Source organism: Bos indicus x Bos taurus, chromosome 8 (genome assembly GCF_003369695.1).
Source record: "Bos indicus x Bos taurus breed Angus x Brahman F1 hybrid chromosome 8, Bos_hybrid_MaternalHap_v2.0, whole genome shotgun sequence".
Lineage (NCBI taxonomy): Eukaryota > Metazoa > Chordata > Mammalia > Artiodactyla > Bovidae > Bos > Bos indicus x Bos taurus.
In genome coordinates this window covers 82361280-82433368 of record NC_040083.1, presented here as the reverse complement: position 1 = coordinate 82433368, position 72089 = coordinate 82361280, and the positions used below count along the sequence as shown (strand labels likewise).

General features: G+C 43.8%; 1 long non-coding RNA gene across 2 annotated transcripts; it reads right to left on the bottom strand.

Annotated features, from left to right (window-relative positions):
• Positions 1-35547: 35547 nt before the first annotated feature.
• LOC113897476 lies at positions 35548-57825 on the bottom strand. 2 transcript variants are annotated; one of them, XR_003512349.1, is made up of 6 exons: positions 57514-57825; positions 54566-54677; positions 52338-52418; positions 51554-51587; positions 38650-38719; positions 35548-35770 (listed from the first exon to the last, which is right to left on the bottom strand). It is a non-coding gene; the product is annotated as an uncharacterized LOC113897476 (long non-coding RNA). The 2 variants fall into 2 exon arrangements; XR_003512348.1 differs by lacking the exon at positions 57514-57825 and adding an exon at positions 57034-57234.
• Between the last annotated feature and the right edge of the window lie 14264 nt (positions 57826-72089).

The window sequence follows — 72089 nt, the reverse complement described above, 5'->3', positions numbered from 1 at the left end:
AATATCAATAACCTCAGGTATGCAGATGACACCACCCTTGTGGCAGAAAGTGAAGAGGAACTAAAAAGCCTCTCGATGAAAATGAAAGTGGAGAGTGAAAAAGTTGGCTTAAAGTTCAACATTCAGAAAACGAAGATCATGGCATCTGGTCCCATCACTTCATGGCAAATAGATGGGGAAACAGTGGAAACAGTGTCAGACTTTATTTTTGGGGGCTCTAAAATCACTGCAGATAGTGACTGCAGCCATGAAATTAAAAGATGCTTACTCCTTGGAAGGAAAGTTATGACCAACCTAGATAGCATATTGAAAAGCAGAAACATTACTTTGCCAACAAAGGTCCGTCTAGTCAAGGCTATGGTTTTTCCTGTGGTCATGTATGGATGTGAGAGTTGGACTGTGAAGAAGGCTGAGCGCCAAATAATTGATGCTTTTGAACTGTGCTGCTGGAGAAGACTCTTGCGAGTCCCTTGGACTGCAAGGAGATCCAACCAGTCCATTCTGAAGGAGATCAGCCCTGGGATTTCTTTGGAGGGAATGATGCTGAAGCTGAAACTCCAGTACTTTGGCCACCTCATGCGAAGAGCTGACTCATTTGAAAAGACTCTGATGCTGGGAGGGATTGAGGGCAGGAGGAGAAGGGGACGCCAGAGGATGAGATGGCTGGATGGCATCACTGACTCGATGGACTTCAGTCTGAGTGAACTCCGGGAATTTGTGATGGACAGGGAGGCCTGGCATGCTGCGATTCATGGGGTCGCAAAGAGTAGGACACGACTGAGCGACTGAACTGAACTGAACTGAATGAAGTCTGCCACACACTGGGAAATGCTGGAGTAAACAAAAGGAAAAGGTGGCTTCTGTAAGCTGCATTCCATTCCCAACCAGGAGAGGCTCAAACCATGAGGACAGTTGTTGACACTAGCAAGTATGTTGGTGGGCAGCTCTGGGTTAAGCTTGGTTGCTCTTCAGTAACAGGCACTAGATTGGCATCTCCTGTCTGTATTCTCAGGGCCCTCCTCTCATGGTCCCAAGATGGCGGTCATGGCTCCAGGAGTCATATTCTGGCACACGACTTCACGCACAAGCAGAAAGCAAGGAAATGTCAAAAAAGAAAGCACATTCTCCCTGTGTTTCTTTTTATTTCCAGAGTCACCAAACGAAGTTTCATTGATCAGAAGAACTGAGTCACATGTGCATACCTGGCAAAAAGATCACAGGTCCTGTAGTTGTCATATAAATATGATGATTCATTCCCTGGGGTTGGGCCATTATCTTTTGAACAAAATCACAGTTCTAATGACAAAAAAAGAAAAAAAGGAGGATTAGCTAATTGGACGCTACTTATGGGGTCCACCATAAGAGATTTCCTTACTCTAGGACTTCTGAAAGCTTTTATATGTAAATATGCAAAGTTTATCTCCTGAGGCAGAGTAAATATGCAGCTTTCCAAACTTATCTGACCACAAAACTTCTTTGTCACCAATCATCTCAAGAGACTTGGGTTCTATGGAACACACTTTGGGAAACACTGTCCAGTGTATCCCCTCAGCATTTCCTTTCTTAATTTGCATGACATCACTTTTAGACTAGACAGAAACCTTGTCCTCAGCCTTGAGTAAATACAATTTTCATAAATTTCTGTCTTCCTGATGTTTTTTTTAAGTCGCTCCCTGTCCAAGTCAAACCTGGATTCACAATGACAATTTTTCTGTCTCTGCCAAAAGCCTTGCATGTAGACATTTATCCTGAAATGTTTTCAGTCCCCACAAAACTCTTCAAAGTTAAAAAGAAAAAAAGTAAGGTGAAGCCCTGAAACCTAAATTCCAGCAGCTGTTTTAAAATGTTCTAACAGTTCCATCCACCTGTGATTACCATGTATGTTCCACGTGTCTCTCTTTTCTCTCTAATTAGCTGTTTAAGTTTCCTTTCCTCAAGAAGCCTGATCATGGTGTACATTCAAGAGTAGTGGCTAAAAGCTCTATATCAGGCTTAGAGGAAATTTTCAGCTGTATTGAATTTGCAAAATTTTCTCACCTTTTGCACAATGGTTGTGAACTATTACAGCTTCCTTCCACCTACCAAGTAGTGCCCAGAAACAGTGTTAAGCATTTCTCCTGCATTAGTTCCATTCTTACACTGAGCTGTGAGCCAGGTATTACTATCAGCCTTGATTTTACAGGTGAGAACACCGAATTGGGGGAGCTAATGCCAAAGTCTGCCTGACTCCAGAGCCTATACTAATCTTAAAGTCTACTGGCTTCCTATAAAGATGATCTGCCAGTTGTTGGGAGAAATTCAGGCTGAAACCTTTTCTATTCAAAAGTGAACCCGTGCTTGCCAGCTTCCTTCATGAAGTTGTAACCACATGACTGCTAAAATTTGTGCATTGCTATATAGAACATCTTCTTTTTTTTTTTAATGGTTGGACTTAGTACAAATTGAAAAAAGTATAACCAAGCTCTCCTTGGAGAGATTTGATGTCTGTGTATACATGTGTGCGGGGGCTTCCCTAGTGGCTCAGCGGTAAAGAATATGCCTGCAATGCAAGAGTTGCAGGAGATGCGGGTTCAATCCCTGGGTCAGGAAGATCCCCTGGAGGATTGTGGCAACCCACTCCAGTATTCTTGCCTGGAGAATCCCATGGACAGAGGAACCTGGCAGTCTGCATTCCATAGGCTCCCAAAGAGTCGGACACAACTGAAGTGACTTAGTACACATGCACGTGTGTTAAGGGAGTAAGGTATAATCACATTTTTCCCTTATTAGGTAAAATCAGCTTAAACTTACGTTAAAGGTAATTGTTAAAACTTCTCTCAAAGGGAAGTTTGTGTGATATTTGCAAAGCAGCAGAGCACCAATTCTACCTAGTAATAAAATATTAAAAATATATAAAATCAACATTTCCTTGCATCTCCTATATGGGAGACACAGTGCTATGTGCTTTACATATTTTTTTTCAAGTTCTTATAATCATCTTGAGAAGTGTGCCTTATTGCTCCAGTTTAATAATTTAAAAACCAGGGTTTCAGGAGATTAGTTAACAAGGTAAAGTCACAAAGCTAGATTTGGTGGCAACTGTGGAGTTGAGAAGGGCTTCCCAGGTGACTTAGTGGGTAAAGAATCCACTTGCAATGCAGGAAACGCAGGAGACGTGGGTTCAATTCCAGGGGCAGGAAGCTCCCCTGGAGGAGAGCATGACAACCCACTCAGTATTCTTTCCTGGAGAATCCTATGGACAGAGGAGCCTGGCGGGCTACACTCCACAGGTTCACAAAGAGTTGGCTATGACTGAAGTGACTGAGCATGCATGCATGCATATGGAGTTGAGAAATGGAGGATGATTAGGGGCAACGGAGTCTAACCCTAACCTGCTCCTGCCAGGAGTGGTGGCCTCCATGGGGCACTGGCCAGCAGCTAGACAGTGATGCTGTGGCCCCCTCAGCTTGTGTGAAGACTGAGCAAGATCAGCCTGGCCTTTAACACTCCTACACATTCAGGACAAAGTGCTTGAGTGCATCACTTGGGTTCTTGGTTCCCCACCTGCACAGAAGGGCAGTCATTGCTGCTTGTTTGGTCAGCTGAACAAGGTGCTTGCCTCTGAATTAACAGCACATAAATCACCGTGAGCTCCTTGAAGAAAGGTGCTTTTCCACCCAAAGCATTGTTTGACTACTACTCTTCTTGCTTTTATTATATAGCCTGTATTACACAAATATTGTCTGAAATGTCTGTTTGAATTGGATTATCCCTTTCAGTGGGTCATTGGAAGTGCCCATTGTCTTGGTTTCTGGAGGAGCTCCATCTGTGCCACAGAATCTCTTTAAAAAAAAAAAAAGCCCAAAAGTAAATTCAACTCGACTTGGTGAAATAAAAGAGAAAGAACGGCTCTTTCATATGATCATGCTTAGACCTGGCTGCTTTTACAATGTTTTAAGGGATTTTCTTTCTTTCTTCTTTTTTTCCTCCTCCCAGACTACCTTCTTTGTTTAGGGATCCCTATTTGTCCTCCTGCCTTTTCTACAGTGTCACTTATTGCTTTGCGAGAGACTTACTGAATGTGAGGACACAAAAGGACAATGAGCTTGTTACCCGAGGCAAGAAGCCACCTGCATGCATTTAAAGGGGCTCCTTCTCGTATATCTCACTGGTTGGTACCAAAGGCATTAACAGAAGGGCCACAACCCAGCTCTCTTACTCTGGGTGGATGAGGGAGGGGTTATCTCCTTGGGGCTCCCAAACAGATGAGTTCTCAAGGAACCGGGGGAAAATTAACTGGAATTATTATCGTGTGTGTTAGTCACTCAGTTGGGTCTGACTCTTTGACACCCCGTGGACTGTAGCCTCAGACTCCTCGTCCATGGAGCTCTCCAGGCAAGAATATTGGAGTGGGTAGCCATTCCCTTTTCCAGGGATCTTCCTGACCCAGGGATCGAACCTGGGTCTCCTGCATTGTAGGCAGATTCTTTATTGTCTTAGCCAGAAAGGAAACTCACAATTATGATGATGATGATGATGATTAATTCTGTCTTTTTTTTTTTTTTTTTTACTTCAAAGAGACAGCAGGGGAATGGATCCATCCTGATTCACATTAAGTTTTCCTGATTATAAAATTTTTAGGCAGAAAGAGGACTTTGCCACTTAGGCTGGACAGAGGGCAGAAATGTGGAGTAAGCTTGCCGGAGGGCACTCACCACTTTTACCCACTATAATCCAGAAAGTCAAAACAACATGAACAAGTTAAGATGTTTTGTTCCCAATGGGTTGAATTAGCTAAGGAGATTGCAGGACGTTTTGTTTTGCAGCTGAACAATTGGCTTTGTTTGACCCTTTCATTCCTTATTATCTATCTTCTTCACTCCTTGCCAAATTCTACAGAAATGAAGAAGTAGGCAGAGAACATTGCACAAAGGCCTCACACTAAATATATTCATAACTGATGCATTCAAAGGCCGAATATAAAGGAAACATTAGCAGGGCAAGTGAGTCTCAACAGAATGAAAAGCCCATCTGGGCAGTGACATGTTATCCGCATCATATAACAGAGAGTAGGAAGAAGCAATAGACGATTGTTGACATGGAATAAATAAATGAGCTATTTATGCGTCCATCTGAGAAGAAAGACACACTGAGAGAAAGTCTGTGCAGTTTACTTACTTGCTTCAGATTTTGCCAAGCATGAAACACACCTGCAAGGTCAAATCGTGTGGGGCTTGTGCGGTGGGTCGGGGCAGGTGGTAATGGTAAGCCTCTCAGTGTAAATCACACAGGGGAGAGGGCTTCCAGCACAGGCCCTCCTGGCCCCCGTCCAAGGTGCCTCGTTACTGAATTACCAAAATGGCTCCTGATCGGGCAGCCTCTTCTAAAAGGTCAGCTGTGGTGCAACCTCAAGGATGGTGTAACAGCAAGGCCCTATTACTGCTTTCGTTTGGAAGCTAAGTTGCTTCCCAAATGACTGGTGTTTAGGATGAATCACTGACCAGAGCCATATGGTATCTGGCTCACAGTAGGCCTTTAATATTTATTGAATGAATGAATGAGTGACCACAACCTCAACTGTGACCTACATGAGATTTAATCTCATGTTCTCACTTATGCTGATTGTTCTAGAAAGTATATATCTTAGAAATTAAACTGTCTTCTTTCATCATTCTCTAAGATATAATATAACTGCTATATGCAAATTGGCACAAAATAAAAAAAGAAGAAAAAGTGGGAGACAGACTTAGGGGGAGGATATTTTTTCAAGTCGTTGAACAAAATACTGGGTTCAATTCCCCAGGGTAGGGAGGTGCTTGGGGAGCCCACCCCAGTAGTAAGTCTAGTGAGCTGGTCCATGAGGGACCAGGGCTATCTCTTATTTATAATCAGATCAGACCAGAGCCTATGGCAAGAGGCCCAAGCAGGCAATTCAAACCCGAGACACCAGAAGCCATATATTAAGACAAAGCCACAGACCTAGAGAAAAACAGAAAGTAAGGAAATGACAGATGGGGGAAGAAAGGGGTTGGGGGTAAGGGGCAATAAATTACAATATAAAGAATTAGAGGAGTTCTGTATAAAACTTGTGGAATTGAGTGGAGGGATGGGAGAAATGAAATTCTCAAGTCAGACATACTTTGAATTTCAAAAATAGTTTTAAAAAAAAATGGTCTTTTTTATTGCCTAACCCTACTTTCCCCAACATTTTGTTATAAAAGATTTCAAATATAGAGAGAAATTGAAATGTATATGGTGAACACACCTACTACCTAGATTTTACAATGATCATTCTGCTGTATTCGCTTTATCACACATCAATCTATCTACCCATTCCTCTCTCCTTTCATCAATCCATTCTATTTTTATTTTTATTTCCAGAATTTTAAAATGGAAATATAGCTTTTTTGGTTAAATACTCATGATTTTTGTTGTTACTTATATCAAGGTAAGCGTAGATGTGCCAGCTAAATGTCCCATAGTGTATTAACATATTCCCTTTTCTCATTGTAATAGAAATTTAAAATATGTATATGAAAATTTAACACAAAGATTATGTTTCCTAATTTCCTTTGCAGCTAGGAGCAACTATGTGGCTAAGTTCTGATCAATAAAATATAAAACAAACTGTCATGTGACAGTTTCCAGGACCTCTAAGAGGTAGTCTCTGCACCCATTGTGCCCTCTCTTTCGTCGTTACCTACATTTCACTGCCTGGACCATGAGTCTAAGGACTACATCTGGGGATGGCATTATGGAGCCATGAGCTGGATGAAGTCTATGGTCCTGAAGACTCCATGGAGCAGAACCACATTAGCATAAACCTTGTTGTCATTTACACTCTGTCACTTGAAAGTAAACCTAATTCTAATAAACATGACAAAACTTAAAAATCAAACAAGACAGAAAGGCTTATAATGAAAAGCAAGTGATACATCCTAACGCTTCCTCAGCCCCAGCTGAGCTCCCCAGAAGTACACTTTTAAGTGGTAACTTCTAGAATTATGAATAATCTTTCTATTTTTCTTTCTCTATTTATCCATTTAGACTCCGTCTATTGACTTCAGCTCACTTGAGGCCCTCTTCCACTTCTTCCTTCTTCCAGTCAACAAAGGTACATTGTTATTTCGGGTTTTTTTATTATTTGTATTTTTAAATACAATTATTTCTTTTTTCCGTCAATTAAAGATGAAATCTCTTGTCTCCCTGCTTTGTAAGATGAAGTCATCAGCCCACCTACCTCCAAGCCTTTCCACTTCTTTCTTGTCCCTCTATCATCTCAATCTCTATTATTTGTTATGTTTCCATTGTCAACATCAATTTCAAGTGCCATGTACATGCTTTGATAGACAGGTTCACTTTTGAGTGAGAGGAGCCTACCTTTTTTCTTTTGTATCCTGAAATGTCAGAATGTAGACAGCTTTGCTCTTGGGCACCAAATCCTACCTTTGGTGCCCTAATTTGATTAGAGCCCTATAGACTTCAATCTACAATTCACACAGCATATCGTACTTATGTGTTTACAGGTCTATCATATCCAGCCCTTTATCCTCACCAACAGACAAGGTCTGGCAAGGGTCTGGCACTTGGAGCTACAGTGAACTACCAGAGTTTTCAGAGTGACAAGACCAGAATCCAGGTGATTTCACATCCATTGCTCCTGGCGATTTTTTGAAAAGTCAGTGCCTGTGGATCAATATGACAGGCCCACATTCTCCTAGAATACCAGAAGCTATACTGCTTCTTGGCAGATACAAGTGAAGTTTGCAGAGACGCATTTAGCATGTTTCTCTTTCTCCAAGTCTCAGAGGCTCTAGCAACCCTCTGGGTACCCTGGGCACACCATCCATGTCTGAGTTGAGGGACCACGTTTCTAAGCTGAGAGCACAGAATACCCACCACGGATGCCTGTTTGGTGGCTTGTAGACAGAAGCTTTTAAAGTCATGCGATGATACTCTGAATGTGCTATTTGGTTCAGTACATGACTTCTCCACAGAGAAACAGATGAAAATGTAAGAACATGTGTTCACATGCATTTAGCTTGAAAGAATGGCAGCACTGTCATTGGTTATCTTTGGCACAAAAATCCAAGCCACAAGAAGTATATGTTTACAAGGATCACTTTTAGCTTGGTGCTATTGTGCTGTGAAAAATGAGGATGGAGACAAGGACTTTAAAATTAAAATCATATACACTGATATGCCTTTCCTACATTGTTCAATACAAGTTCAAATCTGTCTGACTTCTTAGACTGAGTTTTCAGCAGCTCAATTGAATCTCTCAGGATCATAAATTTGGAGAAGATCATGAAAGGGATCACATCCATCCTTCTCATCCCAGGTAAGAGAGCATCTGAACCACTTCAAAAAGTCCTTAGTCTAATCCTACCTCTTTCCTTGTTGATGCCATTATATGCAACCACTACCATAGGCAGCAGTGATTAGCGGATAGAGCTCATATAAGAGAGTAGAAACTTGAGTGAAAAGTCGTGAAGTGACTCCATAATGAACAAGCAAATAACTCAAGTAGCAGAGAAAAATCCCAAACAGAGTCAGGCTGTCCCAGAAAAGCCATTTAAGTGATGATGGGCAAGTCTCAAATCATCCTTTCTTCTGGAATTCCACGTGGTCAGTGTGCCCATCATATGGCAGCTGCCTGCACTGAAGCTCCACCTTCTCCCACGCTGCCTTCTTTACAACCACACAGTCCACAGGGTCCTCAGTGGTCAGTGGTTCAGTTGCCCACCACCCCCACCCTCCCACCCCACCCTCCCTGCCAGCAGCCACTGCTTCTGCCTTCTTATGACCTACTCTCCCTTATTTGGCAAAAATGTTCATCTGCTTTGTGGTTTACTATATTGTTATCCTCTCCTTCTTGTAGTAATAGAACCCTCACATATTAGCTGGTCACATGGCGACCTAGCATTAGGACTACATCTTCCAGTCTCCCTTGCTATTTGTGATCACATGACTAAGTTATGCTAGGGATATGTGTAATTTCCAGGTCATATTCTTAAAGGCAGTGGCTTTGCCTTCCCTTTTCTTTCTCCTGCTAGCTGGAATGCAAAGCCATCATCATGTCAGGGAGCCAAATGGACCAGATTAACACCCTAGGAGAAGGCAGAGTAACAAGAGGGAGGGAGCCTGGCTCCCTGTAGCCATCAGGTCACCCCTGCAGTTCTGGATTGCCTACCCAGTCCTTGAGTAAGAGAGAAATAAGCTTCTCTCTTGGTTTAGGCACTATATTTGCATCTATTTGCTATTGCTATCTATCCTTATCCGATTGCAGCACTGTTCCCGGTCATTTGTACCATGTTTGCAACCTACCCCAAATGCCAAAACTCTGCTCCCAAGAGGCCCTCCTCCAGGACCCTCCACCAAATCTTAGCTTCCCCTTTTGTGCACTGTATTTGGAGTTCTCAGTGCTAGAGTACTGGTAGTGTTTGGTCAGGCTGGTAGCTCTTCATTAAACTGAACCAAAAGTTATGCTTGGTCTCATAGAAAGTTTTCAGCAAATGTTTGTCGAATGAGTGCATGACCAATAGAAAGTTCTACCACTCAAAGCAAAAGAACCAGTTAATGGAAGCTTTCTCCTTCAGATTCTTTAAAATAATCACCATCATCATCACACATTCATTTAATCAATGTGCTAGATAATGTACTAGTTGGCAATTTGATGCACTTTTAATCTCACAAGAACTCTGTAAGCCATGTATTATAATAATAATAGCATTATTATTGTTGTTATTGTTATTCCCATTTTACATGAGGAAACTGGGTTCAGAGAAGCTAAATAACTTGCCTTAGACAAGTTAAGTGGCAGAGCCAAACTCAAAGAAGCTACCTCAGTCCTGCCCAAATGCCACATGCATCCTTAACCATTGAGCTAAAGATGATGGTTTAAGACAAAGAAACATGTTAAGTGTAGAAGGAGTTCCTGGAGCTTTTATTGTTCATATCTGCAGCAAGCAGAAGTCCCCCCAAAACCTGAGCCCTTGAGAAAGCTACAGGGGCACGTGGCACAGATCATGGAGCAGACCACCATTTGCCATCAGAGAATGACCCACGATTCTGGATATCTAGGCTTCCAGAAACTCTTAATACTTCTTTCAAGTTATTTATTTTTTAAAAAAATACTTATTATTTATTTGGTTGTGTCAGGTCTTAGTGTGGCAGGCAGGATCTTCATTGTGTTATGTGGGATCTTTCGTTGCAGCAGATGGACTCTCTAGCTGTGCATGTGGTCTCCAGAGTGTGCGGGCTTCAGTAGTTGTAGTAATGGGGTTAGCTGCTCTATGGCATGTGGGATCTAAGTTCCCTGACCAGGTATCAAACCTACGACCCTTGCATTGTAAGGAGAATTCTTAACCACTGGACCACCAGGGGAGTCCCTTTCAAGTTATTTTTTCAAGCACAATAGCTCACATTTGTGTAGCACTTTATGGTGAATAAATGCTTTTATAAGCATTAGCTCAGATGATTCATAAAATCATTTTGTAAGTTGAAAAAGTGAAAATGTTAGTTGCTTGGTCATATCTGACTCTTTGTGACCCATGGTTTGGAACCCACCAGGCTCCTCTGTCCATGGAATTCTCCAGGCAAGAATACTAGAGTAAGTAGCCATTCCATTCTCCAGGGGATCTTCCTGACCCAGGGATTGAAGCCGGGTCTCCTGAACTGCAGGCAGGTTCTTTATCATCTGGGCCATCATATCATTCATCAAATCATTTTTTAAGGTAACTGAAACTATTCTTCTTCCTATTCTCCAGAAGAGGAAACTGAGACCCAGAAAGGTTGTGACTGTGCTGGTAAGTGTCTGAATACATCTGAACACAGGATTTTTGCTTCCTTCATGTCTCATGCTCTTCCTAATTGCCATGTCACATCCCTTCCATTCATCGGCCACCCCTCTCCTGAAGCACACCACGCAGAAATGACGATAGACTAGCCTTTACAGAGGGAAAAACAAATAATGCTTGGTTTTAAAATATTATTTTGAAATGTTATTTTTTCAGAGGCATCCATCCAGTCCTGTTAAACTAGGAAAAGTTGTAGAAAACACAAGCGTTTAGTGGTTTGAATTCACTGAGGTTGGGGTAAATGCCATCAATGGCTTTTCCTTAGGTGGCCCACCTGTGTACACTTTTTAGGTAGTTTCAGGAGTTGGCCCAAGTCATCTGAAAAACCATCTTGAGCTCTGAGCAATCTACAGCTCGCCCTTCTCCTCAGACAACAAGGTAGGTGACTGAGATCAAGGTAAGGAAAACCAGCGGAGTAGGCGGGCTGCGTGTGGTGACGCCAGTGGGGGCATGAGCTGGGCGCCACAGGGTGCTGCCTTCCGCGAGTGCCAAACGCACATAAAACACCCTCTTTTATTTCTCAGTATTTGGAAGGTCGGATCCAGAACCCATTCACCTGGGTGCTGAACTTTTTAGTGGAAAATTTACCAGATGCAAACAGGGTGTTTTTGTACTGGGTGTTTTCCCTGGACCACGGGCTGGTGGGAATGTGGGGAGGATGACAAATCTGTAAACAAAAGGCTTTGTGGCCTGGGCCTGCTGGAGAAGTCAAGCGGGGCCAATGCTCATGATGACTGAGATGCTTGTGGTGACAAGCAAGTCTGCTGGGAACAGAGAGAGCCCAGCAGCTCACAGGGACCTGGGGGAAGGGGAGTGAGCGGAGGCTTAGCCCCATGGGGAGACAGCGGTGGTGAGAGGTGTGGGGCTGTTCTCAGAGCAGCGGCTCAGCATGGCTGACCTGCTGTCTGCACCCACTGGGAAACATGGAAACGTGACAGCCTAAGCCTGCCAAACAGCCCTCGTAAAATCAGAGTCCTGTTACAGAGAAAGGAAAGGGGCAAGACAGAACAGGAAGACCAGGGTGGACAGTGCTTCGCTTCTCCCCTCGCCTTCCTTGTGACTGAGGGGGTCTGTCGCCGCCTTTCGGCCATTGCAAAGCACCACCCCCACCCGGCTCCCCTCTCAACCCCCCACTGCCTTCCAGGCCGCAGATGCCCCAGGATTGCTCAGCCCGTCGACCCTCCATGCAAGCAGCAGCAGCCACCTCTTCTGTTCGCCTAGGGCTGTTGGAGAAGCAGAGGATGCGGCAGACACCTTCCAAAACTATGTTTCCGAAAGGAAACAGGTTTAAAAGAGGCCTTTAAGAAGGGGTGGGGGGGGGGGGTCCCTCACCTGCCTTCCTTGAGCAGGAACAGACTGAGAAATCCAGGCTGCTCACTGCTCTTTCTCTCTTCAGAGGTGTTTTCCCCTGGCTGTCTGCACAGAGGGAGGTTTGGAAAGCCTTCAGGATAAGCAACAGTGGGAACACTGCGCTTTCACCCAGAGGAGGCCACACACGGAGACTGCACAGAGAAACACACATACACACGCACCACACACACACACAAATGCGCGCAGACAAAAAGAAATCTCCATTCCGTTCATCTTTCAACATGAAGCAAGCGCATGGCAAACATTGCAAAATCTGGGCTTGGCAGGCGGGGGCCTGGGGTTTTTAGGTGGATATTAGAGCAGTGGGTAGACATTAACCCTTCATGTGCCACTCATTCTATTCTTCACCCTAGAATGAAGAAACTGGGTTTTAAGAAAGCCTCAAAAACAAGTAGAAGTGATGGTGGACAGCGTAGGCAATTAAAGGAGAAAATCAGGACACAAACTGAACCTCTGAATAATATTAAAATAAATTCAAAATAACCTTTTAAAAGCTGGCAATTGCAATACTGGTAATCTAATATTTACCCCAACTTTAATAAATGTTTAGAACTACAAGGAAATACATTCAAATATTGTTCCGGGATTAGCAAGCTCTGGGCTTCTCAAACTTGAATAAGCACAGAACCCACTGGGGGAGGGGAATCTGGTAAGAATGCCGATTCTGACTCAGGAGGTCTGGAGTAGGGCATTGCTGACAAGAACCCAGGTGATGATACAGCGGCTAGCAAGGATATACACGGAGTTTTTTTTTTTTTTCTTCTTTATACCTGCTGGTGTTTCTTAATCTGTAATAAACATATTACTGACTTAGATAATCATGAAAATATTTTCTTTTTGAAGATAAAGCATTTGTAGATTAAGTTCATTCAGTGCTTAATCTGACGAGATCCTGGGAGATGAGACTTCTTACCAGGAAAGCAATTCAGAGCTTTGATTCTCAGCCTCAAGTGGGGGTGGGGGGTGGTGGGGTCGTAGGGGATTCCCCAGGAAGCTTTACAAAGCATGTGCCCCCTGGGGACTTGTCGGAATGGGAGTGGGGCTGGGTAATTGGAGAGCTTCTGGACCACACACCACGCAGCTCCCCAGGGCAGAGAACCGCCAATGCAGCCTTCTGCGGCGACTTTGCACTTTACTGTCATTCACAGAGGCCTGCATGGGGCTTTGGCTGCCATGGCCTGCTGGGGCAGAGTAGAAAGGTACTGTATTTTATGCTAGCAATGCTTATCGAGAGTAAACAGACTTCTTCACTGCTCATACTTTGTGCTAAAGCAACCACCTCATCCCTCACTTTTATATATCTGACTGAGAAACAAAGAATTGGTGATGACCTTGTCACTATCTTAAAGACACTGGGCAGACTGAGGCAAACAGGACCCTTGGACTTTGGGTTTTAGAGGTTACAAAGTGGTGCAGTTGCAAACACAACTGGCATTTTGGTGAGTCCTCTCAGTGGGATAAAAGGAACATCACTGCCCGAAGTGTACCTCTTCTGTGGAATCACAGAGAATTTATTATTCAAAATCCTGCCGTAGATGCAATATGAATTTCAGTTCAGTTCAGTTCAGTCACTCAGTCATGTCCAACTCTTTGCTACCCCATGGACTGCCCCATGGCAGGCTTCCCTGTCCATCACCAACTTCTGGAGCTTACTCAAACTCATGTCCATTGAGCCAGTGATGCCATCCAACCATCTCATCCTCTGTCATCCGCTTCTCCTCCTGCCCTCAATCTTTCCCAGCATCAAGGTCTTTTCCAGTGAGTCAGCTCTTCGCATCAGGTGGCCAAAGTACTGGAGTTTCAGCTTCAGCATCAGTCCTTCCAATGAATATTCAGGACTGATCTCCTTTAGGATCAACTGGTTGGACCTCCTTGCAGTCCAAGGGACTCTCAAGAGTCTTCTCCAACACCACAATTCAAAAGCATCGATTCTTTGGTGCTCAGCTTTCTTTATAGTCCAACTCTCACATCCATACAAGACTACTGGAAAAACCATAGCTTTGACTAGATGGACCTTTGTTGGCAAAGGAATGTCTCTGCTTTTTAACATGCTGTCTAGGTTGGTCAGAGCTCTTCTTCCAAGGAGCAAACATCTTTTAATTTCATGGCTGCAGTCACAGTCTGTGGTGATTTTGGAGCCCAAGAAAATAAAGTCTGTCAGTGTTTCCATTGTTTCCCCATCTATTTGCCATGAAATGATGGGAGCGGATGCCATGATCTTACTTTTTGAATGTTGAGTTTTAAGCCAGCTTTTTCCCTCTCCTTTTCCACCTTAATCAAGAGGCTCTTTAGTTCCTCTTTGCTTTCAGCCATAAGGCTGATATCATCTGCATATCTGAGGTTATTAATATTTCTCCTGGCAAACTTGATTCCAGCTTGTGCTTCATCCAGCCTAGCACTTCGCATGATGTACTCTGCATAGAAGTTAAATGAGCAGGGTGACAATATATATCCTTGACATACTCTTTTTCAAATTTTGAACCAGTCCGTTGTTCCATGTTCTCACTTATTCATCCGTTTTCAACTCCATTTCGAACCTCCTGACCCCAGGCAGACCCAATACCCACCAAACCCACTGAGACTTGGGGAGGGGATGTTTCCACACAGGGGATATGGAATAGGAAGCATATGTCAAACTGAGAAGTAAGGCCCTGGAGTGGGCCAGTGTTTACTGCTCTGGGGCGTTTGCTGAGAGGACAGCTTCTTACAAGCTTTCAGATAAATGGTGATAATGGAGATTCTAAATAAAGAATATTCAAACAGCCCTGCTCCAGCCTTGTCTATGCAAATTAAACTACATTGCAAAGAAGATACAACTGTGTTTTCCTTCTGAGATCCGAATAAGGCAATTCCACAGTTGACAGGTCTGGCGTCCATTCATAATGGGACATACAGAGACAGTGCATGGTGTCATGTCTGTGGTCTACAAACTAACGCGATTCCAAATGCATCCAGGTGAAAAGTAAGATGGGCTAATATACACCTCCTTCGCCCCTCCTCCTTTGTGTATTTGACATATTTTATTATGTATTCTCTTTAAAACTCTCCTTTTCAGTTTTGGCATTCAACCATCCTGGCCATTTTGAAACTCTGTTAAACACTTGCCTTCCTCCCTCCTCTCTCCCTCCCTCCTCCCTGCTTCTCTCCTTCCCTCCTCCTCCCTCTCTCCCTTTCTCCCTCCTCCCTCCTCCCTCACCTCCCTCCTCCCTCCTCCCTCACCTCCCTCCCTCCTTCCTCACCTCCCTCCCTCCTTCCCTCTCTCCCTCCTCCCTGCTTTTCTCCTTCCCTCCTCCCTGCTTCTCTCCCTCCCTCTCTCTCTCCCTCTCTCCCTCCCCCCTCCCTCCCTCCTCCCTCTCTCCCTCCTCCCTGCTTCTCTCCTTCCCTCCTCTCTGCTTCTCTCCTTCCCTCCTCCCTGCTTCTCTCCTTCCCTCCCTTTCTCCCTCCCTCCATCCCTCTCTCCCTCCCTCCCTCCTCCCTCTCTCCCTCCTTCCCTCCTCCCTCCCCCCTCCCTCCCTCCTTTCCTTTTTCCTCCCTTCCTCTCTCCTTTACTTCCTTTTTCCACTATGATGCCAGCAATGCTTTTTGCAAAGCAGTGTTACAAAACTCATCAGAGGGAGGCAGGTGGTGGGCATGATGCATTCCCCACAGCCTGTGTGATTCTCACCAAACTGAATCCCTTGAAGGCTGGGTGTCCGGAGACTGTGTGGCCTCCACCACAAGATGAAGGCTTCTGGCCTTTTTGGGCAGAATGCTGCTGACACCTCCTACTTCGATCCTTCTTGAGGTACCCATGTTTCTCTAAAATTATTTCCCCTCTTTTCCTTATAGCTGATTTTTGAAAAAATCTTTTATTTCTACTTGGAATCTCAAACATGTTGATAATGTCTCCTTCAGCTATTCTTTTTAAAGAAACTTTTACTGTTTTTTTCTTTAATTATGTGTTTGTGTACACATTTTTCTCTCTTTGGAGCACAGTCACTGCGTTAGTTTACCAGGGCTGCCATAGCAGAGTACCACAGACTGGGTGGCTTAAGCAACAGGAATTTGTTTCGCACGGGTCTGGAGGCTAGAAGTCTGAGATCAAGGTGTCAGCAGGACTGGGTTCTTCTGAGGCCGCCTTCCTTGGCTTGGGGGTGACTGTCTCATCCTGTGTCCTCTCAAGGTCTTCCCTCTACATGAATGTCTGTGTCCAAAATTCCTCTTCTTATAAGGACAGCAGTCATACTGGATTGGGGCCCACCCTATGACCTCATTTTAACTTAATCACCTCTCAAAAGGCCTCATCTCCAAATATAGGCACATTCTGTGGTCCTGGGGTTTGGACGCCAACATGTGAATTTGAGGGGAGGGGACACATGTCAACCCGTAACAGTCTTAAAACACAGATAAGCAAAAAGAAGATTAAAAAGGCTCATGTAATCTCATAATTTTCAGTCTTCCAGTGGCTCCTGGCTGTGTCTAGTGTAAATTCCAACCTCCTTACTTCAGCTGGACTTGCTACCTGCTCTGCCCTCATCTTCTCACCACCTCATTCCCCCCACATTGGCTTTGTTGTACAGCCTGGGCCTGTCCTTCTCAGGGCCTTTACATGTGCCATTCCCAGGGGTGTGCATGGCCAGTGCCTTCTGATCATGGATTTAGCTCAAAGACAGACCACAGAGGCCTTCAGTGATCCCTGCCTGACATCATGCTCTGCTCAGGCCCTCTAGAGCAAAGCTTCTCAGTCTCAGCTCTGTTGACCTCCCCGGGGGTTAATTCTCTGTTGAGTATTAGCTATTATTATTTTCTCTCATCATCCTGATGTTTTCCTATGTATGTGTTTGTTAATTAGTCTGTGAATATCACAAGGCAGGTGCCTAGAAGCCTCAGTAACCGCACGAGATGGTTGGATGGCATCATCGATTCAACGGACAGAAGTTTGAGCAAACTCCAGGAGATGGTGAAGGACAGAGAAGCCTGGCATGATGCACTTTGTGAGGCTGCAAAGAGTAGGACATGACAGTGGCTGAACAACAACAGTAACCATATGTTGACTGAAGAGGTGGCCCCACTAGAATAGAAGGCTGCTGCCTCTTGTGTTCAAGGAGGTACACTTCCAGTGCAGGTGGCACACAGCACCTGGCACATAGTAGGTGTTCAGTAAATATGTGTTGACTTGTTGAATGTGTTGAATGAATGAAGAGAATATTTACTGCAAACTGGCCCATGAGGTATGCGTTGCCTCAACCTACTTTTCCTTATTGATTGCCCTTCCTGCCATTCTTTCCTTTTTTTCCCATAAACTTTTGAGGAAATCAGAGAACAGACCTGATCATCTTTCCTTCTCTGATGTGACTTCTGCATCCAGGTGGTCTTTAAGATCTCTGACCCCTCGAGGTCCCAAGTCTGCCCTGACCTCCCCTCTCTCCAGCCCCACCCCTTTTCTCCTCCCATCTCAGTCCACACCCAGAGGCAGTGACCATCTTACCAGCTTCCTGAAATGAGCCATGGCCTTCTGCTTCCATGGCTCATAGGTGAGCGTGTGGTCACACAACCCTACTGACAGTGGACTCGCAACCACCCAGAGAAGTGCAGAGGATATTCCGGCCCCACATGTCATGACTGTTGTTTCATGGAACATACCAAATACCTGTTTTGTGAGCATCTCAGCCAACCACACAGCAAAGGAAGGTTCACAATATCCCTAAGTGATGTCCTGGTCTAGATCCGTCATCACACCCCTCTCTGTGCCAGGAGGGGTGAGCAGGCTGTGTTTAGTGGGTAAGAGACCGAACACACTGGTGCTTGCTGGGCACCAGGCTCAGATCCCAATGCTGATTGCCTCCTGGACTCTTCCAACCCCACTCCCCAGGGTAGGCTGCTAGGCTAGCACCCCACTTCTCAGATGAGGAAAGTGAAACATAGAGAAGTGAAGTAACTTGCTCCAGGTGTAGGAGGGCTATCTTGTCCCAGTTTGCTTGGGACCTGCCTGGTTTCAGCACCGACTGTGCCATTATCCCAGTGAACCTCTTGGTCGCCGGCAAACCAGCACAGTCGGTTTACCCAATCCAGATCATCCCACTAATAAGCAGCAGAATTGGGATTCGATCCTGGTCAGTGGACTCCAAAGTCCACACTCTCAACTGCTATGTAAAGCAATGAACAGAAACCAAGGACAACTCAACTCATCAGTTAATCACATTCTGGGAGATACTCTGAAATGAATCTTCTTTTCATAATGACGAAAACAGAATGGGTTGACACCAAAACCATAGGGATCGTAGGGAAAATAAAGCTATTTCCTCTTTATCTAAAGTTACCCAGTTTATGCCTCAACCCCTTCCCGCTCTTGTCATTGGCCATAGATCTAGTCACTCATTTTATTACCTTGATCCAGAAGATGTCTCCATTTCCAAAAGGATGAATCAACTATCTCACATGTTAATACCAGGTGAACATAAAATGTACTTTACATTCAGTTTCCGCACCACACTGTATACTTGGCAAAGGCTGACGAAAACTGCTTCTTAAGTATTTCCTCCAACCAACAGGATTATTTCCTGTAGCTCATGATATGGCTTAGAATAATAAAATAGGAACTTGGAGGTCAGCTTTTGGGTTGAGCTTCAATGTCTTTAAAGGGAGGGGAAAAAAAGCACTACAGCTTAGCTTGATGATTGTTATTTGCCTTTTGCTCAGCACGTATTAAGCTCTTCACAAATACGCAGCCACATTCCCTGGCTTACTGGCTTTTTCTTTAAGAGTGGCATTCTTGGCCTCTCTCTGACCCCAAAAAAGTCTTGGCTAAAATCTGCTCAGGGGTCTTCAGCTGCTTGGCATTCTCTCTTTGGCCAACTGGTCTCCATAAATCTGATTCTCAAACAGCCCATGAAAATGGGGGAGGCATGTGTCCCCCTCAGTTTTGAATGTTACAGGGTTTGGTCCTTGCCTTGAACCATCAGGGGACATCGATGATGTTTGACACAATAAGAAACCTAGGCGGTTAACAAAGAACCATCCTCCTTGAGATTTAACCAAGCTGTAGAACAAGTTTTCATAGTTTATAATGCGTAAGCATCATCTGGGGGCTCTATTATGATTTTCCTCTCCCACCTGAAGATTCTGATGCAGGGGAGCCAATATGGACCCAGGCAGCTTCGGTTTTCACAAGCTCCTTGGATGATCCTGACGGGCTTTGCAATCATACTGTGAAAAGCTCTGCTCTGAGATATCAGTTCAGGTTCCTCTCATGTGTGCTTCCATGAAATTTCCCATTCAAGAAAAAATGAAAATCTAAAATGTAAAGTATTTGCCCTGTTTTCTTGTTGTCATATGTTTTGTTTAATCCCCCAGTCCTGGGTGTTTGAGCAGGCATGTCATCACACCACATTCATCTGCTTCTGTGTGGCCCACTCATTTTCATGGCCGTTTAGTATTCCAGAATAGGACCATACTACAGTTATTAATAACATCCAGGTTGGTTCCAGCTTTGGGTGACTATGAACAATGCTGCTATGGACATTGTTATACACATGAGCTTCCTTTGAAAGGTCTAAAAAGCAGAAGCCCATCTTTGCAAAGGCCATCTTGAGTGAAGGCAAGTGTCAAAAATGGACTGGTTAGAGACTCTGCTGGGGCAAAGAGACCAGCAGTACAGAGTAGAGGGCTCTCTACAAGGAGATGAACATGTCTAAGTTATTACTTTTCAAATTTAAATGAATTCAAATAAAATACAAATAATTTACATAAGACTAGATTTAAGATCAAGAAATATCTGAGCTGGAAAATTCTAGGTAATCAATGCTCTAATTTCAGAGATGAGGTCCTTTGAAATGACTTGCCCTTGGGCAAGAAGAACTCTGAAAGAAAAAAAATGGACTAAGTTATTTCATCAGGAAGTATTATTTCTAAGAGGTTGGCAACACTGTGAATAGGCTATGGAGGTCCAAACTGTTGCTAACAGTTGTTATGTGTTTTCCAGTTTTGCAATTTAGCATCGCTGGATTTGAAATGAGAAGCAAAAATTGGGGTTTTCGCTTTCCCAAATATTGTGTCTGAGCCCTGATGGCTCAGTCACATCAGCTGTATCAGTGATGGAAAGAGTTGTCAGCTACATAGCCAGACCAGAGGCTGAAGCTGAATCTAAAGTGGGCCCCAAGATGCAGGTGCCCACATGCCATGTCCCCACTAATCAGGTGCACTCACTTAAGCTCAGTTCTATGGGCACATGATACATACAGCCTAAGAACCACACAATCCCCTTATAGGGGGGAGGTGGGGACAATCATTCAGCGACATTCTAGTTTACTGAGGCATCCCTTTCTTCACACATCTGACATGCATCCAACAGGCACTGGGTTCTATTAAGCAGGTATACAAGATGCAGATGACAGGGTCCTGTCCCCAAGTAGCTATTAGGCCACTGGGGAGGTGAGCAGGAGATGACTGAAAACCCGACGTGTGATAAAGGTGAGGTGCATATAAAAGGATAAAACTATGTGCAATGCTCTCCTTCGAGGCAGTCAAGCCTCAGCTGTCCACAAGGCTCCCAGCTGCCTGACCCCTAGTATCAATGCAAAGATGCCAAGAGGTGGGTTACCACCAGAGGGCAGTGTGGGGATGTTGGCCTGCACATGCTCAGTTTTTTGGTTTTGCTACCATTCCTGGATTGAGGATTGCAAAGCAGATTTCAGCATCAAAATCAATTATTAATTTTTCTTTGTCTAAGGAAAAGTGAATATTGCTTCTGCAATGGGCTCCTGTAGCTTAATATTAATGTATAGGCTGAAAAATAAAATGAAGCCCTGCAACCATCTCCCTGGGTTGCAAAATTTGTATTATCCAAACCAACATTTTTTCTTGTTTTTTTCTTGTCCTTTTTTTCTTCCTGGCCCACAAAGGCATAAAGCCTTGTCTGTAACAATCATATTAAAAGTATAATGATTTTGATTTAAAAATTAAATAAAAAATGAAATAAAAAAGTAATGTCTTTCCGTATCTCTACGGTTTAACTTAATTTGCTTTAGATCTCTGTGGACATACTGATTTTTATGACTGGGTTCATGGAATTATACGATCCTTAATACAGAAACAATGTTTTCACCAAGCCACCCATGGGCCACTTTTCCTAGGGTTTCTCCCTAATGTGCAGAAATCCCTTGGGTAAAATAGCAATGCTACTTGACAGAAAATGGTAATTCTCCAGGAAATTAATGAAGACTATCCATTTCCTGCCTGCCAGTGGGTTATGGAAGAAGTAACTTGTAGTCAGCAGCAAAGATATATTGTAGCATACTCTCATACACTGTTTACTCTGATTTAAATTAAAGAAGGCAGAAAGAGTTGGGGCAAACTGATTGTGCAGTAGAGGATCCCAGCTAAATACTCCAGGTGAAAGTTGAAAAAAAAAAAAAAAAAAATGCATGGTCTCTGCCAAAACACCCTGGAGAGAAATTCCTTTAAGAACTCAAATTTGGCAAAAACTTCAACGCAGTAAAAATCACCATAGCTAGGTTTCTGATTTCATTTTCCCCTGAAACTATATGGGAGGTAGCCTGACTCTGGCATGACTTTAAGAGTAGAAGTGGTAAATACTAATCTTAAATTTTTACTTCTAATTACTGTGAGACCTTGCACAATCTATGTACTTTCCTTCCCTAAATATAAAATGATATTTTAGCATGGATATGGATGAATTTGGCCTGAGAGCTAGCTACATGGAAGAGATGCATGTAAGTTTTACTTTTAGAAAATTATAAAATTGTGTCAAAGAATTCTATTAACAACATCTAGATAAATGCTCTGTAATAAAGATAAGGAATACACTTATATTGTTTCCTTTGCCTTTCAGAAATTTCCATCACTTTGCCAAAAAGGAAATATAATTTCTAACTCAGCAAATAACTATAATTGATTTGCTGTCTCTAAACTGGATGCTTTTAACAGAAAGAGGACAGGATTATTTGTTCTTGTTTTTGTTTTATTTTTTCAAAATAGCAGACTAATAAAAATTTGATATTTATTTGTAAGGAATGTGGTAACAGAAAGAAGGATAAATATTTAATACATATAAAAAAACTAACCCTTGCGCTCACGGTATTGCATTAGTTGTAGAGAAACAGAAGTTTCACCTGAAAGAATTCCTACATTAAGAAGTCAAGGGAGTCATGAGTGAGAATGGGGGAGAGTGTGGCCATTACCATCAGCCAGACCTGAGTCTGAATCCCAGTCCAGCCACTTGCAAGCTATGTGATCTTGGATAAATATCTTAACTTCTCTGAACTTAGTTTCTGACTATAGCAATAGTTATAATCCCACTTTGGTAGGGCTGTGAGCTGACGAGAGCATGTCTTCAGCTAATAATTTAGTACATAGTTGTTGCACAATATAACGTCTACTGTCCTGGGATGGCACTGCTGACCTTGGAGTGATGAAAAAAATCAAGTTAGGATCTAAAGAAGCCAAGGCACCCTTTCCAACCCCAGTCCTGTATTTCCAACTACCCGTGGGGTGTTTCTGCTTGGATGCTTTGCCTCCAGATTCAAAATGTAGGAAACAAAGCTCTCTTTCAGTCTTCAGGACATGCCAGTTTCTGTGGAAGGTATTTCACCCTCTTCATGACTCAGGCAGGGACTCACCCCCAGCAGGGTCTTGCTGATTCTCCCCTTGAGTCTCGTGGGCTCTTTCCCCGGGCCCTTTCTATTCCGGTGGCCTGATGCTGGGCTGGCGCTCTCTCCCTCTCAGCGTTTCACCTTTTCACCCGACCCACACACCTCATATCGCTGCTTTCCAGCCCTTCCTGTGCCAGTGTTCCCAGGAAAACTCACCTCTGCCTTCACAACGTGGCCCTGACCTGCTTCTCTAATGCCAACCTGCGAGGCTCCTTTCTGTTCCTTTGGGGCCGATTGAAGGATAGTGCAGTGCCTGCCGCTGACCCTGGCATTCCCTCCCTGGGTCCTCGCCCAAACCCAACCGCCATGGAGGCTAGTGGATGGCCAGACCTCCTCCTTAGATTCTCCCTGCTCTCCTTTTCCCTCGGACACTGCTGCCAGTTCTCTACGGTCTCGGACTGTTGACGATCTCATTGGTGAGAGGTCTTCTCTCCAACCCAATTATGGATTCCATGATGATAGAATTATGGATTCCAGATGATAGTTTTGAGTCAGACTTCTGTAGCTTCCAGCAGCACCTTCAGCCATACGCATTCTTTGTGGCAGATTAAGACAGGGATGTGGAGAAGGTGAGGTCCCCAGCCCCCCAAGAGCTGAGGGGTCTGGAACCTAGCTCTTCAGGCACCCACCTGGCACCCTTCATGAAATACGCACAGCATGAGTCATCCACAGGCCCTGCACAAGTGGCTCAGAGCCTCTGGAAGCTGCTCATATGCACACTCTGGTCTGTGCACGACTTTGGCTTCCCTGGGAAGACAAAAGCAGAAACTGGGCTTGGGCAGCAAGCTCTGCCCACTCTCCCATTCCTCGGGTGAAAAAACAGGGTGTCATTTTTTTATTTAAATGTCCAGGGCCCTTCTTCCCTGTTCCTCATGCCATTTTCATATCCAGAACTCCCCCTTCAGTCTTTAATCCGAGAGCCACCAAGGCATCAACCCAAAGCACGGCTCAGCTGTGATTGAATTGCATCAGCGAAACACTTCTTTTGTGCTTAGCCCAACCTACGCAATCCAGGAGCTATAATTGCCTCAGACAGTCAGATGTCCATTTATATGTAGCATTCCCATCCTCAGGTTCTTTTAGTAGAAACAAAATAAAACCTAACCCAAACTAATGAAGCGTATAAAAGCTCAGTTCTTAAACAACTCTGTCCACCCTTTTCAACCCCAAACTGAGATTTGAGATTTCAAAGCACATGAGATACTTTAGGGAGTTCTAGCTTTGGGATTTCCTTTTCACCCCCAAACAGGATTAAGGAAAAAGATCTGGTGCCTAGGAAGGCTGAAAATATCCAGAGCTGTTGTCATTAACTGCAGCCTGGAATGAGACCACAGACACTGCTCGGCAACAGGCACCCTCCGTGCAAACAGCCATTTGGACATCCTGTAACTTGAAACATGTCCTTTCAAGAAGTTGAGAGGGGTGCAAATGACAGTCAGCTATACAAATAATTTGCCCCCCAAATGTTTATCAACTCCCTGCCATGGCCACTTCCATTTATAGCTTATAAAGGGTTATTAGCTGGCTCCTTCACATCTGATAACACAGCCCAGAACAGGTGGCGAGAACGGTGGGTGATTAGAGGGCCTCCCTGGGAGGTGCTGTGTGCTTGCCTGTGGGTGGTCTTCCTGCCGGAGTCCAGTGCCCACACGAGAAGACATTGTAGAAAGCCTCCAATTTAGGAGATAACAGTCTGTGTTGTCTGTTTGTGTAAAGTGCTGTCCAAATACAGCTGGCTTTGCTTTTTGGCCAGCAAACATTGCTAAGGAGGGTTGAAAGTTCAGCATCATCAGCCCCCCAAACACAATCCCTTCCCTCTTTTAGTCTTGGGCAAACAGTCCAGAGTGCTCATGTTCTGTGAATTCCTTAGGAGGTTTGATTTGCTCTGAAAACGTGGCTCAGCTGAGGTGATGCTCACACCGTGCCCAGGGCATAGAAACCAAGAGGGACACCCAGCCAGCAGGAGGACATGCTCTTAGTGCCTTGCTTAAAAAAAAAAAAAAAAAAAAAAGCTTTGCAAGTCCACACAATTTTTCTCAAAGACAGTGCCTCGTGCAATGGACTACGGAGTCCTGTGCCCCTGGTTCTCTTGGTATTTCTCAAGCACAGAAGGCAGGAAAGATAGATGTCACACCTGGTTTCTCAGCCTCAGCACAATTGACATCTGCAGCTGGATATTTCTGTTGTGGGGGGCTATCCTGTGTCTTTTAGGATATTTAACAGCATCCCTGACCTCTACCCATGAGATGCCAGTAACAATTTCAACTTCAGTGGTAACAAACAGAACTGCCACCTGATGTGGCTTGGGAGCAAAACCATTCCCAGTGAAGACCCACCGTGTTCAAGTTCATAATAAATGTAAAAAGACTGAAGAGCCAAGCATGAACTACCATAATAGCACAGGAGAGCTTTAGCAATACTAATGCAGTGTCAAATAGACCCTCAGAAATATTTATTAATAAAGCTACCAAGTTTTGATTAGATTTTCTCATCAAGAAAAATGGTAATCAGTGAGTAAGCCAGAAACCAGGCAATTCTTGATAATACATTTGAAAAACAAAACAAAACTAACTTCACACTCCAAAATTCAAAAAGGAGCTATGATAATGATGTGATTAGTTAAAATAGTGAAGATAATCACTAACATTTTTGAGGATTTTTCTTTGGGACAGAAAAACTGTGTTAAAATATTTTATCATGCCAGTTTTCACAAATGGAGGATCTCAGCCTGAACAAGAAAGACTGTTTCCCAAAGAACTTTCCAGAATGTTCTCCAACTACAAATCCTTTCTCATTCCCTGATTCCAAAAATGAGTTGAAGAGTTGGAAAGTATTTGGATAATGGGATTTTTAGAATAGGCTTTTGGAAGTCCTAAACTCAAAACAGCAATAATGAAAATAGTAACAGCTACCATTTAGTGATCCCACTCCAGTGTTTTTGCCTGGAGAATCCCAGGGACCGGGGAGCCTGGTAGGCTGCCATCTACAGGGTCACACAGAGTCGGACACAACTGAAACGACTCAGCAGTAGGAGGCAGGTGCTGTGTTAAGCATGTTGCACGCATTCCCTCTTGATTGTCCTGAAGGAGGCAGAACACTTTCCATGCACAAGGAAACTGAGAGGTTAAAGGACTTGCTGGGGGTTCCACAGTAGAGCCAGTTTTCAACCCAGCCTTTTTGATGTGGCTGCTTCTGCTCCTATTGCCAAGTGCCAAAATGCTGCTGCAGCCTTCTGCAGCTGACAGGCTGGTGAGGCTGTGATCATCTCAGCCCAAGGCGACCTGTGGTCTCTCTGACTCCACACCCCTCCCCCCACAGTTCCCATGGCTGTCTCCTGCCTTGTCCTCATTGTCCAACATTCCCCGCCTCGTTTTTCTGTTTCATGACTTTGCGTCACCAGGTAGGCCAATAAGGAGTCCCCCACCTTGTCATCCATGTCATTGGCCTGATATTCATTGGGCCCCCATACTGTTTGCCTGGAATTCTCCTTAGGGACAGCTGACTTAGCCCACGTGTGAGCAGCACGTGGCTTGTGGCCCGACCTTGGTAGTGGCCTGGCCCATCTCTGTGTAAGGTCTGGGCTGTCCATCCCAAGGCAGGCTGACAGATTCTCTGCATACCCTCTTTGGGGAGATCCTGACCAAGCCGGATTCCGGGCCTCTGCTTGGAACCTCCCACTCAGGATCTTGCAACCATCCTTGGCCACCCAGGTCACTCGTGGGCAGCTCTGCTTGTCAGGACATTCTTTCCTTAGGTTTGTCTGTAGATCTGCTTCCCTGAAGCTCCACCCTGGTTCAAGTTTTGCCATTCAGAATGCTCCCACTTTCTTCTTCCCAAGACGGCCTTTCCCACAGGTGTGAGGGAGCAGGCAAGGAGGGAAGCACAGGGGTTTTGCAAACTTACCTAAACTGAATACAGTTCTCACCCACCCACATCGTGAACTGGGGTGAGCTCTTAAACCCCATGAGAGTTCTTATCTGTAGAATCATTGTCAGAGTTACAAATTGTGTGTGTGAAATACCCAGCATGATCATTCTCAACCTGTCTTTATTTGCAGCACATCTGGGAAGACCGTAATATTTTGGGCACATCCAAAAGGAGTAACAGGTTGGCAGCATTTTTAAAAAGGACATAATTTGGAAAGCTGGAAAAATAACTTTTCATAATTAATATATTCTTCCCTTGACCACCCACCCTATCGTGTTGGCATCTGAGTAGAGCTGCTCACTAGCCTGATAGCATTGTCTTATACACTCATCCTCTCAATGGGTGTCAGTAAACACGGTGCTTTCCTTGGCACAGCTTCACCCTGCACCTCATCCTGTAACGCACATGGTCAGTGTCCCCCATGCTCCCCTTAACTGACCAACCCTTTTAGCTTAGCATCCTGACCTCTGGACATTATCATAGCTGTACACACAAAATCTCAGTTGTAGATAGAACACGTTTGTACACGTTGAGCAGAACTTGGCAAGGTTTTCCACAGTGTGGTAAGAGAAACTGCCTGTCTGTGGGAGGTACTCAAAAATGGCAATTATTACTATTATGGTTATCTTTAGAGGCTATTTTCAGGTTTTTCTTCTTTAAAAGGTCTTTAAACTTCTTTTTGTTGACATGATCTTGGAGTCATTCCATCACGATCACCAACCCCACTAGGGTTCAGTGTGGACTGGTTAGCACTGGATATTGAGGTTTTCCTAACATTTCATTCCTCCGTGAAACAAACACGTACCCAGTGCCCCAGAAAGACAAAGATGAATCAAACCTAGCTGCTCACTGCAAAAATCTGCAATTTCCTCAGATGCACTGTAGATTTTGCAGCTGTAGCTCTGAGTTCCTTAAAAGTAATATTTTTAATCCTCATTGCGTAAATAAGTGGCCTTGAATTCAACATAATTATGATAAGCAAATATAGGCCTTACAAGCCCTTGAGGGTTTAAGACCAAGCTTTGTGATTTACTAGATTGTGTAACCTTGGGCTTGTCATTTAACTTCTGGGGTCCCAAATGTCCCTCTTCCAAGTAGGCAATAATGCTTATGCTGCCCACTTGAAAGGTTTCATTGAGAAACAAAATAGCTGATTACCTAAATACATTTCTTTTATTATAAAATGAGAGGTTTTAAGTAGACTCTCGCAGTCCTTTTCAGTTCTAACTTACTAAATGAATCGGTTCTGCAGTTTGAAGCTGAGGCATGAAGGAACACGCTGTGTGCATTTGGCAGCTGTTTGTGACTACCAAGGATTAGAGATTTTTTTTCCAAATGGGGAGAAATGATAAGTGGTAGCATATCACGGGTGGGATGGTGGGAGTGGTCCAGTCCAGCACACAATGGGATAGATTGTTTGAGAGAAGTTAAAAACAACCAGGAAACCCACCACAGATCTGGTCCGCTTTTTATTTTCACCATGTGCTAGCATTCCAAACATCACCAGTGATAAAATACTCCTCCTGGGATAGTGGGGAGAGGGAGGAACTTGAAGGTCTTTCTAAGCAATTGCTGTGAATTCCATTGAACTTTAATAATATAGATGAAAGCTTCAAATCAGCACATTTTTAGCACTTATCCTTTGATAACATTATATTGTACATGAGGTCGCTTTGGAGCACTCCCAGTTACACAGCAGACCTCCAACACATGTGGGCTCAGCCTTCAGCTTCCCTTCATGTTCCTTTGGGCAGGATCCTGTCCAGAGGACCCCACGTTTGTGGCCCCCACATTATTCCATATTCCTGCATATAAGCAGCAGATCTGGAGCAAACAGTGGTAGCCCCGTGATTATAAAGATGAAGAGCCAGACTTGTACTTTAACTACATTACTCCAGGGGATCCCTTGGAGTTTTTGTGTTTCAAAGTTAAAATTCCTTGTGCAAACTGTGAGGAGTAATGTCTTCATTAACTGTAGATTTTACTTCATACAGGAAATAGTTTACTGAATATGAATCATACCTTGAAACTGAAATCGATTTTTTAAAAAATAATTGTTTTAGAACAAAAGGATAAATTAAGAAAACCTGGATTATGAATGATTATGACTGTAGAAAATGATATTAGTGTGCAGAGGAGATTATTCAATAACTGGGCCTGCTCCTAGAGTCAAAGACACCACTGATGGTGAGACGATGTTTATTTCTCTTGATTGCCATGACTAAGTTCACACCTGGAAGAACAGATCACGGGAAATGGCCAGTGTGCTCCTTCAGGTCTCGGATGATTCTGAACCCCAGTGGAGTTAACTGGCCGAATTGAACATTTCCATGCTGTTCCTACTGAGACATTCAACAGTGCATGTACTCATTTCCAATCAAAGGATAACAGAAGATGGGGATCAGTTCACTCATTCATTCACTTGTTCACTCATTCATTCACTTGTTCACTCATTTAACATATGAAGTGTCTCCATATCAGATACTTTTCTGAAGTTGGGGGGGGCATAAAATCTCTAGCCTCATAGAACTTCCATTCTAGTTTTGGGGGGAGTGGTGCAGGAAATCAGACAATTAAGAAACAGGAAAAATACCCAGTAGGTCAAGAGGTGACAAGTGCCATGGGGACAAGCATAACAAGAAAGGGGACAAGGATGCCACCTGGAATAGGAGTTGGTGTGCTTGTTTAATGGGCTTTCCTGATGGCTCAGTGGGTAAAGAATCTTCTTGCAAAGCAGGAGACACCAGAAACACAGGTTTGATCCCTAGGTCGGGAAGATCCTCTGGAGGAAGGCATGGCAACCCACTCTGGTATTCTTACCTGGAGAGTCCCGTGGACAGAGGAGCCTTGTGCGTTACAGTCCATGGGGTTGCAAAGAGTTGGTCACGACTGAAGCGAGTTAGCATGCTTGTGCTTGTTTAAATACAGTGGCTGGGACAGGGGCAGGGGTGACACCTGGGCAGAGGCTCAAGGGAGTGGAGGTGGGGATGCATGAGATCTTCGGGAAAGGGAATTCAGAGGCCAACCTGAAAGTGCTCAACTCTGAGGTCGGAGCATTCTCAGGGTGCCTGAGAAATGAGAGGGTGTCCGCATGGGTGGAGAGAAGTGACAGGTGGGGAAGAGGCAAGGAAGGGTGCTGGGGAAGGAGTAGGGTCTGATGGCCTTGTGCCAGTGACAGGCTTCTCTTTTTGAGCTTAGGGAGGTGAGAAGGACAAAGAAGGCTGGTTACTGAGGAAGGACGTAGTTACATGATTAGATTATAGCAGGTCAACCAACCTGTGGGCCAAATCTGGTCCTGTAATTGTGATTGGAACTGTATGACTGGTAAATCCTAAAATATCTGTTATCTGGCTCTTTACGGAATAAAGTTTGCCAATGCCTGGCTTAGACCACAGAGGTCTGAGGGGGCAAGTAGGGAGGCCAGCAGGAGGCTCTTGCAATGATCCAGGTAGAGATGATGGTGACTTCAACCAGAGTTCAGCAGAGACAGTGATGAGAAGTGGTTGGACTGCTGATGTATTTTGATGGTGGAGGCTGCAGGACTCATTGATAAATCCCACAGAGTGTGTGAAAGAAAGAAAGAGTCTTGGGAGATGACTAAGCTTGTGCTATGAGCATTGAATAAATTGCTCTTTACTGAGATGGGGAAGCTCAGGGAGGGGAGGTAGGGAGCAGAGATTTTTGTAGGGGAAGAGGCAAGAGTTCAGGAGGTCATGTCAGAGTCCTGCCTTGGTGGTGACAATGGGTGTTTCCTTCATGTTTACCTAATTCAGCTCTGTTAGTTGCAAGGATCTAAAACTAGCTATAATTATGAAATCTTCCTGCACACTCACATGGAACTGAAAGTCACCTGTATGTTTGATAGACCAAGAAATTTAGGTTAACCTAAGAGACATCACTGGAGAAGGCAATGGCACCCCACTCCAGTACTCTTGCCTGGAAAATCCCATGGACGGAGGAGCCTGGTAGGCTGCAGTCCATGGGGTCGCTTAGAGTCGGACACGACTGAGTGACTTCACTTTCTCTTTTCACTTTCATGCATCGGAGAAGGAACTGGCAACCCACTCCAGTGTTCTTGCCTGGAGAATCCCAGGGACAGCGGAGTCTGATGGGCTGCCGTCTATGGGGTCGCACAGAGTCGGACACGACTGAAGCGACTTAGCAGCAGCAGCTAAGAGACATCACATGGGTTGCAGTACACAAAGAGCACTTTCTTGCAGCTGAGAAAGCTCACAGGCAGAGCCACAGGTGCCCTGGGTGCAGTGGAGAAACAGTGTGAAGGGAATGTGAGTTACCAGTGAGACACCAAGAGCATCAGGTCACCTAAAAGCCTGAAATGAGCACCTCTTGGGGTACCTCTAGCCTTTGGGAAGGTTTGGTTCATCCAAGGGCCAGTTCCAACCTACAGCCAAGGAGATTTTTGAGAAAAACCAGAAGGAATTTTCAAAGAAAAAAACCCAAAGGAATTGTTGCCATATTTGGCCTTTATAGACTCAATTCAAGATCATTTTGTAACTAGAGCTAAAACGGTTTTATCCTAAATTGCTACAAGCATTTTCAATTTATATAGCTTCAACATCTGTTTCATTAGAAACAACATGTATTTTATTTTCATGGCTAATGAAAGGGGACGCATCACTTCTTTTGCTGTGGACAATGGCAAAAACCTTCTAGGATATGGACCCAAAGGTAGAATGACTACCATTTGTGCTAATAGCAATATAAGGATTAAAAGGCAGCCTAGTGGATAGAGCTGAATGACTATAAGAGGATTTAGCTGGCAAAAAATACCTGTTGATGTAAAAGCAACTTTCATGGGTAGCAAGTCTGACATTTGACTTTAATTTGTAGATGTCTGAAACACTGAACAAATTCCATGAATTCACACTTCCTTATCATTCTAGATACTGCTCAAATTCATCTATAGTTAGCTATAAGGGAAAAAAACAGTCTACATAGAAGGTTTGAACAAATAAATGTGAACTTCAGCATCATATTAGTTGTTAGGAAACACACACACACAAACTCGCACACACACACACGGAAGTTCATTCATAGAACTGTGATACTGTGATTTATACTAAGAAATATATATTTGATCTTTGTCCCATTCCTAGCTCACAGTTCCTAAAACTCTTAGAATTTCCTAAGAGATCGAGCAGTTGGAGCATCTTTTGCTTCAATATTTGAACTTCTGTCCTCAGTTCCTGAAGTTGCTTCAAACTAGTAATGGTGAAAGGGGTGTCCAGTTACTCATAGACACCTCTCAACCACATCCAAGTTTGTTGATGAGGTGACTTCTGCAAAGGGCCTGGGTAACCTAAGGATGGGGTCTGGCTGCCAGGGGAGGCAACAATCATTAGAGGATTTCTACCTCCAGGGTGGCGAGAGGGGCTCGAGGTTAAATTCAGCCACCAGTAACCAATGCTTTAATCAATCATACCTCCATTAAAAAAAAACCCAAATTCAAAGAACTTCTGGGTTGGTGAACACATAGAAATTCTGGAGAGTGGTACCCGAGAGAGGGCAAGGAAGTTTTGTATCCTTTCCCACATCTTTATGCACCTCTTGCATCTGACTGTTCCTGAGTTATAGCTGCCTATCAGATCAGATCAGATCAGATCAGTCACTCAGTCGTGTCTGATTCTTTGCGACCCCATGAATCGCAGCACGCCAGGCCTCCCTGTCCATCACCATCTCCCGGAGTTCACTCAGACTCATGTCCATCGAGTCAGTGATGCCATCTAGCCATCTCATCCTCTGCCGTCCCCTTCTCCTCCTGCCCCCAATCCCTCCCAGCATCAGAGTCTTTTCCAATGAGTCAACTCTTTGCATGAGGTGGCCAAAGTACTGGAGTTTCAGCTTTAGCATCATTCCTTCCAAAGAAATCCCAGGGCTGATCTCCTTCAGAGTAGACTGGTTGGATCTCCTTGCAGTCCAAGGGACTCTCAAGAGTCTTCTCCAATACCACAGTTCAAAAGCATCAATTCTTCAGTGCTCAGCCTTCTTCACAGTCCAACTCTCACATCCATACATGACCACAGGAAAAACTGTAGCCTTGACTAGACGAACCTTTGTTGGCAAAGTAATGTCTCTGCTTTTGAATATGCTATCTAGGTTGGTCATAACTTTCCTTCCAAGGAGTAAGCGTCTTTTAATTTCATGGCTGCAGTCACCATCTGCAGTGATTTTGGAGTCCAGAAAAATAAAGTCTGACACTGTTTCCACTGTTTCCCCATCTATTTCCCATGAAGTGATGGGACTGGATGCCATGATCTTAGTTTTCTGAATGTTGAGCTTTAAGCCAACTTTTTCACTCTCCACTTTCACCTTCATCAAGAGGCTTTTTAGTTCCTCTTCACTAGCTGCCTATAATATACCAATAATCTAGTTAATATTTTCCTGAGTTCTGTGAGCTGCTCTAGCAAATTAATGAAACCCAAGAAGAGGGTCATGGGAACCTCTGACCTTTATAGCCAGTCAGTCAGAAGCACAGATGACTGCCTAGCCTTGGGATTAGTATCTGAAGGGGATGGGGTCTGGCTGGTGGGACTGAGCCCTTAACCTGTGTAATCTGATGTTCTCTCCAGGTAGAGTGTGTCAGAATGGAATTAAATTGTAGGACACCCAGCTAATATTGAAGAATTGCTTGGTGTAGGGTAAAACCACACACATTTGGAATATAGAAGTCTTCAGAGTATTATGTATAGTATAAAGGAAAACAGTAGAGCTTTTCCTTTACAAGAACCAAATGGCTCTGAATGCCACATATGATGCCAATTTCAGTTCCTTATTAATTGAGACGAGATAATGTGGGGGAAATCTCTGGAGTGTTTGAGGTTCAACTAATGTCACCCACTCACCTTGAAAGCTGGAGCATCCTGGGAGTGGCTGGAGATCCAAGACCAGCACCATTCTCCAGGTCCCCTCACTTTACATGTAGGAGGTTGTGTGGGAAAAGGCGGAGTGCAGGGAAGGGCACTGGATGGGCACAGCTGGCCCACAAGGCATGTCCAGGGAGCTAATACTGGTCAGAGCCCTGACGGGTATCCCACTGCCTTGTTTCTATCAAGAGTGGTGATTTTTGTGGGGAGGAGGGGTGGACTGCTGCTACTCAGGCACAATTAAAGGGGCTCCAGCAGAACCGAGAGGCTGCAAAGGTGGGCAGCTGCTGGCTGTAGGGCAGGCCAGGAGTCCTGTGCCAGTGCTTGTCTGAGGACTAGAGAGCTGAGACATGAGGCCACAGTAGACTTTGTCCCACAGAAGCTGTGGGATAGAGCGGGGAGGAGATGCCTGTGCTGACAAGGCAGCTCCTGAAGGCTTGAGTCAGGGAAGTTTGGAGGAGCTGCTTGGAGCAAGCAAGTAGAGGCGTTTTGCAGCAGTTGTAATGGTTGAGGTGATTGTTCTACCACATACTCAACTTCCAAAGCCTCACAAGAAAAAATCCTGCAAGGATACACGTCTCAAATCCTGTCCTCACATGTCAGGTCCAAGTCGGCACCCAGTGTCAGCAGGACAGATTTTGCTATCACCCACTGGCCACAAGCCAGTTTTCCTGACCTGCTTGGTCCACTCCTTCTACCAAAGCAAGACCATCCCTTCAAAGGGATGTTAGCTTCATGAAGGCTGGGCATCTTTTTTTTCAGTATTTATTGGCTTTCCAGATGTTTGTGAATTGTCTGCTTACCATTTTTTGTCAATTTCCTGGTGACATGCTTGTTTCTTTATGTTAACTTGTAAAGGGTTTTTTTTTTTTTTAGAAGTTAGCAAGAAGAAACACTGATCTGTCATAACTGTTGCAAATATTCTTTTAGCTTTTCATTTCTAAACATTTCTGTAGCATTTTATGACATGCAGAATTTCGTATTTTTATGAAGTGGTAGCCAATGTCTTTAGTGTTACTATTTGTATGGGACCAGTTGAACATCCACCTGTATTTTTCTAGTTCATTTAGGTTTTTATTTTACAAATTTACCTCTTCAAACCATCTGGAATGTATTTTGGTGTGAGGTAGAAAATTAAACAGTTTTCCACGGGTAGTTAGCTAGTACTTGTTGTTGCTGTTCAGTGGCTCAGTTGTGTCTGACTCTTTGTGACCCCATGGACTGTAGCACACCAGGCTTCCCTGTCCTTCATCATCTCCCAGAGTTTGCTCAAATTCATGTCCATTGAGTCAGTGATACCATCCAACCATCTCATCCTCTGTCGTCCCCTTCTCCTCCTGCCTTCAATCTTTCCCAGCATCAGGGTCTTTTCCAATGAGTCAGCTCTTCGCATCAGGTGGCCCAAGTATTGGCACTTCAGCTTCAGCAGCGTCAGCCGTCAATTACTGAATAATCCATCCTTGCTGATTTGTCAACAAGGTAGAGAATTTTATTTCCCCAAATGCCCATGAATTTTTCACTGATGTGAGAAAAAGTCTCCAATTCCAAAGAATTGCAATGTGTTTTGTCCATGGGGAGCAAGGGATGATAAGAAAGTGTAGAAACTCTAGGTCTAGGATGGGGGGCAGGTCAGAAGTCCTAGTGACCACGGATGTGGTCCATTATGGTACAGGGTAGAAGGGAAGAGAGACGCTGAAGGAGAGATCATGGACGCAATGAGGAATCTGTGTGGCTGACAGAAAGGAGAGATATTTGGTAGCTACTATGAGCATTGAACTTTGGGAAGGGGAAATACTTCTAGAGAAGATCTTTGGGAAGTTTTCTAAAGATGAAGCTCTTTAAGAAAATCTGTAGTAAAATTTGTATCATTCTGCAAAATTTATTAAATGTACAGCATGGGATATATATTTGCATAACCTTTGGGATGGTACTTCATTTGTAGATACATTATTTATATATTATTTTTCTTAGGGTGTATCAAATTCTTAAATTTTCTAGAATCTCATTCTGAGGTTTATATTCTGTTCTATCTTCGTACTAGTTCTTACCACTTGGAAATATACAGAAATTCTCATCATTTTTTCAGTTTCTCTAGTCCAACCTGTGAAGAGAATATGTCCATCGTGAATGATAAATAATCTAGCATATGATAGAATCTAACCCCTAGAAAAATGATGAAACTCATAGCTGGAAAAGAATAGCTGGTTTGCCAGGTAAGAGAAGAGGAACTCTTTCTTCCTTGTTACCGTGTTTGTCTGAATAGAACAGGAGTTGCTGTTGTGACAGAGCTGCCTGGCTGTCAGCTGAATCAGGCCTCCTACAAGCATCTAGGGGTGGGACGCAGGGTTTCTGCGAGCAAGGGGCAGAGTACTGAACACTGAAAAGCAAAGGAATGACAATGGGGTGGCAATACAGACACAAATCTCAGGAAAATCACCTGGGGCTGAAATTTGTGACAAGGAAGGAAAAGTTGTATTTTTTTATTACCATCAGTATAAGACTCAAAGAAGGACCCTTCGTATGGACTTAGAATATTTGAATCTGGTGATTCCTTATTATTCCTTTTATTTTAGACTCTCATTTTGCACAGGACTTTTATTAGGCAATCTTTGAAAATATTCAAAGTCGATTTAACTGAATTTAAGGAAAAGTATTACAGTAGTAAATGTTTAAAAAGTTCAATAAAATTGCAACAAGCACTCTTTTTATGCTAATGAATATTAAAAGCATCTTCATATTTTTTGTGAGACAGGAGGCATATGTTATTTTATTGTATAGATAGTCAATGATTTACTGAACACACCCTCTAATTACCAACAATTGATTTTTTCTAATGTTTGTTATTTCAAACAGAGTTGGATTAAACACTTTTGTTTATAAGTTAAATCATATGAATCATATGCTTTAAAACTATTATTGGCTCCCTGTTGCCCTTGGGATGATACATCCTCTTAAATATGGCATATGAAGCTCTTTACAACCCAGCCCTAAGGCTTCCCAGGTGGTGAAGTGGTAAAGAATCTGGCCAAAGCAGGAGCTGAAGAAGATGGGGCTTCGGTCCCTGGGTCAGGAAGATCCCCTAGAGAAGGAAATGGCAACCCAGTCCAGTGTTCTTGCCTGGGAAATCCCATCAGCAGAGGAGTCTGGTGGGCTACAGTCCGTGGTGTTGCAAACAGTTAGACACAACTGAGTGACTGAGCATGCATGCACGCAGTCTACTTTGGAGTCCCCTCTGAAGCCAGCTCCATGCCCCCAGGTCCTCAAGACAGTTCAAGCATCTCCTCCTTTGTAAAAGCTTTCCCCTCTTTCCCCAGATCAAGTGACACTTCCTTGCTCTGAGAAATGACAGCATTTTATTCCCATGTCTATGAAAACAAGTATCATAACGATTTCTTAGGACAGCTGTCTTTTGCCGTAGAGTTGAGGGTCTGAGGTTGTGTTTTCTTTCCTATGGTATATCCAGCCTAGTGACTGCCTCCTGCTGGAGTTTCTGACACAGAAAACTGTTGCTCAAGAAATGTGGAGAGAATGTTTGATTATTTGGTAGAATTTTGTCGAATCACTGATACTTTTAAGTTTAAATTATTTCTTGGGCTTGAAATGATGGGATGTCATGCACCTTTCAAAAAGTCAGTAGACAGAAAGGAAGATATTACAAAAATCCTCTGGAGTGTTCTCTGCCCTGGGACTGCAGTAATAATCCCCTCACAGCTGCCATTTCCAAGATCTCCTAGCCATGGCTTGGTGGGTCTAGAACTGGAGGTATGAAAGGGTGTGCCAGAGGGAAAGGAAGGAACAGAAGTCTTTCTATGAGATCAGTCCCAGGTTCACCCCTGAACAGTTTCCTAGATAGCAGAATCCAAAGTCTAGGCTCTCTAGGTAATGGCTAGGCTCTCTAGAATGGCTCTCTAGGTAATCCCTTTCTGAGCCCTGGAATGTCACTTGGAAGAAGGATTACCTGGTGGGAGGAGAGCAGCACTTGGGAGCACTGAATTAGCAATGTAAATGTTTTTAAGAAATTGGAAACATGGATAGGCAAGGACCTTCAAGTCTAACAGAGCACCTGGTCAACCAAAGCACAAGGCCAAGCCTTCAAAAATGTGGCTGTGAATTGAAGAATTTGCCTCTCAATAACCTGAGTTCAATGACTTCAGAACTTTAAGGTGATCCATAATAAGAAATGTATTTTAACATTGTAACCCAACACAAGTGTATACAAGTAGGCATGACTAAACAACACTCTCATATTTGTTTTAATGTATGCAGCATATTTTGATATTTTAAATTCTATTTCACTGTTTTTTGTTTGTTTAATGCTAGTCATGAGCCATTGCATTGATTTTAGGACCTGCAATATGAAAATCACTGCCCAAGGATAGCTGAAGAAAGGAAGTGAAATGAAGTGTTAAGTCGTTCAGTTGTGTCTGATTCTTTGCAACCCCACAAACTATAGCCCTCCAGGCTTTTCTGTCCATGGCATTCTCCAGGCAAGAATACTAAAGTGGATTGTCATTCCCTTCTCCAGAGGATCTTTCCGACCCAGGGATCGAACCCGGGTCTCCTGTATTACAGGCAGACTCTTTACCATTTGAGCTACAGGGAAGAAAGGAGAGTATCGTAATTTCTTTAGGAGAGGAATGCTCAGATGCCCAAAGTGAGGTTCTTACCCAGGAGGATTGTCATGTGTGCTATCACCATTCATCTTAAGTAGGGGATGAAGGCTTGGAGTCCTCAATTTTGTTAGGGAAACACCAGCCATCACCTGTTAAGTATTAATTGTGTGTTGGGAAGAGACAAAGAGATTAAAAGGGAAAGAGCGAGCATGCAAGTGTGTGCTTGAGAAATAGAAAGGCTATTCAAAATGTGTCTTTGCCCTTGGGCAATCATGTGTGGAATGGCTAATGCTGCAGGAAGAAGGCGTAAAAGACACAGCGGAATGTTCAAAGAGACTTTTTGAAAAAAAAAAGTACTCATACTTACCTTTTGGGGAACCACACAAAATCAGAGTCTACTAAGTGAATTAATCTGGAGATCGAAGCTCATTCTTGGCCTAGAGAAGAGAAAGGCTTATAGGTAAGGGCTAAGCAGACAGCACAAACTTTTTAATAATATGAAGTTCACAAATATTTTTTCTCCCACTCTTGGGAAAGTAGAAGGAAATAAATTAGAGGCGCATGCCAGGACCTTCAACCTTCCTGCCTCCCACCAACTTCTAGAACAACTAAACATCAAGCCTCCCTTAGTGGTTTCCTCTTTGTGTGAACGTGCATGAGTGATGGGAAAGAGATATACTTGAGGCCAGTACATTTTTAACTCCCTGGGAGGTATTTTTTATCTAAACATGCCTTCATTTGGGCCTTCAAAGATGAAATAATGAAGCGACTTTCACTGAGTGCCATATCTTATTCTATCATCGACTTTTTATAGACTTGAACACTTACATCAATTAACACCTTTTAACTCAGGACAAACTCCTCCTCTGGGAACAGTTCTATCCTAAAGAAAATGCAGATATGGGAGTTGCGCTGTCGTTCTGGGCTTAAATGCTATTCTCCACTCAAAACAGCAACCATAGAATTTGCTGTGGGGAGAGAATATGCCACTCCCAGGCGCACGTGCGAAAAAAAAAATTTTTTTTTCTTTTTTTTTACATTAAGGGTTATTTCTTTTTGAAACCCCCATTCTACCACGCGGCAGAAGTTTAACCTTAATAAATTCAGAATAAATCCCTTTGAGCATTTTCTGTCTCCCATTTCTCTCCTAGATTGCACCTTATGTTCTGGACGCCTGACATTTGCCACGGTGGTCATATCCTGCCATCCCCTGAGGTGTGGACATGCCCTCCTGTCCCTGGCCCACGGGCCTCACTGCCAGCCCTACCACATGCCTTCAGCTGAACGATGAGTCCTTGGAGGTCTGTTGTGTCCCTCTCTCTCCCACATCTGTTCCTTTTTGGTGTTATGGGAATATTCAACTACTCCACTGAAGTGGAAATTCTCATGGGATCCCAGGAAAACATACTTGAAGCTCCAGGATGTGGTATGCTAACAGCCTGATTTCCTTGAAAATATGTGAAATGTAATAAGCAAGGAATACACTACTTTCTTAGGCACCACGTCAGTGCGGTTACCTCAGGACAACAAGGGCCTTAGGACAAGGAAATCACTGTGCTGAGTGTCTTCTCCCGCCCCTCCTGACCCCTTCCACCTTCTCCCCATGCTCTGTGTGCCCTGGGAGACTCCACAGAATCTTCATGTGGGCCTCTCTGCCCTCTGGCTCCAGCGTGGTGCAGCCGGAGCGAGGCCCTGGCAGTAGATCAAAGAGCAGGCAGAGGAGGGAGGTGGGTGTTGAGTTTCCTGGCTCCTTTCCTTCTGAGTCACAGGTGAGCAGAGACTGTATTCCTTTCCCCAAAGCCATGGGGCTGTTGGGTGGCCATCTCCTGCAGACACAGACACAGTGATGGCACAGCTGTCTCTGGGCTCCAGTGACCACTCCCTACCCTGCCCTTTAGGGCTAGAGATGGTCATGGCCCCCCAATGCATCATCATCTTTTGTTGGCTTCTCTATACCCTGCCCACTCACTGCTTTGTAAATAGTTCCTTCACTGAACTCTCTCTACTTATCCTGCCTGCCTTTGCCATCTGTTTTCTGCTGGGACCTGACTGAATCAGTTAGTTTTTCAGATATTAACCAGTAGGAACACCCTCTGCCTCTAGTTATAGGGTAAGATTTCTTGGATCTGGAGTGAGTCGGTTATATGTGCAACAGAGAGACTGTTCACAGTCTACGGTATTTTACCCACCTCATCCATCACTGTGGCTTCCATTTTTGTAGCTTTTTCAAAAGGGACCACCTTGCCCTCAGTCCTTGATGAAGAGGCAGCCTTAGGTGGCCATGTCTTTCCCTGTGTGTCTTTGCCCTGCCCACTACCCTCTTGTCCCCATCTGTCTCCCCAAAGCTCAAAGTCCTCATACCTGGGCCAAGGACAGTAAGTTTATAGGTTGGCCAGCAACCTGTGCCATCTTATTTGAAAAGATGAACGAGACTTATCAGTGCCCTCCTTCCAAAAAAAAGTGAGTCAAAAAAAAGCTATAGGAATAAAATGATTGGTAGCTGTGCTTGAAGTGGAGAAGTAAACAGAGAGTCATCAGACAGAATCAAGTTGACAGGTAAAGGAGGCCACCAGGGGTCCTGCCAAGTGAGGGTTATAAGGAAAGTTTGGGGTGTGATAAACAGATGCTAGAAGGGAGAGGGAAGCTACGCATACTAGAAGAAGATGATGCTCATGGGGGAAGTTGGAGGGAACAGTGATTGCATCGATCCAGGCAAGAGCAGGACCCTTGAGAACAGAGCCTTCTGAGAGTCCCAGAATGTTTTTTTAGAAGAAACAGGGGTGGTCCTCTGGACTGCATCTCATGAAGCCTGCGTTTGCCTTGTAAGAGTATTGTTTTTACCTAGAGGTTATGCGTCTTTAAGGGAGTTTGAGAGGAGCTTATGGGCTTTCTGGTGGGCCTTGGGGATGGTCCCTGAGAACCTCCAATTCTTCATGCTCCCACAGCTTTGGATCCTGTCTGAACATCTATCTTCGTCCCAGGGTTCCTGGGAGATTGCCGAGCAGGGTCGTTAAGAGCAAGGTCTCTGGAGCCAGCCAGTCTGGTTTCTATCCCAAATTTGCCACTTATTAGCTACATGGCCTCTGGGCAAACGGCTAACTTCTCTGTCTCTGTTTTCTCATCTGTAAAATGAGGATAATAATTGTACCCCTCTCACAAGGTCATTGCCAGTGTTAAATGAGTTAATAGGTAGAACAGTAGTCGACACATGGTGTTTCCTAAAATTGTTATTCATGTTTCTTTCACAACCGACCAGACTCCCTTTGCTCATCAGATGGCACTGTGTGTGTGGTGGTGGCAATGGGTGGCGGTGGAAAAAAGAGGCTCCAGCATCGGCCCTCCAGGTTCATACCTCCTTTACCGGCTACATGACTCTGAAACTTGCCACATTTTCAGTTTACCCACCTGTGAAATTGGAGTAATAATCCTAATACCCACCTTGAAAAGTTGTTGCAGGGGCCCATTGTACACGCATAGGCAGGACTGAGCAGTGTCTGATCACAGTTAACACCGAGGAAAACTGAAGTGTTATTACTACTCAGGTTAGTGTATTGGAGAAGGCTATGGGACCCCACTCCAGTACCCTTGCCTGGAAAATCCCACAGACGGAGGAGCCTGGTGGGCCGCAGTCCATGGGGTCTCGAAGAGTCGGACACGACTGAGAGACTTCCTTTTCACTTTTCACTTTCATGCATTGGAGAAGGAAATGGCAACCCACTCCAGTGTTCTTGCCTGGAGAATCCCAGGGACGGGGGAGCCTGGTGGGCTGCTGTCTATGGGGTCGCACAGAGTCGGACATGACTGAAGTGACTTAGCAATAACAGTGTCTGTGAACTTCTTTCCGAATGCAGTTTATCTAAAACAGGACTTTTTCATTGACCTAGAGCTCTGTGCTCTAGGTAAAGCTCTGCACTCTAGGTGAAATACTCTAGGGCTTCCCTGGTGGCACAGGTGGTAAGGAATCTGCCTGCAATGCAGAAGACCCTGGTTCAATCCCTGAGTCGGGAGACTGAACTGGAGATTCCCTGGAGAAGGGAATGGCAACCTACTCCAGTATTCTTGCCTGGAGAATTCCATGGATAGAGAAGCCTAGCAGACTATAGTCCACAGGGTTGCAAAGAGTCAGACACAACTGAATGACTAACACTTTTCTTTCTGTACTCTAAGATGTATCTTCATCTTTGCACTGGTTCTAATGGTGAGCTTACACTTATACCTATGCTCCAAAATTCAGAAAACTTATCTAAGAAGTCATTGATTTCAATTTCTAGAAATTTTCAAACTCTAAAGCAAAGGAATATATTGATTGGAACCTAGAGTTGAATACATGTATTCTTGGCCAGCTTATTGAACATCTGTTGGCCTTGATCTAGGAACTAGTATCATAAAGATAAGATCTTACCCCTGACCATAAGGAACATATAGTTTAGGGAGAGAAATGGGCATGTGAGCAGTAGGTCCCCTACAGTGTGATGCTTCCTCTGGAAGAGAAACTCTCAGAGGGGCAGTGATACTTCAGAGGAAAGAGCAATTAACTCTGCCCACAGACAGAGGTGGGAGCAGCCCCAGGCTTTAATATATCACATTTGAATTGGGTCTTGAAGGATGCATGGGAACTCAGCAGGGAGAATAAGAGAGTGGAAAGGTAGGTAACGGACTACAGGAGAAGGAATAATGTGTTCCCAGACCTGAAGCTGTTTAGAAAGAGGTAGGGGGAGAGACGGAATTGAGAGGGAGTGGAGATGAAGTTGGGTCAGAGCCAGATGGGGAAGAGCCTCGTACGCACTGCAAAGAAATTTGGACTCCATTTGCAAGCATTGGAGTTGGGGAGGGTGGGTGTCAGCTTTTAAGGAAAACATGGCCACTTTCTTGTTTCACTCTGGCAGTGACTGGAGCAGGAGAGGAAGGAAAGGAAAGTAGGTATATATAGTTACCACAATATATACAGTGGAACTGTATATATATGGAACAGTTAGAACTGGACATGGAACAACAGACTGGTTCCAAATAGGAAAAGGAGTACGTCAAGGCTGTATATTGTCACCCTGCTTATTTAACTTCTATGCAGAGTACATCATGAGAAATGCTGGGCTAGAAGAAGCACAAGCTGGAATCAAGATTGCCAGGAGAAATATCAATAACCTCAGATATGCAGATGATACCACCCTTATGGCAGAAAGTGAAGAGGAACTAAAAAGCCTCTTGATGAAGGTGAAAGAGGAGAGTGAAAAAGTTGACTTAAAACTCAACATTCAGAAAACGAAGATCATGGCATCTGGTCCCATCACTTCATGGGAAATAGATGGGGAAACAGTGGAAACAGTGTTAGACTTTATTTTTGGGGGCTCCAAAATCACTGCAGATGATGATGGCAGATATGAAATTAAAAGATGCTTACTCCTTGGCAGGAAAGTTATGACCAACCTAGATAGCATACTCAAAAGCAGAGACATTACTTTGCCAACAAAGGTCCATCTAGTCAAGGCTATGGTTTTTCCAGTGGTCATGTGTGGATGTGAGAGTTGGACTGTGAAGAATGCTGAGCACTGAAGAATTGATGCTTTTGAACTGTGGTGTTGGAGAAGACTCTTGAGAGTCCCTTGGACTGCAAGGAGATCCAACCAGTCCATTCTGAAGATCAGCCCTGGGATTTCTTTGGAAGGAATGATGCTAAAGCTGAAACTCTAGTACTTTGGCCACCTCATGCAAAGAGTTGACTCATTGGAAAAGACTCTGATGCTGGGAGGGATTGGGGCAGGAGGAGAAGGGGATGACAGAGGATGAGATGGCTGGATGGCATCATTGACTCGATGGACATGAGTCTGAGTGAACTCCGGGAGTTGGTGATGGACAGGGAGGTCTGGCGTGCTGCGATTCATGGGGTCGCAAAGAGTAGGACGAGACTGAGTGACTGAACTGAACTAAACTGAACTGATGGTTACCACATGCTCAGTCGTGTCCAATTCTTTGTGACCCTTTGGACTGTAGCCAGCCAGGCTCCTCTGTCCATGGGATTCTCCAGGCAAGACTACTGGAGTGGGTTGCCATTTCCTCTTCCAGGGGACTGACCCAGGGATCAAACCCATGTCTCCTTTGACTCCTGCATTGCAGGTGGATTCTTTACCACTGAGCCATTGGGGAAGTAAAGCAGGTAAGGTGTGCAAAAAGACCCAGTCCCAGCACACCTGAAGTACATATGTAGAGAAGCACAGAACTTTTAAAAGGCATGTTTGGAAGCCAATCAAATGTGAACTCTGTGTCTCTCGTGACTAAGAATCCTCTTTGGACAGGTAGAGTTAAGGGAAGTGTTTGCAGGAGGAAGAGAGAGAAGGGTGGGTTGAAGCCTTCATTCCACAGCTTTCTTGGGTCAGAATCACCATTACCACTTGTGATTTCCAAGCACCCTGCAAGTTCGAAGACACCCACCACAACAGCAGTAAGACAAACTCTTGGGTCTCCTTTCTCAACTTCAGGCTTTTGGCTACTGGACGTGAATCTTTTTTTACTGTCCCTGTTAAGACCATTTCTTATGACTTGATGGGTGAGCTGAGGTCTGGACAGCCATGGCGGCAGGGCAGGGGAGCTCTGGGGCAGAAAGGAAAGCCATGAGAAGGCAGGTCTGCTGGGCTTCCACAAAGTCAGAACAAGCATGGAGTGGCATGTTTGTTGGTAGAAGGTGGTCTCAGCCAGGTTCTGTTCCCTCTGCTTGGGTTCATGAGGAACCCTGCAAAAGGGACCTGCACTTAGCATCAAGTGACTCTGGTCGGTGAACACAATCAAATTCCAGAGGAAGGGGTGACATCCCTCGGGCCCCTGCCCGGGTACAGAATTTGACTGGATTTCCACCATAAGAGGGGCTCCCAGGTGCTACCTACAGGAACTTGGACTTGCTCACTCTTTTTTTCCTTTATTCTTCAAATACACTATAGGAAACACCACACGATTTTTTTAGGGAAAAAAAAAAAAACATGAACCATACTTTACTTTTGTGATGAGCTCTTTATAAAATCAGATACTAGCAGCTCTTATTGCCCTGGCAGTCTAATTTCAAGATACCTGGAGGCCCTTAGGACTTTTTTTTTTCTTTTTCATGCATCTATACACCAGTTATCCATCTAAGACATACCAGGTCACTTTGTAATTCCTGAGTTGCAGACAGCCTTTTCAAATTGGAAACAGCGTACAACCAGCAAAAATGGACCCCACATTCAGCTTTGGACCTCTCCCCGAGGTCCCACATCGGTACCACACACACACATCTGCATCCCCATATTACAGCTGCATCAACAGAGGCTCGCGGTTAAGGGATGGCCCAGGATCGCCCAGTGAGGCCCCGTCTGAGCCAAGAATAAGATCTGGGCCTCATGACTCTCGCTCTATTCCCTTAATGCTCTCTGCCCTTATAAGGTGATTAAATGGTTCTTTTTTCTCCTGAAAAAGCGAGTTGGGGGGGAGTGGTGGGAAGTGGGGAGGGGGAGAGTAAAAGGGGCAAAATTAATTTGAATGCAACTATTTTGCCCAAGTCTCAGAACACTGTAGTTCTTTTATTCGTTTGGAAGAAGTGGGTATACAGAACAGCTTTGTTTTTCAATTCATTAACTTCCACAGAAAAAGGCCATCCTTTCTGTTTATACTAAAGGAACTGGATGTCGGAGCCATCGCCATGTGTGTGGTGTAAATAAGAAAGGCCACCAATGGAGATCCGCCCCTTTCATGATGAGAAAATAAAAGTTAGTTACTTGAGTTCCAGGGGAAGTTTCTTACTTACCAGATGTCAGCCTTTATTTTTTGTTTCCAAGAAGTAGGTAAAATAACTGTGGTTTTAAAATTCATTCCCTTTAATTTTTTAGAGCCCCGGTGACTTCTAAAGCACGTCTATAGACATAAATGCTTTAATGGAAGAGGAAGGCATCCAGAAAATGCACCGTAGATGAGAGACATCCAGGGAACAAAGTACTCCTGGTGATCATGGGATAATTACATTCTTCAGCCTTGAGCGCCGAGCTGGGTGTCAGTAATTCCTCTACCAAGAAAATCAGGCCCCCAAGGAGTTCTGATAATGCTGTTGCAACATTTCGATGATAAAGGAATGTGATATTTTTGTATGTCTGTTGCAAGAAGATAAATCTAGTTGTGCACATTGACCGGGGGTGACGAGAGGATATTGATAACAAATCTGGACTCTTCACGTGTTCCATCTGTACCATTTGCTTCAGTTCACGTGTTTTAGCACTTTTGCCCCAAACTGCAATTCTTGACCAGGCTCACAGTGAATGTGGTGGGGTTGCTCATTTCGTAGGTCCAGACTCCGAAAACAAAACTCTCAACTACACTGTGTTTAGTATTCATCTCCAGTTATCCTTGCACGATTAAAATATAAAGCAAAGGAAACATTTTAGTCATGTCAGTGCTGACCTTTGAATTTGTGCTTTGCTCCATCAGTGTTGTTTGATTTACAAGGAAGTGACAGTTTGTTTCTGTCTTAAGCTTATAATTTTAACCCAAGTCCAGGAATGACCTCAAAACACAGGCCAACTTCTTGCGATCAGTGGTTGGTCAGGGACTCAGAGAAAAAGCTTCATTTCCAAACAGTAACACAGGCAGCTTTGATGGGCCTAACCTTACAGACTGGAATAAATCCATCAGTCACCTGAGCACCAAGATAGCACACCACCTAGATGGGTGTGAACCTAAGGAATGAATCTCCTCCCTTCATGTCTTAACAATTCTACTCCCTACCCTGTCATTTCCAGTCTTGCCCTGGGGGCTCTAAGCCAACCAGATGCTGATCAAGTGACATGGACTCTTGTTAAGGTGCGTGTGTATGTGTGTTTGTTAGCCACTCAGTCGTGTCCGACTCTTTGTGACCCCACGAACTGTAGCCTGCCAGGTTCCTCTGTCCATGGAATTCTCCAGGCAAGAATACTGGAGTGGATTGCCATCCCTTTCGTCAGAGGATCTTCCCGACCCAGGGATCAAACTCTGGTCTCCTGCATCACAGGCAGATTTTTTACCATTTGAGCTACAGGAAAGACTTTTTAAGGTGGTTAAGGGACAAATGCTAGAAAAACCTGCTGGGGAAGCCCATCTTATTGTTTTGTGATTCTTCACTTTGATCCCAGACAGGAAGACTGAAGCCTCATTAGCAGCCAGCACCCCTTGTTCCCTAAGGACTGAGGCTTTGACAGTTAATAACGCCCCCAAGAACAGAGTCTCTTGGCCAATGGTGCTCAGCATTAACCATCGTACCCAGAAAGCCCATCCCCCACAGCCAGTCCTTACAAGACCCCTCTGTTCTACCTCTACTGTCTGTCCCCATCCACTGTCTGCCTCCTGCTCTGGGAACCTCCTCTCCCTCCCACCCTACAGCCAGCCAACCCCATGCAGCAGGCAGCCAGAAGGACCCTTCTGAAACATAAATCAGATGGAGCCAGCCCTCCAATTAGAATCTTTGAATGACTTCCTGTTGAGCCTAAAACAAAATTTTCAACATGACTTCTAAAGCGCCTGATATTCTGAGTCCTCCCCAGCTTCCCAGCTCAGCCACAGGCCTCTCTCCCTTGACTACTCGCCAGGTCTACAATGCTGACCTGTATTCAGCTGCTGGACCATGGCAGAGCCCAGCTCTCCAGGATGCCTGGATTTGCATACACTGTGCTCTCTGCTAGGAAGGCTCTTCCTACTATTTCTATGCTTGGATGACACCTACCCATCAATCAAGTTCCAGCTGAGAGTCCCTTTTCAAGAGTAGTATTTTTTAAACACTCCCTGCTCTCTCAAACAGATTTTTATTGACTCCAGTAGTTTTTTGTCTCTTTCATAGTACTTCTCACAGCTAATCACTTATACTTTTGAATCATTATGAAATTAATACCTGTCTCTCCCTAAGGGTCCCCTGGAGAAAGAAATGGCACCCCACTCCAATATTCTTGTCTCGAAAATCCCATGGACAAAGGAGCCTGGTGGGCTACAGTCCATGGGGTTATAAAGAGTCAGGCACAACTGAGTGACTGAGCACACTCTCTATGGGTAGATGCTTCTCAATATCTATCATCCTCTAATTAAAAAAAAAGAACCCCAACTTTCATCCGGGCTCTTTGTTATTGTCATTGTCTAGTCACTAAGTTGTGTCTGACTCTTTCGTGATCTCATGGACTGTAGCCCACCAGGCTCCTCTATCTACATTGTTACCCACCTAAATAGTCTACGTTTCCCACTCTCTGCTGTAGCTAGATGTGGGTGGGTAACTAAGTTCTGGCCAATGACATATACCCTTCTCCTTCTATCTTCCTTTTTGCTGATCAAAATGCAGATGTAATGACTGAAGCTTGGATAGCAACCTTGGACCATGACCAGGCTTAGAAAGTTGCAACAGAAAGAAAGGAGCCTGGGTCCCTGAGGATACCAAAAGGACTTCCATACCAGCTGGACTTGTCAAATTTCAATCTCCTTTAATTTGATAGAAATAAACTTCCATTTTGTTTTAGCTATTTTTCTTGTTATGGATCTGTATTGAATGAATATTTACAGAAAAATGAATGCAGCTTACTTTAAAGATGAGAAGAGTGAGTCCATCTCATATCTTCTCTGGGGAAAGGAGGGGGAGTACAGGCAAGGCGCAGGTCTTCAGTTCTGTGTCTTTCACGTGGCATGAATTTTGAATCTGTTTATCATCTTTTCATAGTTTCACATATCTTTGTAATGGTTTCTCTTCTTTGATTTTCTCTTCAATCTTTTCAAAGATTGAAGGCAGGAGAAGGGGACGACAGAGGATGAGATGGTTGGATGGCATCACTGACTCAATGGACATGAATTTGAGTAAACTCTGGCAGTTGGTGATGGACAGGGAGGCCTGGTGTGCTGCAGTCCATGGGGTCGCAGACTCGGACATGACTGAGCGACTGAACTGAACCCTGCTTGCAAATTAGGTCACAAAATTTCAAGAGCCAGCTTTTTAAAATTCACAGGAATTAAGATTCTCACATCTATGTTATATGCGCTGCTGCTGCTAAGTCTCTTCAGTCGTGTCCAACTCTGTGCAACCCCATAGACGGCTCCCCCATCCCTGGGATTCTCCAGGCAAGAACACTGGAGTGGCTTGCCATTTCCTTCTCCAATGCATGAAAGTGAAAAGAGAAAGTGAAGTTGCTCAGTCATGTCCGACTCCTAGTGACCCCATGGACTGCAGCCCACCAGGCCCCACCGTCCATGTGATTTTCCAGGCAAGAGTACTGGAGTGGGTTGCCATTGCCTTCTCCATGTTATATGTGAGTATGCTTCAAATATAGCTTCACCACACGAAGAAGTGAATTTGCAAACAGAACACCTCATGTGTGATGTGCCCTGTAGATCACGCATCTCGATAAGATCCTCACAACCCAGTGAGGAGACTGGAGTCCATATGCTCATGTTGGCTCAGAAACAAATGCTTAAGGTAAATCTGAAGTCAGTATAACAGAGTGCCACACACAGGCTTCTTAAATTAATTTCTGAAACCAAAAAAAAAAAAAAGATCTAATGTTCTAGATGTTTACGTACATCACCAGTTAGCAAACTGTGACCTGTATGACCTGTGGACCAAACCCAGGCAGCTCCCTATATGGGGAAAGAAATTTTTTTGGAACATAGTCACACCCACTCGCTCATGTATTAGCTGTGGCTTCTTTCCGACTTTAATACAAAGAACTTCAGCAGAGACCACGTGGCCCACAAAGCCAAAAATATTGCTACCTGGCCTGTCGCAGGAAAACTTTGCTGATCTCTAGTTTATGCGATAGGGACACATCTTTCTCAGCCACTTTTTAAAAGTGCTCTAATTGTGAAAAACTAGAATGTTCTCTAGGAAGTCCGCCTCATTTTCCCAAATGAGCTTCTGAGGCCCTACCAGTCTGTCGTTGGCACTTTTGGATTTTTGAGCTCTGCTCTGTGGGGGCCTCCACTTTTGCGGTTTGTGGTGCCTCTCTAGCACCTCTGTGCAAAGACACAGGCAAGTTGATTTCAGCATTTCTGAGGCTGGGTGCTCACCATCCACATTCCACCGTGAGGGGCTTCTCCCCATGTCTCCTTAGGACCGTGTCACTCCTTCCCACCAGCTCCCCATGAAGGTGGAAGTTCTTTGCTGAGGCGTGGTGGCTCAGATGGTAAAGAATCTGCCCAAAATGCAGGAGTACTGAGTTCAAGTCCTAGACCGGGAAGATCCCCTGGAGGAAATGGCAACCCACTCCAGGATTCCTGCCTGGAGAATCCCAAGGACAGAGTAGCCTGGTGGGCTAGAGTCCATGGGACACGACTGAGTGACTGACACTTTCACTTTCAAGTTGCGTGAAGCCCCTGAGGGTGTCCTTGGGACAGAGTCCCTCTGCAGCCACAAGGCTCCTCTCTTCCCTGTGGGGACCCCAAGTGCCAGCACCCCAGACCGGGGGAGGTTCCTATGGACCCTCTTCTTTCCCATGGTCTTCCATCTCCCCATTCTCAACACACATTTCCTGTGACCTCTTCCCGCAGCTGGTGTCCTCCTTCCTGTTCCCTCTTCAGGGAAGTGGGGTGAGTTCTGGCCCCAGCGCCTGAGGCTGGGGTGTGGGGTGGGGAGAGTTCCAATGCAGCTTGCAACCATTCATTTCCTAAAGTGTCTGAATCAGACACACCTCATCACCATGAAGTTTAATTTCCTTTTAAGTGTCTCCACCCTGCACACCATTACAAATTATTAATAAGATACTTGTATTTCTCTCCCCAGCGCATCTTTCAAGTAGCACCTTCATATCCTAAGGAAATATTTTCTCCTTCCTGTCCTGAGATACACCCCTAAGTGTCCCCACAGTAACTGGAAACCAGAGGAAGCTTTACGTCTCCCAGGTCCCTCCTGCCACAGGGACCTACCCTCTTCTTTAAGGTGGCTTGAGTTTGTCCTTCCGCAGAAACTACTCTTTGTCTTCTGTTGGATGAAGAGGCTGCTGTATGAACTGAAAGGGTAGCACTGGTACCCCTGAAAGTTTCCATTTGGCGCATTTCTGGGAAAGGTTTGCAGTGAGCCTTCCCAGGTTTCAGGGGAGAACAGCCTTATTATACCTCCTTCTTCTGAAGTCCACTCTTCACAGGTTTTTTTTTTCCCCAGTCATTAGCCAGTCCCCTTGACCTCAACAGATGCCCCTGGCAGAAATGCAGAAGCCAAGTTTATAGACCAGTTGGCATTTGAAGACTCTGGGATTACCACTGAGCATGAAGGAAAATAACAACAGTAATAAAGCAGATGACATTTGTTAACTGCTTACCATGTCCAGCTTTACGTATATTCCATCACTTGGCCTGCAAAACAATTTGATGGTGTAGGAGCTAGTATCATCTCTACTTTACAGAAGCATTGAAATTAAACAGTCTTCCAAGATTGACTCAAATATGAGCAATCTGACTGTAGATTTCATGTGTAACCCCTTGCACTGTTCTTGCCATCAGAGTCCCCTAACCACCTCCTGCTGCCAGCAAATAGTTGAGCATCTTTCCCAAATAGTTCTTTAGTAGCATACTTCAAAAGCTTTTGACCTGGAAGTTCTATCTCTTGGAACTTTTCCAAACCAAATAATGAAATGTAAGGGCAAATATGTCTGTATAGCAATGTTTGTAAATATTTTTATTAGTCTGAAAAGTTAGGAACAACCTGGATATCCAACAATAGAGACTTAATTAAATAAATTGTGGAATATTTATGATATATTACAGCAAAACCATTAGCAGTTTTAGAGTAAAAAATAGTTATGTAAAAGGGATAATATTTACATCACGAAGTGAAAGCATCAGATTATAAAACAGTATTCCATAATCATAGGAAAATGTGCATGTAAATATTTTTAAAATCCCTGGAATATCTCCAAAAATTGTTAATAGTGGTTATCCCTGAGTGATGGTATTTTAGTACTATTTTTTAAAATAAAGTTCTGTGTTTTCCAAGTTTTCTGAATTATAATTGGAAAAAAAATCTACAACTTTTTTTTATCTTTGTCTACATAAAGATCCATTTACAAATTTCTCACACCAAAAGAGATTTGTTGTATCACTCACTTTTACTCCCTTTGAGTTACTGAATTGAGTGGAAGATGAAACTCTGGATTCTATGTAGGCAATTGTCTTTTTTTCTCAGCTCTGAAAAAAAACAAAATAGGTTTCTTATTGGTTAAAATAAATTTGTAGTTGGGACTGAAGAATATATTGGGGCTTCCCAGAAGGTGCTAGTGGTAAAGAACCTGCCTGCCAATGCAGGAGACACAGGAGACATGGGTTCAATCCCTGGGTAGGGAAGATCCCCTGAAGAAGGGCATGGCAACCCACGCCAGTATTCTTGCCTAGAGAATCCCATGGACAGAGGAGCCTGACAGGATACAGTCCACAGAGTTTCAAAGAGTTGGGCATGACTAAAGAGACTTAGCACGCACGCACTGAAAGAATAAAATCAAATAGCCTTTAACGCCAAAGACATGTGATGTACCCATCTACTCTGGTCTAGCAGAACCAGAATCAGACTAGTTTAACTCATTTATATAAAATGTAACATACACAAAAGAGAAAATTTTCAGGAGAAATAAGCATTTGACTGTTTGCTGTGCTTCTGTTTCTTTAATGAGTATTTCACAAATAGATATTAATGCCACCAAGCTAGATTTTGTTAGGAAAAGCTATAACAAATATTTGGGAAGATGTCCTTCAAGATGATTGAGCTCAAACTACCGCTGGCAGAAAAGGGAAGAGGAGGTGGAGGGAATCAAGTGGGTAAGGAGCAGGGAGAAGAAGGAAGAAGAGAGAGGAGGAGAGGGAGGAGGAGAGGATGAGAAGAACTATGGACCCAGCCTGGATGAGACATAATCTCCATTTCCTTCAAGAGAGCTGGATTAAGGTGATGTTCCATCTTGAGTGTGAGGTTTTCCCAACAACCTGTATTCTAGCCCCAACAGCATGGACATCACCTGGGAAATGACGGCAATAGAGAAATCTCAGCCCCCACCCCCACCCCATCCCAACCTGGATCAAAATCTGCACAAAATCCCCAGGTTATCCACCGGCCAATTAAAGTTAGAGAAGCACTCACCTGCATCTTGTCCAAAGCCCATGGCTGTTCTGGAATTACTTAGAAAAGATTGACTATCTCCCATCTCTCTTTAGTGACCCCTAGTGGTAAACCCAAAAGACCAACATAACGGGATGACTGAACTTATTTCCACTGAGAACCAACAGCTGTCCAACCCTCCACCAATTGATCTATCTCAAGTACTTGGAAGATTAGAACTCTAGCTGGCCTTCCTGATTTAGAAGATCTGATGTAGTCCAATACAAACTGGGAGGGTGATATTTTTCTGCATATCACTGCTGTTGGAATTCAAAAACAACATTTTTGAATGAGATTATTCTCTGAGTATTTGAAAAACACTGACAACTCACTTTTGGTCTCTTAACTGGAGACACATTCAGAAAATTCATTTCTCACTTTATGTTACATCTTTTTAAAATATAATTGTGTTTCTTTATTTTGGCTGTGCGAGGTTTCATTGCTGCACAGGCTTTCCTCTGGTTGTGGCAAGCGGAGGAGGGGGACTACTATCTATTGTGCACAGCCTTCTCATTGCAGTGGCTTCTCTTGTTATGGAGCACAGGCTTTAAGGGGCTTCAGTAGTTGTGGCTCCTGGGATCTAGAGCATGGACTCAAGAGTTGTGGCACATGGGTCTAGTTGCTCCGAGGCATGTGGGATCATCCCGGATTAGGGATCAAACCTTTATCTTCTGCGCTGGCAGGCAGATTCTTTACCACTGACCCACCAGGGAAGCCCTGACAGTTACATCTTATGAATTGCCATTTGAACTAGCCCTCAGCGAAATCTTTATTCAAAAAAAAAGTGTCCCTTTCCAGGCAGATCAACGTTCAATTAGTAACTCAAATTTATGTAGTGGTTTGAGTTTTAAGAGGAAAATGGAGAAGTTCAGGGTTTCGTAGAGGTGAAAGAACTACCCTAGACATCATCTGGAATTTTCCCAAAGTGTATTTCATCTGCAGAATATTAATAGAAATTATGGGGAAAAGGGTTCCAGAATGAAATTAGTGTAGGAAACTGGATTGAGCAAAGGTGGAAAGAGTGCTTTACTGTAGGAGTTCTCTGAGTTTTTGTTGAATTAAAATGCCTTGTAGATATCTAAAGCAAATTTCTAGTAGAACACATGTACTTTTTCTCTTAATCTTATGGAAATCTACTCTGTGGGGCCTCAGAGTTGTTAAGAATTTCATCCTTAGTCACCATACTTACAAAAGTGCCCAGGCTTTCTGATTCTCAATCCATTTCTCTTTCCCATTATTATGAATTCTGATCTTATCCATCAATCCATCTACCATTTTGTGCTCTATACATAAATGCAGACCTGTGAAGGGGAAAAAAAGGCAAGAATAAAAGGAAAACAAAAGGAGACGAAAAAGAGGAGACAGTGAAACGAAAACTTTGTATCAAATTGGAAGTAGGAGCTTAGAAGTAAATCAACCAAATGGAGACCAGCATTTCTTGAAAGATGCTTTCCTTCTCAAGGAAGGAGTCACTGTGAATTGGTCATGATGAGGGTTCACATCAGACCACTAGGGCACGGTTCAAGTAGTCCAAATCCCTCCCCCAGACTGACGAACACGAAACATCCATTTCCTCTTTTTACAGGGAGGCTACAGACACAGCCATACGTGTCGCTGCTTGGTCCTTCAGTACTTTTGGCCTGTCTTTAGTGATGGGGTCTGCATTCTTCAAAGTAAGTCTGTCTGTCATAAGTACTCTCTGAGAGAATCTTAGACATTAAAAGTGTCATGTCGTCTGGCATTTTATGCCTTTTATTTGAATTCATTACCACAAGATGATTTCAGACTTGCCCACTGTATGTTGGCCTGTTTCACTGTCAGCTGCATGTCCGTGAATCCCCTTCCTTATGTGGTTCCAAGTTAGAGCTGATTGAAAATGACACTCAACAAGACTTGGGGAAGATAAAAACGAAAGGTCCTGAAGGTCATCGTAGAGTGTGGGGGTGAGAAGTGCCTCCCCACTGTGTATTCATCTGTCCTTCCCAATGGCCAGCCCTTCTGCTCAATGGCGACACTGGGCCTGCCACTAAATGCACTGCTGTGGAGACACAGAAGTGGTAGCCTCGACGAGCCAGTGTCCGTCCCTCTGTCTCCCGTCCAATGTTAGAGCTGGGTGACTGTCCCTTTAAGATTTCCTGCGAACTCTGACTCATACACCAAAACCAGGGCTTTTCACCAAATCTTCAGCTCCCGTTTTCAGATCCTTCCTTCCCCCATTTCTGCCCGCAATCTCTATATGAAATTCTTCATTCCACAATATTGATCATGGTTTAGCTTCTCTGAGCCCTGACTGATACACTTCTGAACTCTGGTTCTTTGTTCTGCTAGATTTTGATGTCTCCTATTAGGATGTCCTAATGTCAGATTCTGGTTGCACCTTATTCTGTTTTTCTTTCACAGACCAGATGGTGTTTCTGCTCATCCTTCACTTTCGCATTGGACATCCTATTCTGGAAGTGGCATCTTTGGATAATGCTTTCTACCACAAAATTTACTCTGTTTATCACCTTCATACAGTGTTTGACAAAGGTCTCTAGTCAAAAAGAAAGCTAGTAATTGAATGTTATATTGATGTTACTAAAGAATTGAAAGGCATTTTAAAGGCTTTGCTTTCTGTGACTGAGAGCTTAAATCAGGGGTTTGTACTAGACAGAAATAGAGATGTAAAATGTGGTTCAAAGAGCAGTGATCTTTCTAGCTAGGACTATGAGAATAATTAATTATAGGCTGCAGTTTAGCTTGCTTCAGGTGCTAATTTTTAGCTCTTAATAATATGTGATGTTATGAACACTTCTTTCAATCTTGGTGCAATAACAGGATACTCGTTTCTAAACATCGTTTTGGGGATGATAATGTGGTCATAAAATCCTTGGGAATAACCAAGTGCTCTGAGTTCATTGCAGTTAATGCCCTGTAATACAATGTTTTTAAAAGCAGAGGGGATTACAGGATGTTCTGTTAGTGCAGTACTTCTGGGCAGGTCTTGTTGATTTCCTATTGACTAAACTATTTATAGCTCTGCAGGGATAAGTTTCACTTGTAGAAAACTGATCGCAATGAGAAATGATTCTAATTTGAAAATAAAACAAACTATTCCTTCTCATTACAACACAATTTTATCCGACAGAGATGGATTTGGTTTCCATCTGATGGAAAAGATAGCCCCAAACACCCGCAGACATTGCAGCTTATTACTCTGTAGAATATTAAACAGTTTTGCATCTACTAGCAAGTTATTTCAGCATCCCTTTCATTGTCTGACTATATAAATTTGTTCTTTAAAATCTCCACTGAACCAGACTTAACATTTTACTGGTCCCCTCATCAATAAATGAGTTATACACTTTTTCTTGTGTATATAATTTATATTTCTATGAGTCATGTTTTAAGCTTTTTTGAAAAGTATGGTATATCAACAGCCAAAGAGATAGTCATTTACTCATTTATATTTCCTTTATGGCATGTATATCATGTTACTATAAACCAAGTTTGAGGTTCCAACTCATTTAAAAATAATTTCAAAGGGCAGCTACTTAGTTTTAACCTCTCTTTTGCATTCATTCTAAAACACAGAAATGTCTTACTACCTAGTCTGTCTTACTGCCTAGTCAATATCCGAAGCACTATAACACGTACCTGGAGAGATAAGACACCCACCTGAGGCGGACTGTGCCATCAGTCTTGGCTCACCTCTCACCACACTGATGAGAACATGTAGAAACTCCTGGAGTTTGACATTTTTATATCTCTTGGCCCTTCCTTTAGGATAAAATAGTAAGAAGAGGACCCATGTCTCCCACATTGCAGGGTGGATTCTTTACCAGCTGAGCCACAAGGGAAGCCCAAGAATATTGGAGTGGGTAGCTTATCCCTTCTTCAGCGGATCTTCTCCCCCCAGGAATCAAACCAGGGTCTCCTGCATTGCAAGCAGATTCTTTACCAACTGAGCTATGAAGGAAGCCAAAGTAGACCAAAGCCTTAAAGAGTATTAGTATTTATCAAAACCAAATAAACTAAATAAACAAATCAAGCAGACAAGCAGCCAATGGAACTGAAACCATGGGGATTCACTCATCAGTTGCTCTTGAAATCTACCCCTGTGATGGCCCTTATCACCCAGTTCTTTACCAGACTCACCTGAGGCTGGGCACCTTTCACTCCTCCCTGGAGGCTGAGGAACTTGTCCCATAGTGCCCTCTGTGCTGGTTTCCTCACGCTCTCTGCCCCTCCCTCCTTCCACATCCTGTCCTTCTGGATCTTTGAAGAAGGTGACATGCTTTTTCTCTACTACCTGGAAAAATTCTGTGTGTGCCTGTGTACACACACATATACATCATACCCTCCATGATTTCCTGTTCATCCTTCAGTTCAGACAGCATTTCTCAAGAAAGCTTTTGTAGCCACTCCAGACCAGAACAGACTGTCCTGTTTTACACTCTCACAGACTCTGTGCTTTTCCTTCCAAGCTCTTGTATGTGATTATGTCTGTCTCTCTCATTGTCAATAAAATCCGGGATCATTGTATCACCAGCCCTGGCAAAATGCCTGGTACATAGAAGGTGTTCTTGAATGAATTAATAAGAGCTCAATGCCTATTTGTTACATGGATGAATAGATGGCTGTTTGGTCTGTTATAGTCCCTAAAAGCAAAAGAAGCTGTTAAAATAGTGTGACTCTGACTTACTGTTAATGTCTGAATAAAAGAGGCCATTCAGATTTTGGACTGAGTTTGACAACATACTGTGTTGAGTTGTGGGGAGTCATTCCTCTACATTTCCAGAGGGAACTGGTAAAGCTCTTTGGAGGACAATTTGGCAAAAGCTTTAAAGATTGTAAAATTCACATACCTTTGGACCCCATAATTCAACTCTCAGAGCTATATTCTCTCTATATGTCTGCACATTCATGAAATATCTATATTCAGTGTGACTTAGTTCACCATCTTACTTAATAAAGAACTACTGAAATGATGTAAATGTCCAATGATAAGAAACTGATTAATAAAGCAATGAATATTGCAAGCCATGGAATACACTGCAGCCATTAAAAAGATTGAGGTGGGTTTGTATATATTGATAAGGAATGATCTCAAAGATTATCATATCATTAAGTGAAAAAATTTCCGCTATGTCTGTGTCTATTCATTTATGCATAGGTTGTTTCTGAAAGTAGTGGTTGTTTTGGGAGGGGGAGATGTGTGTCTGAAGGGCAGGGGTAGGAAGAAGACTTATGCTTCATTAAATACACATTTTTAAACTTTTAACTTTGTGCCATTATCATGCATTAGCTATTCCAGAAATAAAGAAATGCAAGTCTAAAAGGTGTTTAAAAAGTTCGTGGAGTTTTTTGTGTAGCAAATGAAAACAAATTAATAGGAGTTAAATCTGGGCTAAGTTTTGTTGATATTTCTTTGATTCTTTAAGCATAAATTTTCACATATGTATGATCAGTGTATCGCTCACTTTAGTTATTTCTTCTCTCCTAGTTCCTCCAAACCTATCAGTCTTTCAAATGTCCCCCAAGCCTTATCTAATTTGGAAACAGGGGATCCCTTATTTGGGAGGCCCCAAAACAGGACCTCATCTGGATGAATGTTGAGGCTCTTGACATAAAATCTCACCACCCTCGTGAAACGCGCCCAGCACATCTCAGCCTACTGTATTGACTTTGGCAATACTTGTTGGCCTTGTCATGCCAATAACATTATTGCGACTAAATTGAACAAGCATGTGGCTATGTCCTCCAAATGTTTTCTGATACAGTTAAATGGAAAACTGTAGATTACATTTATTTATTTTGTGATAAACCCTTTGTTTATGTTGCTGGTGATCCAGAAAAAGTGGTCTCTTGCAACACGCCATGACCTAAACAACGACAAGTTGAATTACTATTTCATTTACTGTAGGAGACATTCCACCATGTGTTTCACAGAAATGACTTTTGACACAACATAAGAAATGATAAATTACACCCAAAAAAAACAAAAGAGAAACTTGGAGTTTTACAGCAGATGATTGTAAAGAAAACATTTATTTGCATGTCTGTCTCCCACATTTTCAAAAAACAATGTACTTGAAACAAAAAAAGACCCACAAATAGTAAAAACACTTCATTTTCCTCTTATAATTGGAAACATTTGGAGAAAGCACTTTGTCTTCTCAAACTGCATATTTATGGCTTAATTTTACATGGGGAACGTTACTATACCTTTTCCTCGCATTTCATTGTTATTTCAGTTTTAACAAATGACTAATATCATATTATTGAAGCAAATGAAGCAAGTAGAATAGCATTTCGAGATATGCACACACCAGTGCATTCCAAGGCCTTCTACTGAAGTATTAGCTTAATTTGCAAGTTCATATAAAAGAAGAAAGCAGGGCTGGAAATGCTTTTCACACCCCAATCAGTAATAATAGCCAATGTGTAGCCAAATTGCACAAGGATGAAGCTCACACAAAATCATCATAAAAAGCGAGATCAGTATGAAAATACTCATAGGACTTCAGGACATCAAAGAATAACTCTCTCTAATTGGTTTTAAACAGGCTTATGATGTCTACATCCTCCCTTTCTTTTGAATTATTTTTCAGTTATTTAAAACTGCTTTGAGAGAAACTACATGTATGTCACCTAGCAATGAGACAGATACTTTTATTGTTAAAAAGCAGCACTGATTTCTGTTTTTCAGAAATAATGACTTTAGAATTATATTAGCTTTTTGGAAGCTAAGACCATTATTTTTAACAATTTCCAGGATTAAATCTATTTATATTGACTAACTTCAAGCTGCAGATGAATTAATTCAATAATCCAGGGACATAATTTCCAGCTCAATTATCCCAGTAGGCTCACTGAGAAGCAGTGTTTTTTTTTTTTTTCAAATCAGTTGATCCAGGATAGTTATAATGAGGGTTTATATGGTTCTAATGGGTGACTATTTATTTCTGTTCTTAAATTTTTAAAAACTACCTTTGCCATATTTTAGGGCATCATACATCGAGAGCTCAGCTAAGCAGATATTCCCATGCTGTATTTGGCCCAAAGTTATTTCTTGAGCAAAATTCTGACTCTGTGTAGGTCTCACCCTTATTCTCATATGAAGTGGTATCCTTGATTTGACTCTTTATTTTCATATGTTGTACTAATTTCATCAACTGCTTCTCTATTTTTTAAAGTACACAGACTATCTCTTCCCAAAGTAAAAGGTTTCAACACCAAGAACTAGAAAACTGCACCATATTTAGTATTTATTATTAATATACAATTGCTATTATGTTATTGTTTACTTAAGAATCTGTAGGTAGACTGTCTCAAGTTTGCACTCAGAGTTCAGTGTCAGCTAAGACCCAGGCACTCTGTCTCTTTTCTCAAGACTGTCCTCAACCAGTTGGCTTTTCAGTGTCACACTTTTAGCCTCATGGTAGCTGCCACTGCACCAGACATCACACCTATATTCAAAACAGGAACAAGGGAGAAGAGGGTTTTAGAGAAAGAGACAGGCAAGAGAAGGAAGTTAGGAATAGGCATTGCATTAGCCAAACAGTGAGTGACTACCTCAACAGTTAGCCAATTGCCAGAATGTCCTGGCCTCATTTGAGGACTGCCTCAGGGTGTCTGTTCCTAATATCCCATATAGTTTCTAAGAGAGCCAAGCAGTCTCTCCAATCCTCTAGAAATTCTGAGATCTATCCTTGAAACTTGGAAAAGGCAATGGCACCCCACTCCAGCACCCTTGCCTGGAAAATCCCATGGGTGGAGGAGCCTGGAAGGCTTCAGTCCATGGGGTCGCGAAGAATCGGACACGACTGAGTGACTTCCCTTTCACTTTTCACTTTCATGTATTGGAGAAGGAAATGGCAACCCACTCCAGTGTTCTTGCCTGGAGAATCCCAGGGACGGGGAAGCCTGGTGGGCTGCCGTCCATGGGGTCGCACAGAGTCGGACACGACTGAAGCAACTTAGCAGCAGCAGTAGCAGCATCCTTGAAACTTGCTACATCACTGGAAGCATTTTTGCCATTTGCAGAATCACTGTCACTTAGTTGAAAATTAGTGCTGCAGCTTAAACATTTATGGAATTGCTTACACAGCAGGACCCAAGCCCATGAAACCCATTATTGGGCTTTGCTGTAAAAATGTTCTTAAAAAGAGTTTACATGCATTGCTCCCTACTCTCACAAGTAACCCCTAACATTTTTTATTTGTTGTTTTTAGATTTCCATGCTGGGATTGATTCACTTGCTCTAGGGAAATTGGGATGTTGTCCTCTTCCGGTAAGAGAAATAATGTAAAGCATTCTCCCTTCCACTTAGTTTTGGGTACCAGGAGGCACTGATCCACCTTTGATGCATGGCTGTCATGGGGCATGATACCAGAGACACCTATTGTCATCTTGTTCTCTCTAATCTGGTTTCCATTTTGTTATTGCTTTGTTGACTGTGTTCTGCTGTAACTCACCTCAAATTTTCTGTGGAAAAAGAGGCAATCAGTAAATATGGAAGAGAAAAGTAATGTGTTTCTATTTCAACACATTTAATCAAAGCCAAGTCAAAGGCTAACATCATCCTAACGGCGCATCAAAGAGGCGATTGTGGAGAATGGTTTGTCTGAAACACAGTACATTTTTTCTTACCACATAGGACATTCCCAGGTTAAATGGATCCTAAACAACCAGATATTTGAGGTTATTGATATTTCTCCTGGCAATCTTGATTCCAGCTTGTGCTTCTTCCAGCCCAGCGTTTCTCATGATGTACTCTGCATAGAAGTTAAATAAGCAGGGTGACAATATACAGCTTTGACGTACTCCTTTTCCTATTTGGAACCAGTCTGTTGTTCCATGTCCAGTTCTAACTGTTGCTTCCTGACCTGCATACAGGTTTCTGAAGAGGCAGGTCAGGTGGTCTGGTATTCCCATCTCTTTCAGAATTTTCCACAGTTCATTGTGATCTGCACAGTCAAAGGTTTTGGCATAGTCAATAAAGCAGAAATAGATGTTTTTCTGGAAATTTCTTGCCTTTTCCATGATCCAGTGGATGTTAGCAATTTGATCTCTGGTTCCTTTGCCTTTTCTAAAACCAGCTTGAACATCAGGAAGTTCATGGTTCACGTATTGCTGAAGCCTGGCTTGGAGAATTTTGAGCATTACTTTACTAGCGTGTGAGATGAGTGCAATTGTGCAGTAGTTTGAGCATTCTTTGGCGAGTTGACTCATTGGAAAAGACTCTGATGCTGGGAGGTATTGGGGGCAGGAGGAGAAGGGGACGACAGAGGATGAGATGGCTGGATGGCATCACCAACTTGATGGATGTGAGTTTGAGTGAACTCTGGGAGATGGCGATAGACAGGGAGGCCTGGCGTGCTGCGATTCATGGGGTTGCAAAGAGTTGGACACGACTGAGCGACTGAAATGAACTGAACTGAACTGAAATGAAACAACCAGAGATTGAGCTCTGAAGTTCCTAAGTATTTTGTATACTGTTTATATCTGTTTTTACTTTTATGTATGTCATTTCCCCAATTTTTCTCTTCACAAACTTTGTGCTTGAAAATCACCCAAACATCAATACATTCACCTTCACTTTTACAGAGTCTGTGTCTGTGGCAGGACTGGCTAGCTGCCCATCAAATATACATCCTCCTCTTCCATATGAACAGAATCTTGACTTTATTGGGGGTACCAAGGTGCTCATCTAAAAAATGTATATTTCCCAATCTCCTTTTCAGCTCAGAATGAGCATGTGACCTAACGCTGACCAACGGGATTAGCTGGAGTTTGTTAAAAGGGGTCCTTTAGGAAAGCCCCTTAAATGAGGACAGAGTCAGATGATTCGAAAAGAAGATCTTGAGACAGGACTTGGGGGTGGGAGATTTTCTCTGGCAGTGATTACAGGAAACAGAAATGGAGGGGAGAGTGAGACGAGCAAAGGTGAAAAGGATAAGAGGAGGCAGTAACAAGCCCGTTACGGTGGAGTCCTGAGTGCACTGAGGGCCCTCTAGGGAGCTGTCTAGAACCTGCCTCATGATGGTCTCACTGGAGAACAAGCAGGTTGGGCCTTCTGTTCCCTATTGGCTGGAATCATCCTGGGGCTGTTAACGCCTGTGTGCTGACTTGTTGTTCTGTGTACAGTTGACGGTCTTCTGTGACTCCAGCAAAGCAAAGAGATGCTACATGTGTGATGCTCTTCATCGTGCCTAGAACTGTGTGTGAGGCTGGCTGAAATGAGGAGCCTGAGGGAGTGTCGCTGGAGCATCCTAGCGTCTACCAGAGCCAGCTCATGCACATGTTCACTCCACGTTTCCTCCTTCCTTCTGCCCAGTGTGAAACATGACAGCTGGAACTCTGGTAGCCATGTGCATGAAGGAGGGCCATCCTAAGAAGGCCTGAATGGAGAGCTAGCAGTCATATGCTTTTAGCTCCATGTCACCATGGAGCTAATAAAGCCTTGGATCATAAAACTTCCTAGCCTGTTACCTGAGAGTATAACCCCTCACATTATTTAAGCCTCAGTCATTAGGTTTCTCTTTCGAGTTGAACTCAACCCTGACTGATCCATATCCCTAACACAAGCTACACTCACCAAAATCTGCTATGAAGTGAAGTGAAAGTCACTCAATTGTGTCTGACACTTTGAAACCCCATGGACTATAGCCCACCAGGCTCCTCTGTCCATGGAATTCTCCAGAATACTGGAAGTGGGTAGCCATTCCCTTCTCCCGGGGATACTCCCAACCCAGGTATTGAAGCCATATTGCAGGTTGATTCTTTACCGTCTGAGCCACCACGGAAGCAGAATCAGCTGTATGGATATTGTTAATAGGCCATTGTTTCATTGTGACCATGAAATGTTCCTAAAAAAGCTTCCCAGCTGTTACCAGGGTCCAGAGGGTCCTGTTGCCATGGTCTCCAGAAGTCTGTGCCATGTCCCTCTACCAGGCTCCTCTGTCCCTGGAATTCTCCTGGCAAGAATACTGGAGTGGGTAGACGTTCCCTTCTCCAGGGGATCTTCCTAACCCTGGAATCGAACACAGGCAGGTCTCCTGCACTGCAGGCAGATTCTTTACCATCTGAGCCACCAGGGAAGCCCACAGATTGTCTACTCCCTTGTTTTTTTAAAGTTTATACCTGAATTTCTTCATAAGTGTAAAGAGTTGTGAAAGAATGTAATTTCTGGCATAATAAAAATGTCAATATTTGTGACGGTGGCGATGACTCACCACCAAGACCCTCCTCTGAGGAAAGACTTGTTGCCTCTCAGCTGCCTGCTGCTGGAATGCTGCCAGCCCCTGGCTGTAGCCCTCTCAGATCTGCCTCAGTTGCAGACCTGCCTCGCCCTAGGTCATGCCATTTCTTAGGCAGCCCACATCCCACAGGCCAGGGGCGGGTGACTCTGACAGACCCTTCTACTGGCAGAGCTCCCATAGGGTTGCCAAATCCTCCATGGGCTGCATCAGTCTGCCACTCCTGCTTCTCTCCTCTTCTTTCCACAGGAGTGCTTCCAGAGGCACCCCCAGTGAACATTCTGCACCCCAGGCCTCATGTCACAATCCCCTTCCCAGAGACCCAACCTATAATTTCAGAGTAAAATGATTTTCATATTCCTCTGTGGCAAAGATATAAATCTAAATTTATTTTAAACATTCCATGGTACCATAAGGTTTCAAGCAATTAAAAATGTATTCTGGATTGAGGTGCCATTTCATTGTTATTAGAACTGGTTAAAAGTATTATTCATACTGATTTTGATCATTTTTAAAAAGAAAAAGATCATTTTAATGGAATAAATCTCTTACTGTGATTAAAGGCTATTTTATGATCCCTAGAATGAAGGATCAACATCAGAGGATACTAATCCCTGGTGGCTCAGTGGTCAAGAATCCCTCTGCCAATGCAGGAGATGTGGGTTCTATCCCTGGGTGAGGAAGGTCCTCTGGAGAAGGAAATGGTAACCCACTCGAGCATTCTTGCCTGGGAAACCCCATGGACAAAGGAGCTTGGTGGGCTACAGTCCATGGGGTCGCAGAGTCGGACACAACTTAGTGACTGAACAACAACAACAAACAACAATATTTGAATTATGACCTTGTTAGGCACTCTGGAAATTTTTCATATCTTGAAGCAGTTCACTTGAGAATATTCAGGAAGGGTAAGGATATTTGTGAAGTGCGAGAAGGCCAATTTTATCAGTAAAAGTAAAGATGAGAAAGGAAACCATCATAACACCTCTTGATCAATTTTAGAAAGAATACAATTGCAAGTTGGTTCTTTGAAAATGTCCAGGTCTGTATCACAAGTCACAGAGCTAGTATGCCCTTCAGAAAATATGTGTACCCAATTTGAAACCTGCTGTCCACTGCACAAAGTTCTACTGTTATTTGTTCTTTGTTTCATTTCCATTCTTGATACAGGGATCATACCAGTCAATTGCAAACCACTTTCCAGGACATATGGCAACAGTCAATCTGTAGACAAGCCAACAGTCAGCCTTACACAGAATGATGAACTGAGCCAATCAGAGGCCCTGTTTTGGATGGATTTGAATTGGTGACATAAGGAAAGCCATGCTGTTAGAAGAGAGCAAGACGTGAGGTCACCCAGAAAGAGAGGAGCCAGGGGGCAGAATCTCAGCCATGTGGGACCCCAGCCACGTAGGAACCACATGAGACAGGAGCAGAGAAACGGGAGAAGCCTCCTGCTTCTGGGGCTGTGAGTGCCTGGCTTCTCAGAGCTCCTAAATCTTTCCCTGTCCATAGTCAAAATGACTATTTTGGCTCTCTACTGCTGTGTAACGAATCACCCCAAAACATCATACAGCAAGTCATTTATTTTGCTTATAAATCTGCAATTTGGGCAGAGTTTGGCAGGAACAATTCATCTTTGCTCTATGACACCTGGGGGCCTCCCGGGGATGACTGGGAGTCCAGATCACAGAGCTAGCACCCAAATTCAGGTCATCCACTCTGACTGAGCTACTCTTTCAATACCCCAGGTTGCTTATTGAAGGAAAGGTGGACATCACCATTCTGAGCAAGTTTCTGGAGTCACATCACTCCCAGAGTCATGTATACCTCACACTTTCTTTTCAAAGGTGAACATGGAGCTCTCCACAGTCTGAAAAATGTAGAATAAGAGCTGCAGTTAAGGTCCACTTGTTTTGCAATTTGACCTGATTGTGTTGATTCAGGGCACAGATGGAGATCAAGTGCTATGGTGACCCAAGGTAGAACCTGGCCAAAAGAGTTCCTGCTTCATCTTGGAAGAATTACTAATGGAGATGCTTAGGGCCCCAGGAAAGAATACAGAAAGATCACAGTCTTCTCTAAAGATGTCTCAATCATCCTTTCAACCAGAGACCTCAGACTAGTGGTCTCCAGAGGAAAATCCCACCTACAGGTATATTTATCTTGTTTGTTTCACACTGTGGTTCCAAAAAACAGTAATTGCAAACTTTTAAAACTTGGGGGACGTTACATTTAAGATGGCTTTCCTGCTCCTCTGAGGAGACTGAAAAGACATGGAATCATGGGCCCACTTGCTCACATGGCGTATGTCAGCAGGTGCTGAGTGTCCGCAAGTCCCTGGCCCTCCTCACCTGGAGCTCCTGCCTGCCTCCCTCAGTCTTCTGAGCTTGACATCCTCCTGGCTCTTCCGCCACGTGAGTGATGGTCGTTGGCTGGAAAGAAGGTGTGTGATAACATTTTACTTTTGCATTTCACACAACGTCTTCCCAGCACCCACCCAGCAATTTTGAGAAGCTTTGTTTCAAGGACTTAAGCTGGCACGATGACAGGGTCGATGCATAAACAGCAAGATGGAGGTTGGCCTGAGAGTCATAAAAAGTCACTGACTCCTCTGCATCATGAGGTTCGAGCTCTCCCTTTTAAAAGTTGCCTGATGAATTTGAAGTCTGGTGGGTTAGTTATGACAAGTAGGTCCATATGAGTCTTAGTTTAGCCTAAAGATTTTGTCCACAGGTTGAGTGTGAGGACTCTGCAAGTATGAAAGAGGCCCACTTACCATGTGGTATTAGTTTCTCCCAGCCACATATTTTTATTAATACTGTTCAACTGCATTCCTCATGATCGTTTTACTACCTATTAAATGCAAATTCCCAGGTCCTAATCTTTCACCCTATGATGGCATTGTTAACACAGCAGGCAGTTTAGATCAGACCTACTGCCTGCTGTGGGGGGAATCCTTTGTCAAGGACACCAGGGGCTGCAAATCTTGCCCACACTTTGAGCCCCAGCAAAGCTAGGTGGCCTCAGAATTAAAGCTTAAAGCAAGTTGTTCTCACTGGCTTTGGCCTTGTTTTCCAAGACACAACAGCCTGGGGGTAAAAGTAACATCATAGTGTTAATCTGGCCCTCCTCCTACCAGAGGAACTCGGGGCCCCAGTTTGCCAGGAGCTTCCTGGAAGGAATCCCTTACAAGTGACCTTTTCAGGTGCCACCTGACTGACATTCATGTCTTTCTTCCCTGATGCTCTACTTCTCCCTGGTGGGACCTGAAGCCTAGGCCACCTAAGTTCCCCAGAGACTGTCTTGCCCATGCCATGCCACCCCAGGCATGCTGGTCACATGTGGCTGTAACAGGGACCCCGGGAAAAGGTCTGCCATCACCCCCACCCTACAGTCACCACCACCCCCCCCCCCCCACCCCGCACTCCCGCGCACACACACACATACGCAGTGGTGCCTAGTTCTGAGCATAGAGGGACCACCACAGCCCTCCTCCCAGGGCCCAGCAATAGTCCCTGAGCCTGGGATGAGTCGAGTGGTTGACATGGTGATGCAAGCTCAGAGCCACCCTCCTTTCTACTGGCCCACTGACCTTGAGCCACACCTGGGCCCTCAACTCTTTCTTGTCATGAGAGTTTCCTTGGGTGCCCCTAGTCCCTCAAAATGGTCTGGATCCTAGGTCTAATTGACCACACCAACTGTTTTCCTGGCCACTCCAGATAAAATAGTGTTCCCTGATCCCTCTCAGTCCCCTCTAGGTCCCTTTCCTCTGATTATGATTTTCTTCTCACTACTTCCTGTTGTTACTGAACCAAACTTGAGTCCACTCACTTAAATGCAGTAAAACCAATCTGCCGACTCTGGGTCATGGTAAAGAAAAATGCAGTGTTTATTGTAAGGGGCCAGACCGGGTGTCTGGGGCAGCTAGTGCTCAAAAAATGCAAATGCGCCAATGGGTTTCAGGGAGGCATTTTTATTTTTTAATTTTTAAAATTGTATTGATGTATTTTCGGCTGCACTGGGTCTTTGCTGCTGCTTGCTCTTCTCTAGCTGCAGTGAGCTGGGGCTGCTCTCTAGCTGTGGTGTGCAGGCTTCTCGGTGTGGCGGCTTCTCTTGCTGTGGAACTCAGGCTCTAGGTGCACGGGCTTCAGTAGTTGTGGTGCATAGACTTAGTTGCCCCACAGCATGTGGAATCTTCCCAGCCCAAGGATCAAACACATGTTCCCTGTACTGGCAGGCAGATTCTTAGCCAGTGGACCACCAAGGAAGTCCCTTAGAGAGGCAATTTTAAGGGCCAGCTGAGGGAGGGGAGTCACAGGGTTTGTGATCAGATTGCAAAAAATTTTCTGATTGGTTGATGGTGAGGTAACAGGGTAGTGTCACATTATCGATTAAACGTGGTTCTAATAAAGTCTAATAAGGATCTTCCCTGGTGGCTCAGACGGTAAAGCATCTATCTGCAATGCAGGAGACCCGGGTTTGATCCCTGGGTTGGGAAGATCCCCTGGAGAAGGAAATGGCAACCCACTCCAGTATTCTTGCCTAGAGAATCCCATGGACGGAAGAGCCTGGTAGGCTCCAGTCCATGGGGTTGCAAAGAGTCGGACATGACTGAGTGACTTCACTTTCACTTTAATAGGGATATAATTAGGATCTAATAGGTCTGGGGCTACATACTGATGGTTATTAAGTAGTTAACATCTTCCCTTTGGTGGGGAGTTTTAGCATCTGCAAAACAACTCAGGAAATGTGCATCAGATACTCATCTAAGCACTTCAGGGAGGAATTAAAGCAGAGGATCTGGTGGGAGGGTCTGTCCCTATAGGGTCCTGCTCAGATCCTACGCTGTCATATCTTAATTTTCTGTTTATGATCTATCTCCTGTCAACTGGAATGTAAGCGTCATGAGCAGAAGTCCTGATTTGCTGAATGCTGTATTCCTAGTACCTAGAACAGTGCCTGGCATACAGTAGGTACATAATAAATATGCTGAGTGAAAAGTAGAGACAGATTTATTTTCCAACCCATAAACATAATTTCTTTCCGTTATTAGCCACAGTTGAGAAGACATGGAGAGCAGAAGATAGGATAGTACAGACTTATGGGGCTTTGTCTGCTTTTTGCTGTCTGCATTGGCAATACAAATGGCCAAAAAGGAGAGGTATGATATTAAGATTCTTTCCAAAATGGTACAGGTTTGATCCTTTTGAATGACAATGGCATTCCTCTGGGGTGAGCAAAGGTTTAGCTTCATAGCTTAAGTGTAGTGAGTTATGCCTTCTCTGAGCATGCTATGCTATGCTATGCTAAGTCGCTTCAGTCATGTCCGACTCTGTGCGACCCCATAGACGGCAGCCCACCAGGCTCCCCCGTCCCTGGGATTCTCCAGGCAAGAATACTGGAGTGGGTTGCCATTTCCTTCTCTGAGCATAGAGATACTCATTTTCCCATTTGTTATTGTATCAGGTACAATCTCAATCACTATCTACAGTAGATTGATAATGTGTCTGGCACTGTATGAGGCCCTGAGTGTAGAGTGGCAGATGACATTTGGGAGTGAGACAATAAACAAGTAATCAAACAAATAGACAGGGTAATTTCATACAGACAGTGACCAGTCTTTGAAGATGTGATAGGGTGTGATTCCTAGTAGGTATTGTTACCTATTTGTGGCAACCCAACTTTCAGTTTGCAGATTGATCTAACTTAGCCTATGAAAGTAAGCACTTTAAATTGCCTTTTAAAATATTTAATCCAACCAGGAAACCAAAAAAGTTTGATCTAGAAGCCTTTATAGCAATTAAAAATTCACTGAAAGTTCACTGGTGTTTATATCTTTTGGCTAAAGATGATTTATAGTTCTAATCTGAGTTCATGATTCTATCCCACTTAGCTTACTCATTTCTGATTTTTAACAGGGTTCGTTCTAAAAATTACGTATTAAGGATCTACTATGCATCAGGTTTGGCTTCCCAGGTGGCCCTAGTGGTAAAGAACCCACCTGCAAATGCAGGAGACATAAGAGAAATGGGTTCAATCCCCAGATCGGGAAGTTTCCCCTGGAGGAGGGCACAGCAACCCACTCCAGTATTCTTGCCTGGAGAATCCCAGGGACAGAGGAGCCTTGCGGGCTACAGTCCACAAGGTCTCAAAGAGTCGGACAAGACTGAAATGACTGAGCAAACATGCATGTATCAGGTTTAGGAGCAAGAGATATGGGAAGGAACATGACAAAGATGAGAGTCTTCAATGTGTAGGAGACAAGCAGGGCCTTTGGAATCAGGCAGATCTGGGTTAGAATCCTGGTTCCTCCTCTTCCTTAAAATCACTCAGTCATGTCTAACTCTTTGCAACCCCATAGACTGTAGCCCAACAGGTTCCTCTGCCCATGGGATTCTCCAGGCAAGAATACTGAAGTGGGTTGCCATGCCCTCCTCCAGGGGATCTTTCTGGCCCAATCATTGAACCTATGTCTCTTACATTTCCTCCATTGGCAGAAGGGTTCTTTATCACTAATGCCATCTGGGAAGCCCTCCTCCTCTTCTTTACTAGCTACTAAATTTTACCTCTTTGAGCTACTTCTTTCTTTTGTAAAACGATCATATCCAGTTCACAGAGCTGTTAGGGTGTTTAAACGATATAAAGTACCAACCCCTGTGGCATCACATAAAAGATGTTCCATAAAAGGAAGCAGTTTCCTCCTTGAGACCCTCTGCTTCCTAGGAGCTGACAGAAGCCTGGAGTGATTAAATGGCAGATACTCTTGAAGGAATTGGTACAGATGGAGGCTTCAAATGTCACCCAGTTGCCTGGGTGTGGTGGGGTACAGGAAGCCACGGTGGTTACTGGTGGTGGCACATTCTCTGTGCTTGAGGCATGGACAGCTCAACGGGAGGCAGGCAACTTCTTTGGGGCTATGGCTCCCTTTGGGCACAATTATCATACTTCATGACAATATGGAATATCTAATAATAGTTCTTTTCCTCCCAAGGAGCAGGGGGCTGCTTTGCATATTTTGCATCCTTTGTAGAGTCTTAAATCACTTTGTAATGTGAAACATGTCTATGGGAGGCTTTGTGTTGTTCATCCTTATGGTTTTATGCAAAGATTGAGCAAGAAGAATATGTTATAAACAGCTTGCAATTATCTAGTGGAAAAATATAAAAATAAAGCTGGGTGGGCATCAATCAGACTTCTTGACAAATCAGCTCCCTCAACAAAAATGATCAAGTGCGAGGGCACACAAGGATTCTGGGCACAGACCTATATTTACCCTGACTTAAAACTGAGGACCATCTGCTTTTAAAGCCTGAGGTCTATACACGAGTGCCTTGGAACCATGGATGAGTGAAAACACAACCCCAGAGGCCACCCACTGGGACACATTTACCCCCATGGAAGGTCAACTTCAGAAAGATTTGGGAGAGTAAGTGTCAGCTTTAGGAGACCAGAGGTAGGGAAATGAAGAAA